This window comes from Cygnus atratus, chromosome 3 (genome assembly GCF_013377495.2).
Source record: "Cygnus atratus isolate AKBS03 ecotype Queensland, Australia chromosome 3, CAtr_DNAZoo_HiC_assembly, whole genome shotgun sequence".
Taxonomy (NCBI): Eukaryota; Metazoa; Chordata; class Aves; order Anseriformes; family Anatidae; genus Cygnus; species Cygnus atratus.
In genome coordinates, this window is record NC_066364.1 from 90,937,711 (window position 1) to 91,006,634 (window position 68,924).

The window sequence follows — 68,924 nt, forward strand, 5'->3', positions numbered from 1 at the left end:
CATGTGCCCTGAAAAAGTATGTGAAGGTCGTTTTATCAAACTGAGATCTAAATTTGAAGACTTATTTGGGGAAAGGCATCACTTATTAAGCTGTTGCCAACAAACCCCCAGTCCCAGCTTTGGCTTCTGATTTTCCAAGCCAGCAAACTCTGTTCAGCATACTTCTCTTCAGCACCATCTACAGTCTGCCTTCCTAAGCATGCCCCAACCCTCACCAGGTGAGAGGGACACTCCAGGTGACAGAAGCAGACCTTGTGTGATCTAACAGCCTACATCTGCATTTCAGGCTCTGAGTCTTCCTGTCCCTCACTGGGGTTGTGGGGTCCTTTAGCAGCGGGCACATGGGGCTGAGGACTACCTGTGCACACCTTTAGTCCACTCGTAGTTTAATGAAGCCACAGACCAAAAAAGATTGATTAAGGTCTAGTACCACTGGGAATTAATCCAGATGGGGACGTAGCATGGATGGATCTTCTACCTACCACTAAGCCATACGGTGATTCTCCGTTATCTCTGGCATGACCAGAGGGAACTGAGGCCTCCTTTTCCTAGCGAAGAAGCCTCTGGACAGAGGATGCATTTGGGGATCTCCAAGTGCTTGGGCTTTACCCCCACCAGACCGGAGGAAGCACTAGCCCCATTTTATTCTCCAGGGATCAGAGCAGTCAGCACCCAGCCTCCTGCAACAAGGTGGGGAGCAGAGCTTCAGGGCTTTGCACTGCAGGACCTAAACCCCTTTCTTGTATTGCTGCAGGGGCTGCCCTGGCCCAGGGCTTGCTGACAGCACCTTAATTTCCCTGCTCAGTGACAACACTTTTGACAGCTTTTGCTATCAAATGAACAATCTCAGACCCCCCCCCCCAAAAAAAAAAAATAAATAAATAAAATAAAGCCTTAAAAATAGAGACAGAAAAAGAGAAAATCCTGACATGGCCTAATTTGAGGTCTAACACCAAACAAGTCTGCAATAAATTGGAAATTTTCTTCACATAGCAGAGATCAATAAATGTAATTATTTGGACTTAAACCTCATGAATTCTGAAAAGCTTCTCGGATTACTTGGAGAATAAGTGCTATTTTATACGATGTCAAAGCTGATCAGAATAACAACGCTTACAGCAAAGACCCCATCAAGAGGAATGAAACCTTACAGTATCTCACTGTGCCTCACGCTTCTTAAAGGAACATTACCAGGGCAGAAATCACGTTAAAAGAATTGATGTCTCCTCTCTCGACTTACTAACAAAGCAAGCTGGGCTTGTAAACCTCTCATTGTTGCAGTCTACATCTCTTATCTTAAACCTAACACATTCTTCAAATTTCATTTGTTCCCCTCGGAGAGTCTGGCTGTTCAGTTTTTTTGCTTTTCTTCGAGATGGATGGTGAAGTTAGACGGGACCGACTGGCAGAGATGGGGCCCAAATCCAAGCTGTATTTCCACAGACCTGTGTTCTGGGATTTGAGAGGAAATAGGATCAGCACCTAAGTCACCCTTGGTACTGGAAAATTAAAACATCAGCAGGAAGCTAAGTCAAACATTGGTTTGATCTGTTTCCAGGACCTTCTATGTACGCTAGTGTGAATCAGGGGTAATTCCACTAAAGTCAAGTTACTGCTCAGCTGGAAAACTGGCATTAGAGGAGAATTTCTCAGGCCTTAGGGTTGAATCCCTTTCACTTCCCATTAATCCTCTGCAGTTCTCCGGCACTGCACAATGTGGCTGCACTGAGCTCACAGCAGTACAGGAGAAAGTCTGAAACAAATTCATCCCCAGCAGCAGCCTGAAAGCCCAGAAATCTATGCATTTTAACCAGGGCTACGTTTTGGAGCCAAAATCCCATCCTTAGAGATCAGAGCATTTAGACCGCACTTGCCTCAGATGCAGCAAACAGAATTCTAACCTATTTAGATGGCACCCAACCTCAACTAAGCAGAAAAAAAACAGCTCAAGTTGTGAGCCCAGACCACTCCTTGCTGACAAACCTACGTGTCCATCCCCACTCATCACTCCTGGGCTCTGGCACCCAAAAGCCACCACCAGTGCTCCGGGGGACTGATAGATCTGCTGTTTGGTGTCCTGTGGCCATGGCTCGAGCCCTGTCCACCAGCTCTGCTTCCCGTGCTGAAGGGTGTTGCCTGATGGTGCCCTGGTTCAGTGAGCAGGTCTGCACCGACTGCCAAGGGATGCTGGCTCTCCCTTTGTCACCTTCTCCTCTCCTTCCTGCAGGAGATGGCTGCAATACACCCATCCCCAAGCAAGAGGCTAAGATCCCCCTTAGGATCATGTCTTGGGGAACTGCTCTGATCCAGAAGATCAGGGGCAGGTGAAGAGCCCATGGACATAAGACATGATGGTTTCTGTGGTCTCCAAAGAGATTCACCAGGGCAAAGTTTTAATTAGCTTCCTCAGGTAGCAGTGTACTCATGGTGACACAAGGCTCAAGGTGGGTGCAAACTGCCTTTTTTTCTGACGGCTTTTTCTGCAGTAGTTAGGTGAAACTAACTTAGATTTGTTTTCAACAGCAAATACAACATTACAGCCACTGGTTAGGCTCTAGTGTAGATTTACACATATTCCAGGACAAGATCTGACAAGATCTGAAACACTCAGGAAGAGACCCTGTCTTTTATAGATCTCATTAGGCAAGCTTCATGCCATGCTATGTGTAAAGGCTGTTCTTTTCCGCTTAGCTAAAACACATGGGAAAAAGTGCTTCCCAGTCCTTTGGCTAGAGCCCAAAGAAGCTGTCACTCCACACATCTGAAGGCTTCATGTGCAGTGACAGGGGCTGGTCAGCATAGGCATGAAGTTGTAATTATGCCAGCAAGTCTTACTGGTGGAAATACAGACTCTCTTCAGTTTTCTCAACCTGTGTCAGAGGCATTCCCAAACTAAAATAAGTGACAAAATCCACAAAATCCGTTTTTTTTACAGGTAGAATGGCATCATTGGCTTCATTCACCCTCCCCACCTGGCTGCAACGACAAAGAGCACATCCCTGTGAGACGAAGAAAAGGATGGAAACACCTGGAATTCCCCACATTTCAGAAAGCAGGCTGGAAAAATCTTCAAAGGAAGAGTAGACGTGAAGCAAACTAAGCAGTGCCCATTCGTTTCCAGCCACCACAGGACAGGCCACCACACCAGGCTGCTATTGAAGATGCAGGCAGAGGAAAGGGAATCAATTTACTTTGTGCCAGAGTATTTATCTACCCCTGGGAAGTCCTTAATAGCTACGATACTGTGGTAGCTGATCGTGACCCTAATATCCCTTTCTCAAGACTGGACATATCTGCACATGCAAGTTTTACTTCTCGGAGTCAACACTCAAACCATCACCCAGGGTTCGTAAAGTAGCAAGGCTACATCTATGCTACCAGAAAACCCATATAACAAGGAGCTCTGTGAAATGCCCACTGCTCTCCGGAACTTGGCTCTGGGATGCCTGAGTCTGTATTCAGCTCATTTCAGGTTTCTCATTCAAAAGTCAAACAGGGAATGCTCCTGCTCGTTTTAACTTCCTATAGCCCTTAACCTTAACCCCGATGTGCTTGGACGTGAGGAGGTGGAGAGGTCAAGCAGGCATTTCACCCCTGTGATGCTAAAGCTGCCTGATGTCCAAGCAGCTTCACCTGACATCTGTTTATCCATTTCTATCAGCAACCTTTTCACTTTCTCCTCCCCAGTGCACACTGCTGCTGCTTTACATGATTAGTCGTGAAATTCTTGGTGCCCTTGCCCTCTCCCATGCACTACCACAGCCTTTAACCACTGCCAGGTGGAGGGGTCCTACCCTTCAGCACATCAAAGGCACCAAATTTAAGCACTCCAGTCAAACTCCTCCAGTTTTTACAGTGCCTTTTAGTAGGGCTGCCCTAGACAGTTGGTACAGTATAGGTGGGAACAGCCCCTCCATGCAGAGACAACATGATGAGGGGTTTTAGAAGGAAAAACAAAAAAAAAAAAAAAAGAGAGAAAGAAATGTTAAAGCAAACTCACAAAAGAAGAGTGTCTAAGTAGATAACATTTCTCCATAAAACACTCTAGCAAAAGCATGCTGTTACTGGTGTCTCTGCTGGTTGCACTAACTGCTCTTCTGAGTCATCAGCTTATCATCTACAAACGCCCCTGGTAAGTCAAACAGTCTGTAATGCTTGGTTACAAAAGCCCTCAGGAAGCGGGAAAACAAATAGGGTAAAGCAAAATTAATGGAAAGGAAAAGCTTTCTGATTTTATTTCAGTTTTAAAAAGAAGAGAGCCAAAATGCCATAGATAACCAGACCAGGAACTTCCAGCCTTGTGCACTGCACCGGTTTTACCACATTGATCATATTCCCTCCAGACTTGGGCAAATGCCTGCTGTAACCAGAGAAATGGGAAAGACGGTTCACAACCTGACTGCCCAAAGCAAGCCCTTGACAGCCCAAGAGGAGCTGCAGAGCAAAGGTCTCATTTTTTTTAGCGTGGCTGAAGTGGGAATTGGGTCCAAGGACTGACACAATCAATAACAACACTCTGGTAAAATTAAAATGTGACAGCTGCTACCTGTCATTAGACATTACATCTCATAGGATATCCACAAGGACGTCCAGCTGTGTGAAAGGGGTCAGCTTTCCCAAAACTTTGGAGATGGGGGGGGGGGGGGGGGGGGGCGGGGAAGAACATCCCACTTCTCCATATGCATGGTTCTTTCTGTTTCTGTTGTGGTTTTGTATTTCTTTTTTCATCACCAAACAAGTAAATTGAGTTTTTCAGCAAATAATGACAGAGAATCATTGGGGGATAGATGTCAGTAGCATCTCTCTATGTGTGTGTTATGCTCTCCTTTCTATTATTTCTCTTCTACATCTCCTGTTTCAACCTGTCTGCATTACAGACAGATTCTGCGTTTTGTTCTGTGGAGATCATTACATTTGTAATTGGAAAGCTCAAGAAATTTTTCCCTCATCCCCTCTCAGGAACAGCTGACAATAGAAACTTTGTTGTTAGATTGTCATTCAGATTCTGGGAAAGGAGATACAGCTATGGAAACAACCTAGAATTTTTCCCTTTCTCTCCCTTCCTTGAAGTACAGTTAAGAGCTGGTAAAGAGGTTGCATGAAAAGCCCTGAGTAACTGGGACCAGGGTGAGCACAGCAGTGGTAGGCAGAGACAGATGTTCTCATTGTGTGGTGCAAACTTATATCCAGCTGATGTTTAAATGCAGATGATTTTCTTCTTGCAGTCCACTGCAGGCCACTTCTGCTCCAGGGTTCAGCTGAGAAGGACAAATGTCCTTCGGCAGGGGAGTCTCCCACCCCTGCGATGCTGAAACCACAACAAGCACGTCTGTTTCATGGTGTCACCCCTCTCTGTGTTGTAGGACATCGTATAAATGGGGATTTTTTGCATCTGGGAGCAATAGCTGCCATTTTGCCCTGTGTCTGTGCAAAGCGTGGCAGGGGTGACTTTGGCCACAGACAGGGTCTGCTGGATGCTCTTGTTCTGCCAACAGCTATATTTTATCATCCTAAGTAATCGCAGTAACCATTAGTAATAGTGATGTGTATTTGGTACTCCTTCCATTACTGGTTTCACCACCTGCAGCTAAAAGTCTCTGAGGGTATCAGTGGAAAAACAGAGCAGCAGTGGAGTCTGGAGAGGATCCTAATGGAAAGGTCTGCCCCAGGGGAGGGAAGGCAAAGAAATTCTCCTGGGTATAAAGAAGGAAAAGGTGGAATGGAAACAAAGGTATAGGAAAGTTTTCCACTTTATGAAGAAAAAAAGAAAAAAAAAGATGAAATTAGGGCTTTAGAGCCATTTTTATGCAAACTAAATTGAAAATTGAGGGAAAACAGCTTTCTGCCTAAATGTGGTGGAAGAACAGTGGAAATACTTAAAGACTTCTGTATGGCTGAAATATAGCATACAGACTGAATTGAGGAAAAGAAAACATTACATAATAACAGAGAATTTTCTAATGGGAAAAAAATATGAGAGACATTATGTAATAACGGAGATTTTTCTAATGGGAAAAAATATAAGAGTTTCATCAGGAAACAGGAGAGAGGGGAAGTGAGAAAATCTCACTGCATCACTGGCCAGCTTAGAAATCTTCTCCAATACCTGTTGTATTTGTAATTTCTCATTAAAAGTCCTGTCCACTTGAAGGATAGCGAGCCCCAACTTGGGCAATGTTCCCACTGTCTCTTCAAACCAATTTGAAGCCCAAGCTGCAACCCGTTGTGCTGCGCTTATTTATCACATGTTTACAGCAGCCTGCCACGCGTGCTGAGCAGTTTCCAAACACTGAGGAAGGATGGAGCCAGCTCTCAAAATATCATATGCTGAAGATAAGCAGAGAAGATGACAGAGAGAAGAACAACAATTTGCAATTTAGGTTTAAAACTCATCTTTAAACTCAGGCCATCACTTTGGCAATGTGAAGAGGACTTCACTTAGTCAAAAATGCAACCTACTGTTAATTTATGGCTCCTCTACATTTCCAAGAGAGCAAAAAGAACCTTTTCTATAACTGAAAATCAATCCCCGAAGTACAGTTCTGTTTGTTTAAGAGTGAACAACCCAGCAGAAACGCGTCTCCAAAAGGATGCTAAAAGTGGAAAGGGCGATGCTAGCATACATCCAATGTTTCTACACATCTTCGGATTTTTCTGCCTTCAGGTGTGCCCCGGGCAGACTTTCTAGCTGTTTAGCTGGGATTTCTGCTTTGCTGGAAAAGCCAAGATGTGTTCTTTGTGCTCAGCACCTGCATGATGTGTTAACTCCCTCCGGGACCAGCAAATGCTGAGTTCACATCAAGACGAGGGTAAGGGGATGATTTGTGTTAGGCACACAGCTCACAGTGGTCTGTAGGCTCCATGCAGATGATAAACTCGCTCTGATGGTAAATGCACCTTGACGTCAGCATGCAGGATGATGTCTGCTTGCACACAAGCATCCAGACGTGCTGGCTCTCCCCCATAGCCACCGGGAGGAGGAAGGTGTACAGACATCACATAAGGCTGATGTAAAGTCCACACGGATCCTGTTCATCTTCCCATGGAAAACTCTGGGTGAACACTTCTCCAGCCTGCAGAGTCCTCCAGGTCACCTGCACTGATCTGGTGTTCAGGAGTTGGTTGTTTCATCTTGTGTCAGGGCATCTCAGCTCCCCCTTGGTAAGCCAGTCTCCCCAGGCTCCTTCCCACACACCTCGCTCCGTCCCAGAGCTGGATGAGACACCATCCCACCACCACACCATGCCCAGCCCTGCCCTGCAAGGTTGGCCCTTGCCTCCTGGCTCAGCAAGCTGTGAGACTGTCCTACCATGGCCCAGATCTCATCACATCAAGCAAATCTGAGTGACCAAGCCCTGTCTCAGAGTATTTTCCTAGCATATGCTGCTGTAGAATGTGTGGCTGTCAGCCCAGGATCCTTGACAGGAAACCAAAGAAGAATTTCACTGTGTTCTCTAATGCAGTGATTCATCTTTTCTCAGGTTTCATCTATTATTAATTGTTATTATTTCTATAATTTCTTAAGCACTTACAGCATATTTCTACATGCACAAGACTAAATTATGGCCCTGCACTAAGAGGCTGTATTTTAAATAAACAGATTTTCTCACAAACTGCTGTGAGCTCACCATCATTTCTGCAATATTTACAGTATGTCTTAAAGGCCTACCACCTAGATCTTCAGCTTTCTTTTATATTTTTCAAGACATTTCTTCTCCTTGTGTTTACGATGAGATAAAACAGACTTAGAAGCCTAATGAATCTTTGAGAAAAAAAAAAGAAAGAAAAAGAAACACTTTCAGTTTTTTTTTATTAATCATATGATTTCCCAGCCGATCCCATGATATCTGAAAAACTGTGGAAGCCTCATGAGAAAACCTGCTGAAAGCTGATAGCAGTGAAATGGAAGCACTGCTGAAGCACGGTGAAAGGAAATACCCCATGTTTGATCAATGCAGTCATGTTTCCTATGCTGCAGTTCATGCTATGCGAGGGTGTGTAGAGGGAATGCTCTCTGACCTCTGCCCTACACACTCAGTCAGCCCACATGCTGGCACTGATCTGGACAGATCCACATCCGTGGCTCTGGGCTTGGGGGGACCAGCCCCAGGGGGTTCCTGCTTGTCCTCTCTGGGTGACCGCGGCATCTCCGGATGTGTGGAGTCCCTGTGCTCTGCAAAGCGAAAAATGACCCAAGCTTTGAGGCAAGGAGCACACTCATGAGTAGGTGTTTTAACTTATTGCCTTCACAGTCCCTGCGCCAACTATTGGAATTTCTGATTCAGAGGCTTCCTTTAAACGTAATGAGTAGAGGAAATTATTTCCATGGCCATAGACTAGGCCTGCTATACTAAAATGTCCAGAGCTGAAAAAGCAGCTTGCAGCTAGGAGTAATGATGAATGTGAAAGCTGAGGTCAAAGAACAATATTGCAGCGGCTCCATGCATCACCCACGGGATGCGGGAGTTCTTTCTGTGCCTGGAGGCAGGAAAAGCGCTCACGCCGCAGTGCCTGTTCCTGCTGGTCAAACAGCCCAGCACAGCACCTCTCGATCTCCCAGCGAAGAGTGGTACTACAAATGAGGCAGGAGAGAGACCTGTGGTTATTTATCGTTTTAAAATGAACTGGGAATATTGATTATTTTTCCCCCTTTCTTTCTGAAAACTCGATTAAGTCGGTATAACAAACAGCTCCGCTAATGGGCCGTGTCAGTAACTGATGTCCATCCTGAGCTGAAATGAACTGCATCCTGCTGGGCTTGTTTCACCCCGTTGCTTCCTGCTCCAGCAGCAGTCCACATACTGACTTGTGAAGCCTTTCCAGAACCACTCCTGCAGAGTTCTCCGGTCAAAGCGAGTGTCAATATTTTTTTCTGAAGGTCTGTGGTGCATATAATGAGCCGAGCTATGTTCTTGCATCTGGCAAAGACTCCTGATCTCATTTAAATAGTGCAAGGCAGCTAACACCTGCCAAAAGCCTAGAAGAACTTTTCATGGGAGATCCCTTCCTGCAGATGTTCTGCTCTTCATATGTTAAGGTATTTCAGAAAAGTCATCCCTTTCACCCTGAAATACATCCCCAGCCACCAATTTTTTGGTGCCCACACTGCAGTCCCATCACAGAAATCGGTCCCTGTTTCCAGAGCCCAGAAATGGCACCAAACTGAGTGGACGTGTGCCTAACAAAGCAACAAGAGGTGAGCAGGCTCATTGCCCTTCTCTACTTCCTGCCAAAACCTCCCAGGAGCATAGCCGCTGGGTTCCCTCACATAGCTATGACTTCAGGCCCATGTTCAGCATCCCTGAGGGGCAGCAGCTGTCAGCCTCATAGAAAAAATAATAATTATATATATATATAAAAGATATATAAATATATATATATAAGATATATGAATATAAGATGACTCATGGCATGGACTGGCTTTGCACTGGTCCATCTACCACAGCTGCCGCAAGGCCTTCTGCTGCCCCAAGGCCTTCTGCTGGTCTGTGATGTGAGGCTGGTGGAAATGGACACAACCATGTAAAGAATCACAAGCTGGGGGTGTTGCTTGCACACCTAAAATTTGGCACATGTACCAAGGGCCTGAGGGAAGCAAGGAGCACCTGGCTGCCCTGCCCCATGGCATTTCGGGGGACAGAAGCAGAGAAATGGGTGCCAGGCTGAGCTGGTGGGGCCGAGGTCTTCAGTCATTTCTCTGAAAGAATTACAGAGAATGGCCTTGCATATAAATTACAGGAACACGCAAACCAGGGCTTTTTGTCTCTGTCAGACATCCCTCGATAAGCAGTTGTGAGAAATACAGCAGCCACACGGTAATGAAAAACAAGCTTACATTTGTCACCTCATTGAATCCAGAACAACACATATAAAATACGATGCATCCTTTTCCAGCAGGCAAAGTCTCCCATGGCACCTGTGGGCCGGGTTCAAGCCCAGCGAAGCCTCTGGAGGCAGCTATAAATTACACACACACCAGATACTTCCACTAGCATGGTGTTCAGTGAATTCCCCTGCCTGCAGGGATTTGGCCTGCAGCCATTTCCATCTCGACCTTGCCAAATTCTGCTGTCTTCAGCGAGAACCCTGAGCACATTCTCAAAGGCAGAGTTTGGCCTAAAAATCAAGATTAAAATCCTTTAAATGCAAATATTTACCAAGGAAGGCATAGATTAGGTCCCAAATTTATAATTTAGGAAGTGATGCTCAGAGCTCAGAAAGCATGGAGACCTTCTAAACTCACTGAAAGAACATTTCTCCTATATGTCTTAGGCTCTGTCAGCACCAGAAAAATATGCTTACTGGATTAAGTTACATGGCCAGCTTGTCTGCTTTACTCCAGGGCAGCGTGTCTCCCTCTGGGGACTGATCATCACTGAATGATACCTGAGAACCACTTGTGTGTGCTTAAGTTTGGTTTCCTATGGGTAAGGCTTCGTGCTGTTATCTCAGACATTGCAGTGCTCCTCAAAGAAATACAATAGAGATGATTTCCATGATTTTCATAAAAAGGGTTTGAATTCCTTGACCATCTGTTTCAATCACATATTCACAAATGCTTCAGCAATGTTAATTAGATCAAGTGGAGAAATAGTTATGTAAAAATCACTTCAAACAAAAATCCAAGGCTGTCCAAGAGTACACAGAAACTGATAGATGACCTCCACTGTATTTGACACACACTCCCCACATAACTAGGACCCTGAAAGTCCCCAGTGCTTCCATACCCTAAGATGAGACCCATGTGTCCCTTGCCTTAGCCATGCATCCTCCAAAGGACGTGCTGGGGATGGAGAGAAAAGCACTTCTCTGGGAGAAGTGCCTTCTGAGAGGCATCAGAACAGGTCAAGGCCAGGAAGGTGGGAACTGTGGGACAGGTGTTTCTAGAACTTTTTCTGAAAGTTCAGCTTTCCATTTGAGTAAATATTTGTGTCAGTACACAATCACAGCTGTCTTCCTCCAGTGCTCCCTGGTAATGCCATCATTCATATTCCTCTGCACTCTGCTGTGTTTGATGGTTAAGAGCCTCCACAGGCTCCTCTGCACGTACCACTGAAAAGGGGTTACTTCATGCTCTGGCAGAGAGATGGCATTGTACTGTGTATATTTACATTTTTTAAAAAGATATTGCTAATGCATTTCAGTAATGATAATTAAAAAAAAAATAAAAATAAAAAAATCTTTCTAGCCATTACAGTAATGGCTTTGAGCTAATTGCTTGCATTTGCACTCCAATATGGCACTCCCCTCTCTGACTCATTTCCATTTTTATGCAGATAAGCTCTAATCAGCTTGCTTACTAGACTTTTGTCTCCCAGCTCTTAAGGACCAGCTGTTGCCTGCCTTACTCACTCAGGTAGGAACTTGCTCCATGGACTGCAGTAGGGCCACTTCTGGAGGAAGATGCTTCTTAGCACAGGTAAAATTTCCAGACTCCAGCTTACAGTAGATAGGCTGTGCTGGGAGGTGCTGTGTGCGTTCAGTGTCTGAGGCGGCCCACCCTAGGTGCTGCAGGCAGACAAAGAGGTCTCCCCTGAGAATTCGCTTTCCTGCAGCCCTGTCTGTTGCGTGCTGGCATAAGAAAATAAAGAGTGGCGCTCTCAGTGACTCTTTTATGTCATCAGCTGAACACACAACTGCACCACACAGGAAGCCTGGCCTTCGTGGTGGGGCTGGCCCTGTCCCCACAGCTGCTGGCTGGTGAAGGCTGGCGTGAGGTGCTGGTTGCCATGTTAGCAGGCCGTTTTCTCCACAAGTGCCTGTGCTACACTTGGCACAAATCAAAAAGGGAGGCCCAAGGTTGCTTTAAATTCTTTCGAATTTCCCATTCGACAAGTTATTGGATCCACAGGAAAAGATAAACATATGAAGTTAGAAACTTGTTTGGCAAGCCTACAGATAAGAAAGCCTGTTCCATAATGGATAAGCTGAGGCCGCAGCCTGACAGGATCCATAGCAGCTGGCAGTCCTGCTGCAGTAACTGTGGGATGACTTCTTTTCTCTTGAGCACCGAAGCAAAAAAAAATGTGGATAGGACATGCATTTTGGAGTCACCTTCGAGCATTTACTGATGAACACAGTGACTGATTCTGGTCAAGGACTGTTGCACTTTCCACGGGGAGCACAAAGCCTATCAGAAAGTGTCGGCTGGCTAAATGCTGTAAAGCTGCCTCTGCTCAGAGAACACCCATACCAGCGTGGAAAAACTGAATGAGAAGCAACAGCCCTTGAACACATGGGAGGAGAACTCTGAAACATGTGGGACGCTGATCTGCAAAGGAGGGGGAGATATTCCACTGCCTCCCTGATGGCCACATGCTCTTTTTCCATACACAATCTGTCCACACAGAATCAGAAGGCAGGAAGGAGGAGCTGCCTGAAAGGAAAGTGCACGTGGTGCCAGTATTTTTTCGTCTCCAGGGTGATTTCTATGGGGTCTTGGCAGTCCAACATCTTTTGCTGTCTGTAAAGCAGGGATACATATGGGGTCTATCAGTTATAACCAATTCATGCCTTCCAAAATCTCCAAGTACCCAAGCCTATGTGAAGCATTGTGACTGAATGCAGAAATAACACAACTTGTCATTTCTGTGTTTTTTGTTTTCTGTTTTTGTTTTGTTTTGGTTTTGTTTTGCTTTTTTCTCTAGAGGTCGTTGAACCCTCAGCACTCATAGAAATCATATTATAATTTCACCAATCCAAATAAGTCATGGAGCCAGAGGGATGAATGTTGTCAGATTTTTGACTCTGTCCAATGGTAGCCAGAGACCTAATGAAACACATTGTTTTGCATTGCCTTGCCTAGCACACATGAAGCACAGACAAAGTGCAGGAAATGTGAACTGTACAAGTGTAAGTCTTCTAGCCAAGGAGGTAACCCTACTCATGAAGGCACTGTTTTCCACAAAGGTCTCAAGAAGATCTGATGAAATGTCCATTGCAATTATCCTTTTACTGTATCTGGTTTTATCAGTTCCACCAATAGCAGAGAATTATTAACACCTTCTGAGCATCTGTGTTGCATCTCTGCTTGGCCATTGTGAAGTCCTAGTAGCAAGCATAGGGAGGGGGTCTGTTCTTGAAATACCTGTCCATATTGCTGTCAGACATGAAGCTCAAGCTTGGGCTTGAGTTCTCAGAGCCAAATGACTACACTCAGGTGGATATGTAACGTGATTTTCCTGTTGGGGGAATTTCTAGTGATGCCTTTGCCAGAAGAGCAGGGTTTGTTCTGGTCACCTTCCCTTTCCTTTCAGCAACTCAGCTGGTTGTAGTACTACCAATATATTCCTAATATCCCATGCTATACTCAATATTCTCCCCATCTATTTGCACATTATTTACCAGTTCTTTCCTCCTTCACATTCATTCATGACTTAGAAAAAGCCTTCCAGTCTTTCTTCAGGCAAAACACCCACAGATGTCCCCAGGAACTTTGTCCAAAGGTTGCTGTGTCTGCTTCAACACTGGACATAAACTACATGACTGTACTCCTGAAGTACAATTACCTTATTCCTGTGCCCAACTGCAAGCATGTGACCTTTTTTTTTCACTTATGAACCAGCTAAGGGAAAAATTAAATGAGTATCTCATCGATCTACTTTCCCAACGCAGAGTTTGCTGCTCCAGGTCCCTAACTCTGTATATCAGCTTCTATCATACATCAGGGCTCTTGCTGCAACAACGGCACAACCATTCTTAAATTAGCTTTCCTTGTTGGTGTTTAAATGAAAAGAGACATCTAATTTGTGAGTGAAAACATTTGTCATTTCTTAGGGGGATCCAGACACACAAAATACAATTAACATCTCTGAAGAACGCTACACAGAGGTTCAGCAGCAGCTGACAGGGAAAATGAAATGAAAACAAATAAAATCAGTTGTTCTAATACCATAACTCGAGTGGCAAGTGTAATCTTCTCCTTTTATCTGAGGTTGGAATTGCTTTCCTGCAACAGCTTTCATTATGAAAATGTGGCACTTCTCAGCACCAGAATATTAAGACAACACATGCCCACAGGGGCCCAGATCATTTTAACGAGGAACAAACAATACAGAATGCAGCTTTTATGTTTTCTCTGAGCTAACACCTGCTTAGCAGCAAATGAACAATGGTAATGATAAGCACGACAACTCACACATATCTGGGCTGAGATGTGTGTCGCTGGCATCTTTCTCTTCCTTCCAGCATAAGAAGGGTCTGGTGATCAGTGTCATTTTTAGGGTAGCCAAAACCCTTGGCCGTGGGCTGAGGACAAGGTCTGTGTTTCTTGGAGATGTGAATCTTGTGGGGTGGTCCTGAGCTTCCCAAGTGACTGAGGGACCTTCAGTAACCTGACAGCTTTACAGGTGTGGGGAGGAGGACAAAGCTGGGGCACAGAATGATTTGCATATTGGTGATCCTGCCTGAGACAAGGCGAGGGGCAACAGGACCTTTCTGCAACACTACCAGCTCTGTATTTCTGTGGAGCTATGAGCCAGACCTGCTGCAGGATGGCTCTGTTGCTGCACAGGGGATTCCAGCCAGGGCGTGGAAGGAGGAGTACCCAGTTGATTAAAGGCCTGGAAATTAAAGGCCAAAAGCATGAGATGTGGGAGAGCCAGAGGCACAATTAACCTGGTAACCATGACAGAAATATTACTGTAGAACAAGCCCAGAGAATTTGCCAGTAGCATCTCCAGAGAATCTAAAAGAATAACATGACCTAAGGATTATTTTTCCTCTAGTTTAGGACTAAATCACAGTTTCTGATATGCCCAGTAAGATGACTGCCATCACCTAGGTAGTGAATTGCATGGGATTTGCAAGGCTGTAAAGCCCAGACACTTGGAAAGAGCTTGTTCTTGGAGGAAACTCATGCAGCTGAGAAGGCAGCCTGTGATCCAAAGTTTCCTTTTCATGTCCAGACCCTAGAGCTTACAAGTCTCTTACAGACCTCGTGCCCCCAGCTCAGCCTATTAAAAGGGTCATGTTTTTAAGCTGTGGAAGTTCCCCAGTTTAGTCCCTGGTGTCAGCCAGCACAGCAGTCATCCCAGGCACATTGCTGCTGTGTTATTTTTGTTCTGTGGATGAAAAGAGGATTAAAATCTTCAGAGCTGCCATCTCAGATTCTTTTGGTAGGAGTCTGCTCATTTATGCAAACAAAACCTGCAAAGCTGGAAGGAGATTGACACGTAAGATTTAGAGCAAAGTATGGAATAATGATGCTGTGTTTTGTCAGATAGCAAATGTATGTGCATCTCACTTGGCAACCAGGCAGAGACCTTAAAGAAGATGGAGGAGAGCAGAAAGGATGCCACAATTCACCCACACTCATTGAGAGGGAAAGGATAGGAAGACCCTCAGGGCCTAGAACTGACAAGATAAAGAGGGAATATAAATAGCTTCAATTAAGGACAGGTTTTGAAAATATGTCTAATTATTTCTGTGTCTTCTGGTTACTTCTGTTTCCCTTAGGCACCCTGCTGTATTTGGTGGGGTGGCATCAAAAGTAACAGAAGACAACGATCGCTATTTTCCTGTTGTAGGACTCTGGTTTTCCTCCCTCAATTTCCTTGGAAAAAAAATCTTGACACTTCCATTCTCCACAGCCCGCTCCATTTCCCCCTTCTCAGAAGCAGATTTCAAGGTTTTCTGGTTATATAAATTCTGACAAGGAAATTAAAATAGTGGAACCCACTTCTGAAGCATGCACTATAGGCTGCAGCTCTCTCTCTCCCCTTCTCCCTCTCTCTTCTCCTTATTAAGGTGGGAAACCCATTGTTCCTTTTGGAAAATTATACAAAAATATCTTTGCAAGACACAGGATGCATTTTTACTTGGTCTTAAAAAAAATATCACTCAGAAATGAAGATCTGTTTCAGGACTGCACTCTGAACATCTACATGTAAACCAGAGAATTTCAGGGATAATTTTGGATTTCTCAGAAATTACTTGGAACAGAATTTTTTGTAAAAAGACCTACTCTTGTGTGAGCTCTGTTCAGTATGCCAAGAACTTATTAACTTTGCTTTATCCATCACAAGATATGACATAAAAGAAAGCATGCCACAGCTTAAATGAGGGGTGTGTGTTCTGTAAAAAAGTCAGGCTTCATGCCATCACCCACCCGTGCTCCCACTCCCCTCATGTCCCAGTTCTGCCTCTCCTTTCTACCAGGGACCAGATCCTGCCCAGAGCACCAGGCTGCACACATGAGCATCCATTAGCAAAAAAATAAATAAAAATAAAAAATATGGCTGAAAGCAAATCATTGCTAGTGGCTAGCAAGCTTTGTATCAATTTTTGTGGGGGCAAGCTCAGTCCTGACAGAACATGGCAAGAGTAACAGCCCTAGATTTTGAGAGCCTCTCCATAGCAAGACCTGGGCGCATAACATGCAGGCAGCAGTTGTTATATATTCACGGGCTGTCCCAGGAACGTGCAGCAGTGTCGTTTGGGTGGAAGATGGGCCTTCAGCTTCCATCCAGGCTTTTCACATTTCTCCGAGGGTACAGCAAGGGAACCAATTAGCACTAACGATGGCAGAGGTGATTTAGTGATATGGACACTTGTGTATATGAAAATGACGGGTGCTGTCAGATCGTTGGAACATAAATATCATTCCTGGAGCAGCCCAATCGTGCCAGTTAGCTAGAGGCATCAGGTGTCCAGAGAGATGAACTGCAGCTCCTGATCTAAATTTAGCACGATGAGCTTTTTTTAATTTTGCTTATTACTCTGCTGTACAGTTCTTATCCAGAAAAGCATTGAGGTACACACATAATTCACAGCACAGCCACACCCTGTTGTTCATATACCTGAAATTATGTGTGCTTATCTGGATTGCTAGATGAAAGACAAGGAGCACCACATGGTTATCTCAAGTACCCAAAACCCTTGTGGTCACACATCCCACAAAGACAACGTGCTTACAGAAGAAGGAAGTATTCAGAATCCTTTAGGAGCTATAAATGATAGGATGGTAACTGCAAAGCCACATATATATATCTGGTAGGTACATCTCTGCATAGATAAATACATACACAAATACTAACTGTATCAGCATTTGTCAAATACATACCTACATACATTGCTCTCTCCTTCTCTTCAGTTTCTTAGGTCACTTTGAATCACTGAAGTCTCAGAGACGCAGCTGGATTCAGGGCAAGGGCGGATGGAGAAATCAAAACTTGTCATTTTTAACTTTCACAGTTCCTAGAAGAATTTGTCTCATCTTTCTCTCTTCACTGCCTTTCTTTTCACTTTTAGATCCTTCACCACTGTACAAATTTTCAATAGGCGCTCCAAGAGCTGATGCTTTCCCTCCGAGTGAGGCTGCTCACAGATTTTCTGTGCTGACTGTCACTGTCTCTTCCATCTGCCTTTCAAAAAAAGAAACTTCAGCTCTTTCACAGTCCCACACTGGCACTCACGGGTACACATCTACTTGCATCATGACTCTGCAAAATTACCTCTGTCTCATTAAAGTATCCTAGAAACTCCCACAGACAGCACCATAGTCTGTATCCATAGGTTCTGAAACCATTTGAGACTCTGTAAGATGTCAGGCTCATACAGAATTTATAAAACAGAGTAAATAGAGTCAACGCTTAAGGGTCTGTGCCAGGCCAACAAGCAACCTCCTTTCTGGCCTGCAGTTGTAAGGCCAGGCATCTTTAATTCCCTATTGCCTCAGGTGCACTTGGGAGGACCGGGCCATTAGTTAGTGCCTTTTGTAGGGGGATTCTGTTCCTTTTGCGCCCAAACCAAGAAGAACACAGCTTATCAAAACTGAGAATGCCAACAGCATCGCAAGGCACAGCGAGAAGAGGGAAATAAAATCATTGCTGAGAGCTGTGGAGCTCCCACGGATCTGTTGTGCAAAGCTCATTTTTTAAAGATTGGAAATGAGTGCAGGGAAGTCTCTGAGCTTTAGGCTAGCGGATCTGAATACATAAAGGAGAGCATCTTTTTATTCATTTAATTTCTACAGTTTCTTTGAAGTCATAGTGGAAGATTTGGATATAAAGAGACGTAACCTGTTTGCTCACTCTTTTCCTCAATAAAATCAATTCAGTAGACAAACGATTATGGTTTATCCTACCTACGTGTTTAAAAATGCTCTGTATTATGGGGCACCTATAGTTAATAGAGCTGGGACATCTCAGACAAGTTTAATTCAGATAGCACACTATAAATGCAACTACTTTACTTTCAATGTGGCCATCCATGATGCTGGGAAGTTGAGTTGCATCTTTGTTTCTTTATGGGCTATAAGGAAGTCTCAGAAGATGGTTTCAGATACCAAGCTTTTTAGGTTAGAATTATTTCATGTTATTTTCTTTAGTCATGAAGAGTAACCAGCAATTGGATTCCTTGTTTCTTTTGTTTGCTAGAGAAATTCAGGACTGCTGTACAATAGAAGAGTTTATATTGACTTAAATAATAGCAAAATTATGGTATTACAAGGGTCGAGAGAATAACAATGGGGGAAGACAGAGAGTATTAAACTGGTCTGGTTGCATTCATTTAAGTCCTTTCAGTACTGGGCTTTGCAGATGAAAAGGGGTTTTGCTAAATGTTCAGCATCGCTCTCTTCAAAGCAGCTGCAGCATCAGCAGACACGTCCCACTTACCAGGAACACTAAATTTCCTCCAGCAAGATCAGGAATGCCAAAACCAATATTGTGGCTGCTCCATGGTTGGAGAATAACATGAAAAGAAAAGAAAAAGGAAAAAAATAAATATAAGAAAAACTCTGCTTTTCCTATTTGCTTGTTTGTGCTAGTATTGGCAAACGCTATCATTTTTCCAGCCTTTTTCGCACTGCTCTGAAAGCGAAGCCCAGAAAGGCTAAGCTTCTTCAGTTTGCAAATCTTTCATGGGGTTACCGCTGAGCAAGTGCCAGCTGTGGGGAAGCGTGGCAGCACACACGGTCACACACAGGCTCCCACCCAGTGTGCACAGGGTGTGTGCAAGCTCCTCTCCTCACGTGCTGAAACCTTTCATTGCCCGAGGACTGCGCTGGGCCAGTCCTGCCCGCAGCCCTGTGCTCCCTGAGGGATGCTGGAGGAGTGGCAGCTTGGTGGAGACATTTTCCTGAGTACAACCCAATGGAAAAAACAGACCTTCAGTTATAAAATGCGCCTTAGTACTTACTGAAGAGGAGAAGGAGGTGCAGTGGCAGTCAGTAGGCCTTGTTTTCCGTTTAGCAGATCTTTCCCAAAGAGCTTTGCCAAAAAGGGAGACCACAGGCCGCAGCAGAGCCCCTCCAGCCTGCTGGCCTCTGCAAGTCCTGCCTCTCCCCGTCCTGCAGCCTGGAGGCACCAGGGATGGCACAGCTTTGTGCTGGAGCTGGAAGCCACATGCTGCCATGCTGGGCCACCAGTTTGTCCAGCCACAACAGGCTGAGAAGAGCCACCAGCAGTCACAGCAGGTCCTGGAGGTAGCTGCTCATTTCTCACCAACCTCCACGGCCTCTCACAGGTCCATCAGCACGTGCTCAATACTAATAACAGCCCTGATTAGCTCAGCACATGACTTGAAAATTCAGTTTCCCCACAGTCCTGTATACCACTCCTCACTTGCCTCCCAGTCAGATGGACTCCATGGGCAAGGGGACAGATGAGCCATGGGGACCATGTAACGCTATTATTATTAACAAGACGATAGAGGGTCTCCTCCCCAAAGGCTCACTACAACCACGCTTAGCCTTTCTAGTCAGCATCCTTCCCTCAAAGCATATCCACATTCCAATGTCCTTTCCTCCACCAAGAGAGCTCGGGGCAAGCCCAGGTGAGCAGCCCGGGGACATTTGCATGGGACACAAAGCTGAGGGTGAGGCACAGCTCCAGGGGCAGTTTGGGCTCAGGGGCAGCAGCCAAGATTTGAGGGAAAAGCGCACAGAAGGAACACCTGGGTCCTGCCAGACACCAGAAGCAAAAAGAGACCCCCCACAGCATTCAAGCCGCTTGTCCAGCTCGCTGACAGGGCCCTGTTCCTATTGCAGTGACCTTCCCAGAGCAAAGGCACGCACGGCCCTGGCGCAGAAGCGACGCAGCCACAGTCTGTGAGCTGATTTCCAAGGGAAGGGGCTGCTCCAGCAGCAGGGGCTGTTTCTGACCTGCTGAGCCCAAAGAGAAGAGCCCAAGAGCTCCGCAAACCACAAAAGGTGGGTGCAAAGGGGGCAAGCACCCCCTCACCCTCCCCAGATCCCCACACCGGGGCTGGGCGTCCCCTCACCCTGCAGCAAGGGCGTCGGGGCAGCGAGCCCACCCCAATGGAGATTTCATCATAAATCATAATGAGGTCGTTTTCTTTCACTCGAGCGTTTCCATAGCAACAAACAGAGGCGATTCTAATCTCCGATATAAAAGACGCCGTGAAAAATGACATGGTTTGGGGTTTGGGGGATTTTCTGGGGAGGGGAGAGGATGCTTCTGCAGCTGCTGGCGGCCCCCTGCACGGCGTGCGGCCAGCACCACCACGCGGCCGCGAGCCCGGCAGACCACCGGCCCCAGCACATCGCAGCTGGGCAGGGGGCAAAAGTCACAGGCACAAGAAAGCTTGGCAGGTGCCCTGCTGAGACATGCTCAGCCATCGCTTGCTCTGCCTCACAGAAGCTGGTGGACTGCTGCAGCCCGACATGGAGCCGGTCCCAGCGCTGTGGCACTGGGAGAAGGGCCCTCTCCGGAGCCGACGGGGGCATGCTGCAGAAGGGGGTGGCACCTCTACCAGGCCGGTGGCCACAGGCTTAGGTGTCCTCTTCACGGCTGCAGGGCCTAGCCCTGAATTGCCAGGCAGGAAGACAGCAGAACATAGCAGACATTTGAAAGGGAAAGAGGAACACACCCACCCCACCCTGATATCCACGGGGACATAGCTGAGAACATCTTCCATGACTCAGAGGATCACTGAGAGCCTACTGGCTCCAGGACAGAGGTGATGCAGCTTGGGGACATTCAAGTCACTAGAGTAGAGGGACGTAAGCCTGGGACAGGAGGCGGCTCACGCTTTAATCCAGCGGGGTGCAATCCAAACTGGCCATTACTGTCTTTTTCCTCCAGGTACTGTCAGGGAAATGCAAGGCACACCCCAGGCTCCCCTTGGACAGGTAAATTAATTCAGTACTGCACGCTTCAGAGGACAGCAGCTGTGTGGACAGACTACTTTCAGGAAAAGGGGAGATTGGCTGTACTACTCTTACTGCTCCCTCTCACCCAGCCAGGTAACATAGGCCTCTATCTGAAACATCACTCCTCAGCTCTACTGCAGCAGGAGGTAGAGCAGAGGGGAAAATATCCTCTTCTTCAGTCACTGCAGTCTAAATCAGTCTTAAAAAAAAAAAAAAACAGTATGTAGAACAAGTAGACTTGTACATAGTCTGGTAATGTAATTAGTAGTTGTTCTGAAATATCAGATTGTTTATGCCAGATGAATACCAACATTAGCACCGTGGTACCGATATCTCTTCTGGGAGCTCACTAGCAGTGGCACCTATGAAAAATAAGACTTCCAGTTTCTCTGGCCCCATCCTGGAATAATATCTCATCTGCCTAGTTGTGATATTAATACCAATATCATGGCAGTAGCATATTCAGGTCTGCAAAAAGTCTATTCCAAATTTCATGCTAGGGTAGACAGAACTCCAAGACTTTGCATTCACTATACCATGCTTTAAAGCAAACAAACAAACAAAAAGATACACAAAACATCTAGAGTTTTTATTTCTTAGAATTTTTTATTTTCTTAAAATTACAAAGGAACTCTCTCCAGGAGAGCAAGGAAGAAAACAAAAAAAGAAAAAAAAAAAAGAAGAGAAAAATATTTCCCAACAATTTTGTTCCATATAAACACAAGCGAAGTTACATATTTCACTCACATGCATGTACGAAAACATTTTACTTAAAAATACCGTTCACACATAACATGTGCATCAGTCTCAGAATTCAGCACATAATCAGATTGGCCTCACCTACCCTACCTAATCTTATTTCCCTATTTTCCTTTTCAGTTGTAAATTTCTATGCAGGAAACATCTTTTTCTGCACAGCATTATGCATATTCAAATTAGTATGGATGGTCTTGGAATTAAATCACTAGGTAGCACAGTCTGACTTACAAGTGTATACTAAAGTTGTCACGCTGATGTTTACACAGTGAACTTTGTTGGATGCCAGGCAAAACTCTTCAAAAGGAATAAAAAGGTATTGCTAGAGGGAAAAAGGAATATGATACATAGCATTCTCTCATCTGCAATAATCCTGTATCATTCCCATGCAAAATACTTCAAAAGCCTAGTAATTCACAAATCTTGCTCTCTAAATTGATATCACAGTTCCCAACAATTTAAATCACAGCAAAATAAATCCCTAAAGACATCAATGCCACTAGACATGGACGCAGTCAACACTCAATATTCCAATTTGCCATCTGTGTACCTTTGGAAAGGGAAAGCAGAAAGATGAAAGAACCAACAAAATGACAAACTTCTGAAGCAGGTGGGTCAGCAGAGCACTTTACTTGGAACTAGAAAAAAAAAAAAAAAAACAACAACTCAGAGCACAGCTTCATTCCAAGCCATTGCGTAATCTCAGTGTGGCTTAAAATTTGGGGATTACATGGTCAATGAACTCCTCGCTAGCTGTCCAAGGCTGCATCAACACCTAGTAAAATCTTATTTGATTCATCAGAAAAGCACATTGTCTGTATCTGAGCTGGTAAGCTACATTTGAAATTTCACTATTTCATGCTTGATGAACACCACTGTAAATCTAAGGCCTGCAAATGTTCAGAAGCGAAGGGCTCACCCAGAAGGTAAAGCTTCCACGTGCACAAAAGGAAGTGTCCACCATACAAATGCCAGAAGCAACACAGTATAATGGTGAACAGGAGGTACAGATTTTACCCTGCAATCACTTTTTAAATGTACAAGCTATGCTGATGCATTTCTAATCTCTGCATAAACAAACATCCTAAAGAGAATCAATAACACATCTCTCTTACATTGCAACAACGCAGCTGAATCAATAGAGGGTGAATTTCCACTGTATTTAAATACTTGAAGCACTCAGGCTTGGCTTGTTGCAGTGTGTGTTACAGGGTGAAATGGGTGTGGAAAGGAGATGTGAAATACAAAAGCATGATTAAAAGTAAGACAGAGCATCTGTACTTGAGCAATATTAAGAAAGCATTTAAGACTGAGGCTTAAGAGGTTTAACTAAAGCCCTGGAGAGCACCAGATTTTCATTTTTAGCCCACCTGAAGTCTTGAAAACGAGCAAGTGATGCTGACAGCAGCCACACTGTCCTCTAGCTCCTGAAAATGGTGCAAGGGACTTCGCTTAGATGTCTCAGACTCAAAAATATTTAACAACAACAGCTTGGCAAAGCATCTCTGCTACAAGGCCCAATTTACAGGTGTTCTCACGCGGTATCAAAGATGGGCACAGGAGCCAAACCAGGCTGAACCCTGAGGCCCAGGTCTAGCACTTCACGTATGTTGTGGAGAACCCTGGATATGCTGTTGTAGGTAAGACGGGCAGTCTGCTTTTAGATCAGTACCGCAATTTCAGCAGCAAGCACTACTGAACGTGTAGAAGAAAAGCACCTGCCCAGCAGGACCAAGTCTCCTCTCATTCCCAGACAGGGAGGGCTAAAGTCAGGTCACTTAATGAAGATTCTGATGGTGTGGATGTCTTCAGCTGAGGTAGTCAAGTTGAACTCACTTTGTTGGCACACAGTGGAAAAACAGACACTTGTAAAGCACCACTCATCTGACCTCTTTTAGACTTCTACTTCTGGGTCAGATGAATGCTCACCTAAAAGTGACTGTTTCTCTTTAGCTGCAGATGGGGCCCAGAGCAACAAATCTAGATGCAGATATCTAAAGCTCAGTGAAAGGACACCACCCAAAATGTCTTCCTTGTATCATGGCAGTTGAATAGCACAACTGTGCTGTACTTCTTTCTGATAAGCAGTTTTGCTTAAAACTAATATCATATAGGTCACTAATATTTCAACATCCATTGAAGCATACTCCAGGCAGCAACAGTCCGACCCAAATGAGAGAAAAGCTTACAGCTCTCACAAAACTCTCTCAAGGAATAAAGTGGTTTGGTTTTGTTTTAAAGGAAATAAGTCTCCAACACACATCTAAGAGGCAAATACTACTATTCTCTTTTTACAGCTGAGAAAACAGGGACATTGCAGCTTCCCTAATGGTGACTCAAAGGGAATCAAAATAGAGATTTCCTGATACACTGGTCCTCTGTTCAACTACTGACTAGGCTCCAAATAGCTACAATTTACCTCCCAGGAGGAGCCTTTAAAACTCTGACAGGCAATTTTAACTCCAATGTCCATAAAAGCCTATAGTCACACATTCTTATTAGACATCGAAGAATTTAATGTTTGTCTTCCACTTCTATAAAATAGAAGAGAAATACAGTTAGGAAAAAAAAGAATTAAGGCTAGGCATGTTATACAGAAACAAAAAATACTATGCCTGGAGCTCATTCTTTCAAAAGATAAACTTGCAATTGTAAGGACAAATGGGAGGTCTGGTAAATCTCCCTCAAACATCCCAATGGGTTACAGGTATAAAGCCAGTTTAAGTGGCTGTTCACTCTTGATTCACGTTCATTCTAGCTTTTTTGAGAGATACTCACTGAATCAAGCTAAAGACTGAGTTGATCGACTGAGGATTGTGCAGAACAAAAAATTGTCATCAGTCAGCTAAGCCATAAAAGCAAGCAGCAAAATAGATTCTGTTTCAGACTAAGTTGTCAAGATAGCAACTTTGAATAGGAAACCTCAGCTGGCCTGAAGTTCCTACGCTCAATTTAATAAGAGTGAAGGAAAAGCTTGCATTGCCAGTACTGGCTCATACCAACAGTAAATGCTGCTTCACTCTCTGGAAAACCCTGCCTTAAACAGCTGGCTGTCAACTTCCCTGATTAAACAATCAAGAAATCAAATAGGGAAGAAGCTCTGCTAGACTTGTTAGTTAGAAGGAAGAATCGTTGGAGAACATGAAGGTCCTGGCTGCAGCAGACATGGGATTGTGGCATTTACAATCTTGAGAAATGTGTACAAGGTGAATAGAGCTCTGGACCTTCAGGACAACATATTTTGGTTTATTTGAGAAACGTTTTTGTAGGATCTCATGAGGGACAGCCCTGGCTTCCCAAAGCAGCCCAAGAGTGCTGCCTTATCTTCAAAGACTGCTTTCTGAAAGCAGAACAGTCCATTCTGATGAGCAGAAAGTAAAGCAGGCATGACAGAAGGCCAGCACAGATGATGAAGGAAATCCTGACTGAGCTCAAATGTACAGAAAAAACTACACAGTGGTAGAGGTGAGGATGGGCTGGCTGGGAGGAAACGAAGGCACAGCCCAGGCATGCACAGACAGTTAGGAAAGCCAAAGTTCAGCTGGAGTCAACACTGGTAAGAAATGTGAAGAATGGCTTTTCTACACGCACTGGAAGCAAAAGAAAGGTTAAAGAAAATGTAGGTTTGCTGTCCAACAGTGCAGATGCCTGGTAACAAAGGCAGTGCTCTGTACTTTCAGGCTGACATACTTACCACCACTCAACACTTCCACTTAGGTGGGAGGTCTGCCCTCAGGCCTGCCAGGTCCCTGGGGTCTACTAGGAGGAGTGTATGGGAGCAAAGTATCACCTACGCAGAGGAAGACTGAGTTAACAAGAACTTCAGCCAGCTGGACATTCACAGCTCCACACGAGCAGACAGGATGCATATGAAGGCACTAAAGGAGCTACCTGATGGTACCATGTGACTACCCTCCAGCATCTTTGCCAGGTCACCACAAGTGAAGGCTCCCCAGAGGCAGAGAAATTACCCAACTTCAGATCATCCTGTTGCCTGCAAGTTAGCAAGTGTGTGACCAGCATGTTGAGGGAAATCATTTCTACCTATACAGTGCCTGTGAGACTGTATCTAGAGGACTGCATCCACTTTTGTGCTTCCCCTTAAAGGAAGGGCACTGCAGCAATTTTGTTGGAAGGCCACTAAGATGGGTAGGGGACTCTAGTACGGGACAAGGAGAGGCCAAGGAAGCTTCGTTTCTTCAGACGTAAGAACAGAGAAGGCTAAAAAGAGACCTCACTGTTGTTTACAACCACTTAATGCACAGATTAGACAGACTGCACTCACAGATTAACAGTGACAGAACGAGTGGCAATGAACACAAGATCAAACACGGACCATTCCAGCTAGATGTAATATATATATTTTTTCCTCTGTGAGGGTAGTCAAATACTGGAAAATGTTGCCTAGAGAAGTTTGGTCTTGCCATCCTTGCAGAAAATCAAAACTAGACAAGGCCCTGAGCAACCTGCTCTATTTGGTTTGGCTGGACCAAAAACATCAAGAGGCTCCTCCAACCCAAAGTATTCAACAATTCCGTTACTTAAATCTCTGGTGACTTCCTCGTTAATCTGCCACAGCAAGCCATGACACCAAACACATATGGTGATCTTCAACCTCATGAGCCAGGATGGAGTACAGAAGTCAGCTAAGAGGAGAGAAGTGCAGTACACATCAAACCTCTCGTAATAATTTCATGCAAGGTCTCTCATACACCAGGGCCAGCCCTGTTTATACATCATAGCCACCACAGTACTTTGTTGGCTCATTTCACATCCATTGGGACTAAATAAAAACGCCCCTTCTTTTCACATCTTCTTCATCTTTTTCTTGCAGCGCTGGTTGAAGACAGGTGAGGATCCCATCAGACTGTCAGCAGAATGAGAACCATAGCTGCTCTCAGAGCCATTGGGGCTCTGTGGCATCCCAGCTTCACTCATGCCTGACATAGGTTCCTCAAAGACATCACTGCCTAGGACCCCATGGCCATGTACATTGGCCTCTTCGTTCTCCTGTGGCTCCATTTTCACCTGTGACAAGTTCCAGAGAGGGGAAGCATTCACCTCAGCCCCTAGAGAAAGAAAAAGCATGCATTAGTAACAGAGTAGAAGGATAAATTACAAATGGTAAGTGGATGCAAGGGACAGCAGCACTGGTAAAGCAGTAAAAAAACAAAGCTCCAAGTGAAATAGGCTGGGGGAAAAAAAATACCAAGCAGCGTGAAACAATAAATAAGTCAGCTTTTTTTTTTTTTTTTTAAATAACCCAGTAGTTGCAGCTCTAGAAAATACGATGCTATGCTTTCACAGCAAATCCAATGCTATCCTTTCATAGCACTCCTCCGTTGCTTTTTTTTCCATGAGAAATAACAACTTAGAAACAACATGAAATAAGAGCTCCCTTCACTCTCCAGGAAGGAGCATCTCAACAAGCATGCCAAGAACACATGGACTAGACCCTGTACAAGCAGGACTTGCAGGCAGTCCAGAAGTCATCCCTTGCAACTTCAGCAGTCTCCCTTCAGCTGTCAACCACACTGGACTTCTGCTAGTTCTGCAGGGGAGGGAAGAGGGCAGAGGACTAGGTAGATGAACAGTCTCAAACACAGCTTCCTGCAGTGAAACACAGGGATAACAGAGCTGCACAGTCAGCCACCAGCATGCCTGCCTCCTTGTACCTGGAGGTCTCATCCACCCTTCAGCAGAACAGAAAGAAACCCTCTTGGCTCAGCCTCACAGACACCCTGTCTGTTACCAGAGGACAGCTCACCACAAGAACAGTTTGTGCTGTAGTTTACTGGAATGAACCGAGGATGGGTATTGGGGCACTTGGGGCAAGGAGGCTGTAGTCTGGAAACAAGCAGACTGAATCCCAGGTCACCTTTTTAAAGAAGGAGGTTAAAGAGTCCAGGGAATCACCTGGATTTTTTAAAATGATTAAAATAATTCAATTAAAACACAGAGAACCAAACTTTTTACCCAGGTTACTTGAATGACCTTCCTTTGATTACTACCATCCTCCTATCTGCTCTTCCCTGCTCTTTCACTGCACTCTTCTCATACATGTACCCTATCAACAATGTTGTAATATGGCTTGGATAAAACTACACTATTTTATGTTTGTGCGCCTTCTTGGCATTGCGTAACTCAGAATAGGCATTGGGTTTTTTTGATAGTAAATGTAAAAAAAAAAAAAAATCAACAACAAATGTAAAAAAATCCATAATGACTTCTCAGATCTCGGACAACAAACATTTTCAGGACACCTGTGAAGGTTGGCTTAGCAATCTAACAAATCCCTGCTCACTGTGTCATTTGTATGCTCTTTTCTCCTAGCTTCTAGCCAGGGGTAACAGACCTGAGGGAGGACATTGACTGCAAATCACAAATCCAATGCCTTCTTAGAAATCAGAATGGTTCAAAATATAGGCCATAAACATTTAGCTACTCTAAGACTTGTTCAGACATAACTCAGATCAGCAGCAACTGTAAGTTTTTATCACATAGCTGGCTAGAAACACACACGAAAGGAACCTTCCCATTTTAAATTAATTCCATGGTGGAAGATTTGCCAATCCACACAGGTGCAATGGGTTTTGTTTGTTTTTTTTCACATTTGGACTAGTGTGCAATCTGAGCAGATCAAGGATTTTCTGAACAAGATTATGAAACCATACTTTCTGAAAACAGCAAATGTTTTGTCCCCAAGAGCAGTAATTATAGATTGCATTATTTCTGCTTATTTACAGTTTTAAGAGAGACAAAAATCCTATTAAAAACACAGTAATTGGGCCCCTTGCTGACATGGGCCTAATGAGCCCAAATCTGAACAAAGCCTGAAATCTTCTCTCACTTCTAAATCTGATCCCTCTAGCGTGGGGTTAAACTCACATGGAAAATAAAGCAAGCTAAGAAGCCGGGTTTTAGCAAGTTTCCTAAACTTTGTGTCTCAAACTGTCCGAAAGCACAACCAAACCTCTTGTACTGAGCCAGCCTACTACTACTCCCTACCACTAGTATGCCACTAGCCATAGTCCCATATTACCAGCAGCTACACCGAGAAGAAGTCTCCCGTCACGTTTGTACTGTGAACTTTCCCTTATGGAGGGGTCAGGAATTTTCTGGAGCAGCTTAGCTCAAACCAGGGCTTCGGAGACCTTTGTGGCAATAGCAGACAACGCAGCCCACATCGGCTCAGCAGTTAGATAACAAGCCAGAATTGAAGTGCTCGCTGATGTCCAGTCGCCTTAATGAAAAGTCCCTTTTATGTTAATTACAAGCGAGTGTATTCCTCTCAACAACAAGGACACATCATTAAAATGCTATCAGTTCCACAGAGTTGCAGCTCCAGTCTACACAATAATCAAAGGTGCTCACTAACCTCACTGTTGCTTTCTCTCATCAATTGCTCTTCACTGCTCAACCTCATCCCTTTCAGCTTCATCTCCTGTCATTGAGAGTGTCACTAATGACCAGCAGTACTTAAGCAGAGACGCTGGACATTTCATCTTCAAAGCACTTCAACCTCCACGTACTTTACAAATGAGCTAATCCTCCCGTTGTTATCCTGCTGGGTGGAGGAACAAGATCCCCAATTTTGCCTCCACTTCCCCAGCCGCATTACAATTAGCAGCTGGCCCACAGTTGTGTCCCCTGGCACAAGCAGAAACACGTGCACAACAGGGAAGGCTGAAATGACAGTTTAGCCCTCTGACACTGCTGTGCTGCCACCTTCCCTACAGGTCTCACATTTGTACATCCAAGATGGTGTCCTAACCGCAAGCAGCTTTCTCTCACTCCTTGTGATATTACATGCTCCGGCCTGCCTAGCTCTAGACTGGGACTTCTTACTGTGATGAGATTTCCAAAGGCCCTTGTGAAGTGAAGAGGGATTTTCAGGGACGAACAGAGCACTTGTATCCTTAATTAGAAAACATCAATTTGGTATCAGATAGGCAAGAAGCATTTAGAATGCAGCTATCTTGCCAACCTCTGGGTCTCAGGTGGTAGATGCTAATACCAAGCTTTCCAGATGAATCACTTGCAACCCCAGATGGGCCACAAGAGCCCATTATTCCCTCTCCCTCAAAAATGCCAGCACTTTACATTTCAGAGGTACAATGGAAAACAATATGAGCTTCCAGAAATACATCAGACGGATTTGTGTGGGTTTGTTTTCTTTAAACTCAGCAGAATATGCTATTTTTAAAAAAAACTAACAGAGGTACACTCACCCCTCAATACACAGTGCATAAGTAAAGATAAATAGGAGAACAGACTTCACTGTTTTTAATCATGTTTTTAAAGTGAAACACTAATTATTGCAGGGGCTGGAAGAGTTCAGATGGTTCTACACAAAGTAAAGAACGTCAAGTTTGTTTTCCATAAAGCTTAGTGCTACTGAATGGTGCAGAGAACAGACCTTGCATATAGATTCAGAAAAGGAACAGCAGCAACAGCAGCTTGTCCCATGCTCGCCAACAGTGTGCTTCAACACCAACACATAGCTTTCCATGGGGGCAGCAAACTACAGCAGACTTTCAGGATAAAACTCTGGTTTCTTTTGATATAGAAATCCAAAGGTTATTTTTGTCTTTGTTACATCAGACTGGAAGGAAGACACCAGTACTCATATTTGCAGCAAACACAAAACAACAAAGCCCTTGGGACATCACTGTAGAGAAACAGTCTCTCTCACACCAATAACAAAACTAAGAACGTTCACCATCCCACCAAAATTAACGTTATATAAACCATCATGTTCTGCAGGATCCACGAACAGAGTAAATACTTAACAAATCCTGGTAATTGATATATTTCACTGTTTTCGTGCTTAGAAAGTAAGCAAGTGTTTTTCCCCCAGATAAATCTTCCTACTGAAAAGTAAGAATTTCTTCTCCCTCCCCTTCCTCACTTTTGAATCTGCTATTAAAAACAGAAGCAGGATCATATGAAAAAGATGAGGGACTGACTTCAGCACTAGCAACAAACCTCTACCTGAAGTTTGTGGGGAAGCTTCTACTTCCAAGTTTGCAGAGAATCGCTCACTTTGAGCTCCAAGGACTCCAACTGGCAAAGACTGGTCACCAGAAGCCAGATCTCCTTCCAGTTCCTCACTTATGGGGAAAGTGATATCGCTAACAGGTTCCTCCTTAATCTTCACTGGCTTTGTGTCTTCTGCTGCCTTTTCAGGGTTGACAATCTTTTCATACTCTTCAGAGAGCTGCTTGCTAACCTGTCAAAGATCGGTGGAGATGAAAAAGAGGCAAGAAAGGTCACAGTGACTTCAGAGACTCTGATGACAATTACACTGCAGTGTGTTCTCCGCACAGAGTATTATTAATGCCTGACCTGACTGAACAACTACACACTTAGCTGCGCAAAAAAGACTTTCTCCCCATTTAAGAACACCTTCTATCCTTTATCAAGGGACTTTAATAAGAGCTTGAATTTCTTAACACATCTGCTTGATAAATATGTGCAGATTTATTCCACAGACAGAAATGAGGAGGCCCAGAAATTTAACTGGAGCAAAAAGCAAGAGCAAAGTACCTCAACCTTACTCTTTGATTTTACCTGTAAGACTTTCCCCTGTCCATCAGTACTAAATTTTACTCCAGCACTAACAAACAAGCAGATCAGATATTCGTTAACTTCTGTAGTTACCGCTAGCAAAAGCCAGTTATCTTCTGTCACAGTCACAGCAAAAAATGCAGTTCCCTCCAGTCAGACAAGCGAAACAAACACAGGAATGAGATTTGGAACAATCTTTTTGCTTCTGGAAATGTAACAACTCTAAACAATTAAATTAAGATTTTTCAGGTTTAGTCTGCTTTTAACAGGTACTTGTTTGTATCTCTGAATCCCGACATTCAGTGAACTGAGCTGAGGAAAAGCCCAAGGCATTTTTTTTTAAATAGCAGAAGCAATAAAGAAAAAAGAATAGCAAAGCCCATTTCCCCCTTCTAGACATGCTTCCAAACACAAAGGCTGCTGTGGACCTCAGCCCTGCATGAAGAACAGAACAAATAAGACAATGACCAGCTGCAGGATGAGAGTGAATTGCATCAGCAAAATGATACAGACAGCCCAAATTCCAGGAGGAGACAACATCTGGGTATCAGGATGCAACTGTTAACTACATTCAGTGCTTTATAACCTTTCAAACTGGAAAAAAAAAAGTCCTCTAACAGGAGAGTATATTTAAACTAATGCAATCAGTCCTTTTGAACAAAAATGTTTTTAACAAGGCCAGAGCTTGATGATGTTATTTCTATGCACAAACCTCAAGAGGCCGTCACAATTTACATACTACATGCACTTACAGGTGTCTCTGATTTATACTACCTCTGTAAGCCACAAGGTGCCAACCCTGGGATAAGAAGGAGCACAAAGGAGCTGCTCTAAGAGGAATCAACTGGTACTCTCAGATAACATGACAAGGAAGGGAAAGATTAGACATGGCAGGTTTTGCCTTTGGTCTCGGGCTACCTACTTGATCCAAAGCTTGTTTTTTGATGAATAGATATAAAATTCGCACATCAAGTCCTTGCATTTCTGCAAGTCTTCTATCAATCAAATAAAATGCACGTTTAAGTTCACAGAATACCCAGACCAAGAAAAACTAGGGGATTTAACAGTTCCTCTCCTTTCTCCACAGAAGTAGTCCCCTCTAGAGTAGAAGGCAGTTCTTGTTCAACAACTCAGATCGGTGCAGTACTACCCTTTATTTTTACCGCTTAAGCGCACTACCCCTAGCTTAAGCCAACACAAGTCACTGCACACCTAAGTAATTTTTGTCTGCCTGCTTACTTGTTTTATGAAATGGTAAGCAGCCAAATATCCCGTTAAAGCAGAAAATTCAGTCAGTATTGACTTTATTTCTACTTGATATTTTAGTCTGTGCCTTTCAGGAGCTGGGGGCCTCCTCTTAAACCCAAACCATCAGCACAGCACTCTTAGCCTGTGTGTTCCATTCGTGTCTGCCAAAAACCATCCTGTTTCCCTTTTCCTTGATGACCCAAGAGGGTTTCTCATATGATTTTACCTCAGTATTGCTACAGGAATAAGTGATTGTACTGGGGTTACATTTCTTGGTGCTGTGAGCTCCCTACTGCTCTCCTCACCTGAAGCATGTAGCTGTGGTAATCCTTAATGCGGTGCTGCCAGAACTTCTGCAGCGAGAGCACGCTGCCAATGCCCACTTCGTGAAAGACCTGCTCCATGACATCCGGGAACGGCGTGTGCCCGAGTCGAGCTTCCCGATCCACAGCAAAGCGCAGCAGCTTGGTGAACTTCAAGCAGTACTCGTGGGCGATGTCTGTCAGGGTCTCCAGGACGCTCTCGTTGGCACACTCGAAGCCTGTGTGAGCCAGGATGGTGGCCATGGACTGGTAGAGAAGCTGCCGGCAGGAGGACCAGCTCAGCTCAGTCACGGGCTCCCCTTTTCCTCTGAAAGACAGAAAGGAGAAAAATAGCACGCCTCCAAAACCAAACGGAATATACCGGTTTAAGAGAGACTGTCAGTACTAACGTGCTCTACAAATGGAAAGCAAATTGGTTGGGCTTCACCACAGCTTCTCCATTACACGTGAACCCTACCTACTGTGAGTTTATCTGCTTTCCCTTCTTGCCCTTCCCTCAAAATCAGCACCGCTGAGTCTCATTTTCACTTCTAATGCCACAAGAATCCTTGGGTGATTCATCAATATGGGATGCAAATCTTTTGAACCTTCAAGCAATTCCCTTCCCACCCAAGAGCTTTTCTCCTAGAGATGTGAATTAAATGGGTCCTTGACACAAACAAAAAAAAGGCACTTTAAATAACATGAATGCAAATCATTTCCCCTCTCAGTTAATTACATTTCTCTTCCTTGTTATCTCTGATGTCATAGGCCTAACAGTCAGATACAAAGGCTTCTGGGATAGACAAGATCTGAATTTATAATGCAAAGGACACACACAAAAAGCAAGAAATGGCATACACATCTTCACCCACACTTCATCAAGCTACGCTGTAGCCATTATGACCATTTCCCTACCCTTACTTCTGATAGTCACGAAGCCTGAAGCTGGAAGCAGTATCCCTGCAGGCAACAGGAGAGGTGAACACAAAGCCTTGGGGAAGCCTGGAGAGGTCCTACCTCAGAGCAGCACTCCCTGCCTTTGGGCTTGAGGCCCCTCTTCTCTGTGCTGCTAGGAGGGAAAAAGTGATAATGCAGGACAGAAGAGACAGAACAGCTGGCACGAGCATTTCAAACATCACTCAGTTACAGTCGGGCAAGCAGATTTTTCATCAAGACGAGTTAAACAAATTCCACATAGGAAAAAAAAAGGAGGTAAGACAGTTTAACAAGAAATGTAAATATACTTCTACCAGATTTCCAGACTTACAATTAAATGCACATGATTTATTTGCCCATAACAGTAACACTGTCTTCAGATGCTGATGTCAAAAATCAAGATTCCTTTTTACTAAGTATGGTATTTACTCACTTTTTTCCACTCCATTCAGCATCAATAACTTGAAGAAAGCTAACAATTTCACCCTCCATTTGTTTCTGATCAATTTCTTCCAACATCTCGTTCAGCCCACCCTGACACTTCCCCTCACCCTCCCTGTACGCTGGTTGCCTACCACTGCACAAAATTTTCAGTAACATGGCCTGATTAAACAGCCCACAGACAGCACTGATGACTTGCATAGAAGGCGGCACTGGTCTCCGTAAAATTCTCACTGCTCTGCTTCTCCAACAGGTGCATTGGGTGCCCTTCAGCCCCGCTGAGCTGCTGGGTCACAGAGCCTCAGCTCCCTCTTATCCTCAGGGCTGACCTATAGACAACCACTGAAACACAGGAGTGAAAAAGGTAACATTTCAGAGGAGTGAAAATGAGAGGTTAAACTTAGAGTCATCAGGACCAAAATCCCAGAGCTTCACTTTCAAGAGCACCAGCTCAGCGCTTTCTGCTTATTCAAGTAAAGGGTTAGAGGGATGGAAATCACACCGTATTGAGAGTTGCAGATGACGCTATTACTAAGTGCATACGAAGAACAGCATGTGCATCCCAATCACGGATTCATCCCAGTTATTAATTGCTGAAGAACAACTCGCATCCCCATTCCTACTCAATTACATGACTATTATGGAAAGAAGACAGCCGGTGCCCTGACAAAATGAATTAAAAGATCACCAGTTCCCTTATAAACCAAGTGTCATCCATGCTGTTTTTACATCTCCCTAACTTTCCCCTACACCTCCCAGGGCCTCCCAGGGACAGACTTCTGCAGCTCACAAAGAGCCATTATGTCTCGCACAGCACTGGGACAAGGAGGTCACAACGGGGGGGGGGGGGAAATCACACAAAAACAACCAGAAAACCACCATCAACATTTATGCCTAAGAACTGGAAACTTTTGTGTTTTTTTTTTTTTAAAACACAAAGGATGAACCTGGCTGTCCACTAGCCATCAGCTGAGAGCAGCTTACGCCACCAAAACCACCGAACACCAGATTATCATTAATACAGACAGAAATAAAGAGCCATTATCAATGGTCTGCCAGTCACACAAAACACTAGGGGCAAACTTAAACTAGACACAGAATTTGGCAGGCCAAAGCAGGATACTGAACCACTTCTAAAGTGGAGGACAATCGTTTAGCAACGCATATCACTGCTCAGAAGCAGCACAGAATGTCATATCTCTTTTAAACTCCTAGAGGAAAAAGAAACTAATTGCCAGCATTAAAATGCAGCTAGGTCACTGTGCTGAAAGGGATATAATCAACTTGAAATCTAATCAATTAAAGACGGAGAGAAAAGAAATTTTAGGTGCTCTACTCAAATCCAACTCCCTACCTCTTGTTTTTGGTGAGGTCAATCAATTTTGTTTTGTTTTTCTTGTTCTTTCTTCCCTTGATTTCTTGTTTCTCATGATAAACAATAGAGGAAGATGATTAAAATCCTGATTAGACAGGAAAATTAAAATATTGCTAGAGATGTTAATGGAAAACAACAAATGAGAAATGATTTTTGCTTCATCTCCTTTAACTTCCAGGTACCACCTAATAAGATTGCAAATAAACAGAAAAGGCACATTTAAGTCGAGAGGAGCTGTCTAATGGCAAGGCTTCTTCAAAAGCACCAGCAAGCTTCTTTTCCCTGATCATCACAGGTAGAGCGCCTTGCTCTCAGACCTCACCCCAACGCCCAGCACCTCCAAAAGCACCCTTCCAATACTACCACTCAGAATACCACCCTCTACTTTCCAAAAGGGCTCCCCACTCAGCTACCACCCAAAACCAAACCTATATTACCAATGTCATGTAGCTGCAAGTAAACAAGAGCGCTTTAACCCCCAAAATTCTGTCTCCAGAGACAAAACTGGCAGTTAGGTCGGTGACTTGGAGGTGATCATCTCCACAGAGATTATAGTATGAAACTTAACACAGACACTCCATTTTCAGTCAGCTAATACGACACAAGGCCACTCCCCAAAGGCACTACAATCTACTCACCCAAGCTCATCCCCTGTAAAGCCCTTTTTCATACAGAAGAGAAGAGCTCATGGTCCATTTGCTGTGCAAACATCGTTAGGGGAAAGCGTTTGGGTTAAGTCAGTACAAGGATCAAGAGCTGAGGTCCACTCACCTGCAGTAATGGCCTGAAGTGCTCCGCTCCCTCACAGGTGAGCATAAGCCAGCAGCAGATGGAGGGAGGGACTGTTTTTCTTACGAACACATCAGTTTTATGAAACACTACATCGTGGAGTTGAATTTCTACCAAATGAGGTGCACCACGGTCACTTCACAGCCACTTTTCCCCAATACAAGAAAATAAAGGAGAATATTGGAAAAACAAGATCGTACTTGTCAGAGAGCGTATCAGAGAAAACAGCACACCAACTCAAAATGAAAACTAAGTTTCCTGTTGGAAAAGGGCCTCTTTCCACCTCATCCTGAATAAGCCTCTTTTCAAATATCCCAGCTATATCTACAGAAGGATGCACAGGGACAAACAGAAACTGCTCAATAGATAATACCAACAGATAATAGGTAACATTTGGAAAATAAGTTGTCCCAGTGGGACAATGCAGAACACCAGACACTTTAGGAGCTAAGCTGAGATGCTTTGTCCAGCAGGATAAGCATGTTCTGCCTGCTCTGATTTCCACTGCTCCAAACCCTTCTCCACACTTGCCCTGCTATCCCACCAACATGCACTTCCCTACTTCTGCACAGAAATTTAACTAGCAGACCCGCCATGAGCTGTCTTCCCATTGCGACATCCTGATTCAATTCACAGATAATCTTTCAAATAAAGCACATACGTGATGTGGTCAGCAACACAAGTGAGAGAATGACAGAGAAATCTGTTAGGAAACCAGTCACATACACACAAAAAAAAAAAAAAAAACATCTGGAGAGCCACATAATCAGCAGGTTTCTTTTGACAATGGATCCATGCTATTAGGGGGAAGCTGAACATTGAAGAAGGAAGAGCCGGCAGCCATATTATGGTAAGAGTTTCCTGCTGAAATGGTGGTTGCAAGTTTACAGTTATTCATTCCTCATCAATTATGCTTCAAGTTTACCTTCTGTTTCCGTACCAGCCAAAAATCAAACATTAATCCCCTACTGTGTACTCCAAGAATTGTAACATCAACAGTTGCAAATCACCAGGACCAGATGGCAATTCACCCAGGAACACTAAAGGAATTCAAGGATGAAATATCTGAATAGCTGTGGTGAGTCACTTCTTGCTTTGAACTGCTCTGGCCCACGAGGACCAGAAGATAGAAAATGTGAAAACACTTTCTTTCAATAGCTTCAGAAAAGATTTGAAGAACTACAGGCAGGGAAGACCGATATATTCTGGTGCACCAGCGAAATTCAGAGAAATGGTAAGAACAGAATTAGAGGACACATGGGTAAAGACGATACGCTCAGGACAAGTCAAGACAGATTCTGTAAATAGAAAACAGCTTGCTTCACAAGCCTGCTAGAGCCCTCCAAAGCCATCAACAGGCAAGTACATAAGAGTTTTCCACTGTGAAGCCAAGGACTTTCCTCAGGGATCTGTGCCAGAGTCAAGGTTTGTTTGTTTGTTTTTCAACACATTTATCAACAGCCTGGAAAAACGCACAAAAGGAACATTGTCATAATTAAATCTGTTGCTGGTACAGATTTCTGGGAGGCTGAAAAGACCAGAACAACTGAAAAATAGCAGTAAATTAGGTTCTGCCTCCTTAACATCTCAAAAAGGTTCAGGAAGCAGGGATTACAGGTATGGGGCGGGGCAGGAGGTACTGACTAAAAAAAAGAGACAATGCTGTGGGGTCAAAGGGCAAAAATGAACAACAAGGAAACAAAAGAGGACATGGCTATGTTAAAGAAACTTGTGGTCTAATTTGGACTGGCAACTCCTATCTTCCTTTCTTCCTATGTTCAAATATACCTGCACACTGCTTCTGAGACCCACATTACTACCTAAGAAAACAGAATTAAAATGTGCATTTAGTCTAACACTGTAACTCTGTAACTCTGACAATGACACACAAGGAGGCAGCACAAAACTAAGTAATATCATGTTTTATCAAGGGGAAGAATAGTCTTCCCTAAATCGTTTTAAACACTAAGGCTAAGCACTAACAAATCTTATAGCAGTAAAATAAAGCAGTAAGTGTTATTCTTACTTTATGAAAGTGTCTTAAAACAGTTAAAAACAAACATGCAATGGCAATCTTGCCTCCTGGAAAAGCATAAATGTGTTTGGTTTAACAAGCACACAATTAAATTCTAGTCTATACCATAGTCCATTATAAATCCACCCTGTCAGCCACAAAACATTTCATTTTAAAATTGTCTATCAAGCTTTCACAATCTAGTCCTTAAACTCCCCCATGTGGTTGACTGTTAAATAACATTTCTTTACTCGCACCTCAGAAACTTTCAGGGGACAGCAAAAAGACAGAGCAGCCCCCAGAACAAGGTCGGGGCCACAGAAAATTAAAGTTAAAGCTGAAACCACCAGGGAGGACAGGTGCACATGGTTGCCTCAGTCCTACAAACCACAGTCCCAGAAAGAGCAGGAGTCACAGGGCTCTGACGTTTACTCACAGGACTGGATTTCCCTTCACCCGTTTTTCCAAATTACTTCATTCATCCAAGAAGGATGAGGGTGTTCCTCCAAAACTAAGTCTCACTCTACCATTCAGAGACTATGCTACCAAAACAGACACTTTACAATAAAGTGCATTTTATGCTACCTCAGGCCATTAAAGCTCTGAGGCATTTAACTGATAAAATGTTTTACTGCTGCAGATTTTCCCCATTTGAAGAAATAAAATGTGTTCTCTCCTACTTCACAATCATTGAAGCAGTCTTTGATCTAAAAACACTGAGGATTAATCCCTGAATTTCAATGCTAAGCCTACAAAGTATCATGAGATTCTGCAAGAAATGCAGCACATCCTTGTGAAGTTCATGCTCACCAGAGGCGTAGACGGGGAGGAGCTGGCAGTAGTACTCTATCAAAGACTGGCTGCAGAGGCAGAAGCAATGCAACCTTTGTTTCCATCTTCTCCAGTCCTTGACTGGTGGAGCCAGCACTGGAGAGAGAATTTCCCTTCCACACTCACTGAGCAACACTCACTGCCACATCTGACCAGACTACCAAACACTGACAGAGTGAAACATGGTGGTTTGCTACATCACAGACCTTTGGCCACTGAAATCTTACAAATATTAGTTATCAAAGAAACTTCTCAGAACCTGCAGCTAATGGGCCAACGAAAACGAAGACAAAAATCAGCACTACACATCCACATTTTATAGACGGGAAAAAGAAAACACATTTGTTTTAAACAGCTTGCATGTTATGCACACAGGAGAATTTTCAATCTTTCTATTCTTAAGCCTATTTTACTCTTTATGTACAGACAACTGCTTGACCCTTCGGCCTAAGGGAATCGACAAAACCACGTATATATTTAAAAACACTCTGCTTTGCTGCAGCCAAGAACTAACCCAAACAAATACCAACCAACACACCTGTAAAAATCACTCTCTGGGTCACTGTGCCTCAGCTGAAATGGCATTTTGGGGGTTTTGCTGTCCAGAGGAAGCAGGTCATCAGGGAGAGGTGGGGAGGCCGGGCAAGAGGGCAGAGGCTCGTTGTCTTCGGTTTTGATGCCCTCTGCCTGCTGCTGGTTTTGAGCCTGGGCCATGGCGATGAGGCTGCGCAGCCGCCTGTTGTGCTGGATGAGCTGGATGGTGTGGATGGTGAGGCTGCAGGGCTCGGAGGGGATGTCCAGCATGGTGGTGGGCCGGGGCTTGTTGGCGGACGGCTGGTGCAGCGGAGGGTCTTGGACTTCCACGGTGCGAAACTCGCGCTGAAGCAGGTCGAAGGAGCTGCGATTGGCCTGGTTGGACGAAACGGGAATCTCACCCCAATACCGCAGCATTTTTACGCTGGCAACGTCCCGTCCTCAACGCCCAGGGGAAGGCTCCCAAACACTGTGTCAGCACACAAGTCCCGTCGCAGGGGGAGGCTCCAGGCTTTGGACAGCAGCAAAGCCTGGAGCTGGGCAGGTGCTTGGCATAAAGCAAGTTACGAATGGCAACAAAATGTTCAATGTCACAGCAAGAAATGCAGTTTTTAAGGTGGCATCGGGGCACACCGTTCCCCTAATGGCCCACCCAGCCGCTTCTCCTGAAGGGGGGGAGAAGAGAGCAAAGCGGCTGCGAGGCGGGGGCTTCTCCCACCGCCTGAACAGCGCCCCTGAGCCGGGCAGGGATACGGGAAGGGAAAAACGAAGGGAAAGGGGACGGGAAGGGGAAGGAAGAGGGCAGGGAAGGCCGCAAGAGGTGCTCCGCCGCCGTCCCACCGGAACTCAGCGCCGGTCCGCTCCCGAAGCGGCTCCCCCGGGGCAAGGAGAGCGGCCGGCTCCCGGCTCGCAGCCCCCCGCCGCCACCTGCCCCCCCCCGGCTCCCCGCCCCGGGTCCCGCTGCCGGCGGCCGAAGCAGCGGCGCAGCCTCCCGGCGGCCGCCTCCCCGCTCCCCCAGCCGCGGCGCCCGCCCGCGGAGGACCCTATTTCGGGAGGGACGCCACAAAATGGCGGAGCCCGGCGAGACGGAGGCGACCGGCTTCAAGCGGCCGAGCCGGCCGCCGCCAGCCGAACCGGGACCCGGTGCCGGTGCCGGTGCCGGTCCCGGCCCCGCACCGCCAGCCCCCCGCTACGAGGAGCCGCCGTGGGGCTGCCGCCCTCCTGCCGGCGCCGGCTACGGGCTGGAGGTGCTGAAGGGCGGCGTGGTGCTGGGCTCGGTGCGGCTGGAGGGCGGCAGCTGGTTCCTGGCGGGGCGGCTGCCCGGCTGCGCCCTGGCCCTGGAGCACCCGTCGGTGTCGCGGCACCACGCCGTGCTGCAGTACCGCGGGCCCGGCAGCTCCCCCGACGGCTCCGACGCCGCCGGTTTCTACGTCTATGACCTGGGCAGCACCCACGGCACCTTCCTCAACAAGGCGAGGGTGCCGCCGCGCACCTACTGCCGGGTGCGGGTGGGCCACGGGCTCCGCTTCGGCGGCAGCTCCCGCCTCTTCCTGCTGCAGGTGGGCCGGGGGAAGCGGAGGGAAGCGCTGGTGTTTATTTAGTTAGGGAGCCTTGTGCCCCGGCTGTGCCCCGAGGGAGGTTTGGGGAGGTCAGGAGGGCCTTGGGGTGCCCATCGTGGTAGGGGGGTCAGCCGCTCGCTCCTCAAGTGCTCCCTTGTGCTCCATCGAAATCTTTGCATTGTGCCCCTGACGGTTGTATTTGAGCGGCCTGCGGGTATAAAGTAATGCTCATTTCTTTCTTTCTTCTCTCGATGTTGAAATTGATATATCTGCATGCAAACCATAACAAATGGTTTGAAGAGCGCTTTTTGAAGGGCACTATAATCTATAAACGTTATCGTATGTGATTTTCATGTCTTGTTGAAACTATTTCTTTTCAAAACACTCCTATAAAGTTACTGTTTGTGACACAGGGACCCGAGGAGGACCAGGAGTCCGAGTCGGAGCTGACCGTGACTCAGCTGAAGGCACTGCGCAAGCAGCAGCAAGCGAAACTAGAAAAGACGATGTTGGAAGAAGACTCTGATGAGGAAGATGACAAAGAGGAGAGAAGAAACGAGAGCAGTCAGAACACCGATATGAGCTGCTCGTGGGGAATGGGTAAGTACTGATGCATACATCAGCTGGTGCACCTTGGAAGGTTTTTAAGTGAATTTTCAAGGAATACTAGGGTTGACGTACCAGCTGGATGCTAATTGTCCAAAAACAGTGGTGTTCTTGAGTACAAACGCAAAGTCCTTCTCCTTTTAAAAAGACGAGTACTGTGAGTAGGTGAAACATACCAGGTGAGAACTTTACTAGATCTTCTTTTAAAATCAGGGAAAAAGCAATATATCTATACCTCAAAAAGGAAACTGAGACTTTAGTTTAGGCTGTGTATTTTGTTCTTGCAGTGATGTTGACACTTTGGCCAGAGAGATTGAATTTGCTTGCTTGAGACTGCTGTGCAGTGAGGCTGTCCGTAAATTTTTAACAGGAATTCCACATGAGTGAGATAAATTATAATTAATGAGCTTTTCAGTACAAAATGATTTGTTTGTAAATGAGAATGTGTAAGCACATAAACCCCTTGAAGGTGCTGAAACTGTAGTGACGTTTCTGTGCAAAACTGTATCTTAAAATGGAACAACTAATAGCAAAAGAGTGGGGTTTTTTGTTTGGATGCAGAACCAATATTCAAGTTAAGAAAAATAATTTTAGGATGATGTAGTTGATATTTCTTTCAAACTTACAGTAGTTGAAATACACTGGTGTTCAAATTCTAACATTTCACTATCTTGTTTGCACTTTGTTCTTCCAGGGGAGGATGCTGAGGAGGATGAGGCTGAAGAAAACCCTATTGCTATTGAATTTCAGGACGTACAAGATGCCTTCTATATGAAGGACCCTAGGAAGGCCCTACAGGGCTTTTTTGACAGAGAAGGTACTTTTCACTTATAAATTATTTTTGTTTAGCCAAGTTTGGTGTTTGTGCTCATATTTTAAAATATATTAAAGTGTGAAAGCTAAACTTTTCTGTTTCATTGTGGGTGGGGCTTTTTTGTTTGGTCATTGTTTTTTTGGGAGAAGGGAGTTGTTTTTAAAAACTTAGCTCACCACTGAAGAGCTGAGACTTAGTTCCTAACTTCTAAATTGGGAGTTGGAGAGGGCATCTTATGTTCCTCTGGAGTGGCTGTCAAGCCACATCCATCTTTTGAAGCTATATTAAAAAATCCAAAACCATCAAATTTCAGGCTGTGCTGTTCGGAGATAGAATTGGAAAGTATTAAAAGAAAAAAGCAATACTGAATTAGCCTAAGCTTCCATTGGTTGCTAGCAAAGCTTACAGATGACTCGTATATTTGTTAACATGAAAAATTAACCTTTGTGGTAAACAATATCTGTGAATCCAGATTGCAAACTGTCCTTTCTTCAGTATCATTTACTTTAATACCTGAAGGTACAAGGTTGTTTTTTTTCTTTAACTGTGTATTCCCGAATAGGTCACTTACAGATCTTTTGATCTGAAAAAACCTTGATTGTGAAAAATAACTAAATGAGCATAATATGAACTGAAGATCCCATGGCCTAAAAAAAAAAAAAATGACATTCAGTCTTTGGTATACCACGAGAACATCATACCTATTTTGTCTAACCCTGATGTTCTTCTCAGCTGTGAAGATTGTACCTCCTTATTTCACTTTTGGTAACTACACCAGCTTTCTTTCTTTTCCTCTCTAGGAGAAGAGTTAGAATATGAATATGATGATCGTGGGCACAATAGCTGGCTATGCAGGGTCAAGTATGTATACATTCATTCACTTCTGTGTGTAGAATCTGGCTTCATTGTATTCACAAACAAAAGCTGAGGGAATCACTTATCTATCGTGCTTGCCAAGGAGGCCAGCTGGAATTAGACCAAAGTCCTGATACTGAAGAAGAAGGTCAAGGATCAATGCCTACCTAGTTCAGTGTCTTTACTCCTTTGTGGTCTGCCAGCATTTGGTGTTCCTTAGAGGTAAAAATCGGTAAAGCAAGGAAACGGGTTCTTTCAGTTCCCCATGTTTTGAGAAATAAATGAAATTGAAATACAAAAGAAACCAGGAGTCAATATCTTTCAACTCCTAATGGGGAAAAAATATTCTACTCTGTACCAATTTCAGTTCTTTGATGGTATAAAGCAGTTTTTGTTGGGTTCCTTCCAGAGCCAACTAACATAATTCTTGTATTAGGCTGGAGAAGGTGAGGTAGAATTAAATCAACAGATTAGGTCTCAAATGAATAGGTACAATATGTATGTCTCATTGCTTAAGAAACCTTTGCTTCAGTGTGGCATAAAGTATTTGTTACTGGTGTTGCATGGATGCAAGGTGATGCTTAAAATGATTCGTGACTGATGTTTAACCTGTTGTAATCCCAATTGAACAAATGGAAAAAGATTTATTGTTTGGGTTAGTGAAATAAAAAAAAAAATACAGAAAGTCTGCACTCATGTTTGGACTAGTAGGGTGTCAAATGAAATGTAAAAATATTTAATCCCCACAAAAAGAAAGACTAGAGGGAGGTGGAAAGAACAATGTCGACATGACAAATACCAGGAAAGGCTTTATCTATTGGAGCTATTCTCTGATCCTTTGAACTGAACAGGTTGCCTGTGGATGATGCATCAGGGAAGCAGCTGGTGGCAGAGGTTCTCCATTCAGGAAAGAAGAAAGAAGCAATGGTACAGTGTGCACTGGAAGCTTGCAGATTACTGGATGCTAGGGGAGTGCTGAGGCAAGAAGCAGGTAAATAACCGGTTAAATGCTGTGATGGTCTCAAAGACCCTAAACTCTAGGGGTTTGAGATTGCTATCTTGAACTTGTTTGACTTCTCAGTGTAAGTCACTTTGTTCCTGACCTTTTCTCTTAACCTTTCCCAGTATCTCGAAAAAGGAAATCAAAGAATTGGGAAGATGAGGACTTCTATGACAGTGACGATGACACCTTCCTTGATCGAACTGGTGCTGTAGAAAAGAAGCGACTGAATAGAATGAAGAAAGCTGGTAAAATAGAAGAAAAACCAGAAACTTATGACTCCCTGGTAAGAAGAATTATGAAATGCCAGGCCTATTCTTTCATGAATGTCTTATTACTAATAAGGAAAGCTTATACATATATATATATGTGTGTGTGTGTGTGTGTATATATATATATATATATATGTTTTTTTTTTTTTTCCCCAGGTCTTATTTTTGTTGGCCTGAACTCTAGTATCATTTGAGACCCTTATCTATTAATTGGACAAGATAAATTGGAATGGGGTTAGATTTGGTGATTGTAGAATCACCAAAGGCTTTTAAAGGTTTCGAGAGGGAAAAAAAAGTGGGATATAGAAGACACCTTAAACTCTCAAACAACAACAGAAAGTGAGAGTGATTTGTTACTTCAATTTAATACTTAGTGTACAGCACAGAAACATCATTGTTACTGCTACTAACTGATGCATATCTGCTACCTTAAGCAAAAGGGATAACTGGCTGTGGAAAATGAAATACCTTGTTGTCAGGAACTTTCATGGCTTAAGGCCAAGTCAGCCTGCAAAAAAGTAGTTTGCAGCTGCTTGTGGTTTGTCTTCTCCAGAGACCAGGGTTCGATTTTTGAGGTTCTGTCGCTGCATACAAGACTTAATTCCTCATAAACTAGGAGAGGCAGGAGGATTTTGCAACTTTAAATAGAGTTTTTTTTACTTTGTTCACAGTATCTGTAAATATCTGAAAAAAGTGGTAATTACAGTGAAAGCATACTGCCTTTCTTTTTTTGTCTGTGTAATATCGCCTTCTGCTTGGTAGATCACAACAGTGGGTGAATGAGAACAGGATACCATAAAATAGCTTTAAAGCGCTAGATAATAATTACAAGCTTTCAAGTTCACAGGGCACATACCAAAGAAGGATCTTATTCTGCTTCAAAGAATAAGCAGACTGGACTGACACGAGTATGACAACTAGAAGTCCTACACAGACAATAGTGTATGGAGAAGCAAATAGGTGGGAGTAGGGAGGGCTGGAGGATCATGACAGTGGTATAAAAGCATTATGAGAAAGGACTTTCTGAAACATAAATATGCATACTATTCAAATAATTTTTGATGCATTGTTTAAGAACAATCTAAACTCCTCGCGAGGGGGAGTGGAGAGGCAGGTGACCTATTCTCCGTAAACACCAGTGATAGGACCCTTGGGAACGGTGTTAAGCTGAGGCAGGGGAAGTTTAGGCTGGACATCAGGAAGAGGTTCTTCACCGAGAGGGTGGTCGCACACTGGAACAGGCTCCCCAGGGAAGTAGTCACTGCACCCAGCCTGTCTGAATTTAAGAAGCGACTGGACTGTGCACTTAGTCACATGGTCTAAACTTTTGGGCAGACCTGTGTGGTGCCAGGAGTTGGACTTGATGATCCTTATGGGTCCCTTCCAACTCGGGATATTCTATGATATTTTTTTCATCCCAGAAATTCCCAATCAAGAGATCAGAAATTAAAAAAAAATAAAATGGAGATAATGTGGTAGGATATTTGAGGAACTCTTAAATGGAGATTTTAAAGAAGATAAAGCATATGCTTAGGAGATCTTTTCTCTCATAGGTCACAAAGCTAAAGGAATCTGAAAATGAGCTTCTTGAGATAACAGAAAAGCTGAAGGCTTCAGGGAAAGGTAAGATGTGAAGTCTCTGATTATAGTGTTCTCCATTAAAAAAAACAATAAAGAAATGAAAATATATCTTACAGATATCATAGAATCATGCGTCTTACATGCATTTTTTTGTATGTCTGCTTTCCACAAAGAGGCAGGAAGATTTGCAGGCGATTGAGTTATCTGGAGAAGATACTTAATGCTCTTAATCCAGTAGGTTATGTACTGTGTGCATAGTCATTTGCTAACGAATGCAGCTTTCTCCAAAAGTATCCCATGTCTAAGATAAGGAGGAGAGTGTGCAAGCTCCTGGAGCATAACAGGGTGGGCATTATTACTGTTTAGCTACTCATAATAGTGAAACTGACCCAGTTCAAGGACCACATTTTTCCATTCCCTCCAAAACCATCTGTAAGGGAAGAACAAACAACTGGCAGAGAAAAGACGGTATCTTTTATTTTGCTTCTCTCGTTGCAAATACACCTTGAAAAGGTAGGAAAAGAGAAATGTAGAGTTAAAGTAGTCGATGCTTAGCCCACGTGTTCAGTGAGCTTTCTAGCTTATGAGGGAGCCATTCGGGTTTCTAGAATTGTCTGTGTATGAAGGCAGAGCCTTTCCGGAAAGTGGGGAATGTGCCTGCTAGTAACTTAGATTTAAAAGCACACTACATGAGGTGCGTTTTGCTTTAAATTACTGATGATATCTTGTGGAAGGAAGGCATGAAGGAAATGGATTTAGGTTGGTTCATCATACAAAATGCTTTCTAACAGAGTTGACTTCAGTAAAGGCTGCAACATCAGTTTGTCAGAGCTTCTTCAAGAAACCTAGCAGCAATCTGACAGCAGTGCTGTCTTTCGTGAATTATATGGGCACATTTCTTTCTTACTCAATGCTACACCCAAACTCATTTGTATGAGCATTTTTGTTGGTGATTGATTCTACCAGATCGCTGTTGAGAAAACCTTACTGTTCCAGTGAGCATTCTGACTGATGGGTCAGTTCAGTGTCTTTGAAGTAATTGTTTTCAGCATGACTTTACTGATAAGTAGTTCCTGATCAACTAGTAGGAGAAGCTAATGTTTTAATTGCCGATGACGGGTAATGCCAAGCACTTGTGTCATGAAGCCTTTGTTTCTTCCGTTACTGTTTCTCAACAAGAACGATTGTAAGAGACCAGAAGAACCAAGAATCAGTTCATTTGTAGACTTCTGCTAACACCATATAATTCTAACGATATATTATCGTGGCTTGGTGAATTGTAACTGGTTACATAACTAGTTTAGAGGCTTAGAAATACTGAAATCTCATCAGTTAATTACTAGGCCCAACAGCCTGCAAGGTATTGCAATACAGAGTGATTCAGTTTCGAATGCAAATTTCCGAAAACTAGACCAGGATAAAACGTAGCAAATGTTCTGTCATCAGTTTGTGTGCGTGTGTTCTAGTTACTTGTGTTTTCTCAGATAAAATCACAGATGAGGAATACAAGTATAAGCCAGGAGCGTGCGTATTGATCATGGGTGACTCTTACTACTCTCTTGAGCTGTCTGGCAAAGTTGCAGTATTCCATATGGTTCTGAAACCTTAACGCAATTCGGCTTGCTCTAAATGATCTCGCCTGGGGGCGAGAGTGTAGTGGGACCAGTGAGTGAATGACAGGCTAAATTGCAACACCCCTTACCAAGCACTTGGAGAGATTAAGTGGTTGTTGAAAAGATCTCAGTGAAAGTTCATAAATTGTTCTTTAGAGTTCTTCAGAACTAACTACTGATGGACTGACTTGGTGTCTCTCAGTTACTGATGTAACTGAAAGGAAATCAAACACACAGAGCTCTTCAGTCTCATTTTTGGTTGCCTGTTCAAAAGAAAATTGATAAGTTCTTGGTGCAGTAAAAAGCTCTATAGCTTTCCCTCCCCCCCCAACCCCCCCCCCCCCCCCGAATGTAAAGTATAGTAGCCGTGATTGATTCACCTCATAGCAATAGCAAATTTTCCTTAAGCAGCGTGGAGAAGTGTGGCAACAGATACTGAATGCTAACTAACCCGGTAAGCTCAACTACCTGATCTCAGGCAGCGTTGGTGGAATCAGGCAGAGAATCCTGTTTGCAAGAACAGTGATCCAAATCTCTGAAGATCAGTGAAGTGCTCATGCAGTCTTTTAGGGCTAAAATGGTGAGCTGTAGAACTGCAGTTCCTTTAATTGTTCCAAATTACCTGACCAAGCATGAAATGTTACCTTTGATGTTTAAATAACTGCTCCTCTTGACTCTAGGCTGTGAGGTGGTTCAGACTGTTTATTAACGAGGCTTTTTCATTGATCATTTTTGTCTAAGCTCAAAATAGTTAGGAAAAAGAAGAGTATTTCTATCTGAATTTCTTTTATAACATATTTCATTGTCATTTATATTTGGTTGGAGGTGGATGCTCTTATCTTTCAGAGCCTTATCAATCCTGTATGTCTTCAGTTGCTGTTGTAGCTTTCATATGTTTGTGAAAACTGGGTTTTGTCTCTAGATCAGAAATACCCTTTTCAGTTAAGTACATTTGAAAATGTTAGTCTTCTTAGACATTTGTGTAAATATTAAATGTTATGTTATTATGTTATATGTGTAAATATTAAATGTTATGTAAACTGCTCAAATATGTACTCTTAACAATAATGTAAACAGAATTAAAAACAACTCATTGGTCACAGAATTATCCTTGTGCATGTATTAAAGCCACAAATAAATATCAGATTTGCCAACTTTATATAACAATAAAAGGCAGAAAACTGCCTATCAAAAAGCTCGATATAATTCTAACAACAGTGTTTTTCTTTGTCTCAAAGTTACTTTTGAGAAAAATATAAAAATTCCTTTCTTGGGCTTGAACAGTGCTTCAGGAGTTTTCCTGTTCTTTTGTTTGTTTTCTAAATCCATGTGTTAGAATTGTGTATTTATTTTTCTTTGTTGTTTGAGTTTTTCCTCCAGTTTTATTTTAATTAGTTAAATATGCATAGAAATATTTTTGTTTGAAGTCAGGTGGAGTAGAAGGACTGTCTTTTTGTTTTTCTCAAATACAGAGCAGTGTTTTTCTGTTAGAAAATCAAACCAAAACAAAGATAAATTTTGTGTGATTGTCTTAACATATACAATTATTCTCACATGCACTCAGTCATTCAGGAGTGGGAGACAGCATCATGTGTCAGTTATTTCATTTTTAGGTTTGCAAACATTATTACATAAACATCCTGGGAAAGTCAAAATGGGATTTCCCATGTGGTGTTGTAGGATTCCTTGTAGCTGTGTTTATTTTAGTCCGTGACTATAAAAAGGACCCAAAAGCCACTTTTTGTTTTTTTTAGGGACAGCAGATCTTGAATTGAGATGAGCAACCTAGAATGCAGACAGACGTGCTCATAAAGAAACATTCAATTTTGAGAGGCTTTTTCATCTGAGTGGATTAAGATTTACTGCTGGACTTTAAGAGAAAAGCTTTCATCTTTCTAGGGCTATCAACCTCCATTATTTCACCATTCAAAAAAATCTCACAGAGGGGATAGTCATTCATATATTCTTTATTCTCTAAAGGTAGGACTTGAGTATAACAATATGTATCTTATCGTTATCTTGCCTAGTCCAGTCCCAGCCAGCAGCTCAAGATTCCTTGGATGAATTCATGACCGAAATAAAGTCAGGGTGCACCTTAGACAACGTGACTCGAAAGAAACTTCACTTGCGATCGTTTGAACTGAGGAAAGAGCAGCAGAGACTGAAAGGGTTAATAAAGCTTGTCAAGCCTACAGAACTGCCTGAGCTGAAGCCCCCGTAAGTCTTGGCTAAAGTTTTTTTTTTTTCTTTTTTTTTTTTTTTTTAGTTACTTCCACTGTTGTTACTTCTCATAGGCAATCTTGCACCCCCAGTAAGTAGACAGTTTTCCAAATGCAAAGGCAGCAGTGCCTTCAAAACTTCCTAGTTCATCTCTCCAACAAGCTTCTGTGCCTTCTGGCCACTGCTGCATCTGAGGTTGACGCAGATGCACAGCAACAGTGGAGTAAATTGAACCTACACTGGGACGAGGAGCAAGAAGGGGCTGGAATCATGGTGTCAGCATATTTTTATTTTTTTTTTTTACTACAACCTCCATCCAAAAGGAACTGAAGAGTTTTACAGTACTTCAAATAATATGGAAATCACTTTGTGAAATATATCCAGAAGTCAAGTGCAGTGGCTGTTCAGCTACTGCTTAGCAATGCTGCTGCAATTCAAGAGGGTGTGTGCTGGGTTCATTGTTTACTAGTGGCAACTTGATTAGAGGTTTAATTACTTAATTTACTTAAATTGAAGTTCAGCCTCTAACTGTGTTTATATATTTACAGATATATTATGCATATATGTAAGTATGTTTTGCATTTGAATATGTTAAGCATTTGAATTTGAGGGAGTCTGATAAGTGTGGTTTGTTTTTTTTTTTCCTTTTGCTTTTTCTTTCTGTTATGGCAAGTGTCCGACTCCTGCAGCATGCACGTAGTATGGAGGAGTCATATCCTGAAACATCCTCCTTGGGTGCTGCAAGTTTGAAAGAAATAGAAGGACTTTATATATTCACTTCTATTTTGCAGGGGTTTTGCATATGTATATATGAGACTTGGGTGGTACTTTAAATACTGTTTTTCTTTGTAACTATTTTTTATTAGGAGTGGGAGTTACAGTCTGGAAGCAGACAGCAAGCCAAAAAAGATTGCCCTGACTCTCTTCGGCGCAATGAAAGGGGGGAGCAAATTCAAGCTGAAAACTGGAAGCCTAGGGGTAAGTGCTCCAAGTCAGACACTAGTTCTTAGACATCTGAGCCTATGGAGCCTACAGGTGGCAACCGTGTCATCTCGCATGGAGGAGCAAGCCCGCAGGAGTGGAAGAGTGCACGGGGCAGCAAGCAGTGTCTGCCAGATGTTGTTTGCTGCCAGCAGTAGCCATTCTGTGCCCTCGCGCAATCAATCTTCTGGGGCACAGCTGCAGTTAAAAGGCATTGATCCAAGTAGGGGCAGTCTGGTGACGTCGGACTGAATGACTGCTATACATCAGCAGCTAGTCCTTTACTTTCTTTTGTTTTTCTTGATCTTTAAGCTAAGATCGTATCCGAGATTGATTCAGCTTCCAGTGTCCCTTTTATGAAAAGACTGCACTCTTGCCTGTGGGCTGAACATCTCTTTTTTTCCCCTTCCATCTCTACCAAGAACTCTTTCCTTAAAACCTAACTATTCTTCATCCTGTGAGTGTTTCCCTACCAGCTGCCTCTGTGACTGTAACATGCCTGTTTTCTCCTGTAATGAATCTCCGTGACATCTACTTTCATGTTGTTCTGGCACTGATGCACAAGTCTCTGTCCTGCAGAAATTGCCTGATAAGCGTCCAGTTATCCCTGAAAACTTGTTAAAAATGAAAGATGATGGACCAGAGGAAGAGGAGGAGGAAGAAGAGGAAGAAATGGAGGAGGAGCAGGGAGTAGATGCAGTAAACAGCAGAGCATCAGATGTGGAAATGAAAATAACAACAGAGGAAGAAACAGGAGAAGAAGTTAATGATCCCAATGGTTCTACTTGCGATAATGAGAAGCTAGAATCCCTTCAGGATGGTAAGCATGGGTTTTGATTTTTCCAGTAGTGAGGCTGAGGCTATAAGTACTTTTATTTTTTCCTGAGCCATGTGAATCTCCTAAGGTTTGTGTCACAGGTTTTCCAGCAGTGTGTATATAGCTTTTCCATAAATTTTTGCCTTGAACCCAGTGTCTAGGTGAAAACAGATGAGAAACGGGTGAAAGTTATACCTGCTTCAGGCTGGGACTCTACTTGGCAGTCATATTTTCGTGCTTTTGGTAAAATAGAAGTAAGTCTCCTGGACTCAAGGAAGGTCCTATTTTGATAAGCCCTGCTTTCTTTAGATTGAGTGTCCATATGGTAATAAATGCAATGTGTTGTTGGCAGGGGGAGTGACTTAATAAGAAAACAAATGCCTGTGTAAAGCTTCAGACCAGCTTGTAAGGAGGAAAAATAATTTTAAAAATAGGAAGGAAGAGGCATCTTCTTTGCATCTGTGTGGTTTATCTGTAACCCATCCTTCTATATATTAACTTGATGTATTTAAAATCTTAGTAATAATGTTTCTCCGTAAATAGTGTGTTTGACAGAAACCGAATTCTATCTTCTTGTCCTAATGCTGGACAGGTTGCTATTGAAAAGTATATTTTAACTGGTCATAAATTTTCCTTTAATAGTGTATTGTGATAGACTTGAATGAAGGAATTTAGAGAACTTTTAAGAGAAGAATTCTTCCTGAAACAAACATAGCTCAGAGTTCCCTTCAAAAATGTTTCTCAGGGAGGCTAGCACTCCTACTCATCAGAGTTAGTGCAGAGCATTCACCTAATATTCCTTTTTTTTTTTATTTTACAGGGGTTAATATTCTGCCTGAGCCAAAGATATTAAGAAATAAATCTCAGATGGGACCCCTGCTAGAGAAATCTCAAGGTGAGCTGTACAGTTTGGAGGCTATTGTACACTAGCATGTGGGTTCAGAAACTGCCTAAAGGAGTTACTGCTTTTTTTCTCAGTAGAAAGAGACTAAGCCTAACTGTAGAGTCTAAAGTAAGAATCTAGAATTCAAACGAAGAATTGTTTTGTTTGGGCAGTGCTAAATGTATGGCAAAGAGAAGCCATTTCATCTGTTTCAGATCTCCCTGCTTTTTGTAGTCACTAACTGCAGAGAGATTCTTTTTTTTTTTTTTTTTAAATAAATGTGCAGAATAAAAGTTGTTATAATTTAGAAGCATAAACATAGTGCTTCTTTCCCCTTGTTCTCTTGCAGTAATAGCTCGTGTGACTTCGTAAAGGGAAAGTTCTGTCCTTCTGTAGTGTTAACTCTTAATGACCCAGATGACCCCTGTTGTGGTTTAGCCCGGCTGGCAGCCAAACACCACACAGCCGTTCGCTCACCCTCCCCCCTCCCTCTCCGGGATGGGGGAGAGAAACGGGGAAGTGAAGCCTGTGAGTTGAGATAAAGACAGTTTATTAAGACAGGGAAAAGAATAACAATAAGAATAATAATAGTATTAATAGTAATAATGTGTACGAAATAAGTGATGCACAATGCAATTGCTCACCACCCCCTGACCGATGCCCAGCCTATCCCCGAGCAGCCGGCCCCCCACGCCGGCTAGCCACCCCTATATATTGTTCAGCATGACGTCAGATGGTATGGAATACCCCTTTGGCCAGTTTGGGTCAGCTGTCCTGGGTCTGTCCCCTCCCAGCTCCTGCTGCACCCCCAGCCTGCTCGTTAGCAGGACAGAGCGAGAAGCTGAAAAGTCCTTGGCTTGGTGTAAGCACTGCTCTGCAACAATTAAAACATCAGCATGTTATCAGCACTCTTCTCATCCTAATCCAAAACATAGCACCCTGCCAGCTACTAGGAGGAAAATTAACTCTATCCTACCTGAAACCAGGACACCCCTCTGCTCGTACGCGCGCGCACACAAAAAAAAAAGATTCTCAAAACGTAGACAGTGTATGGTGCAATGAACATCTGGAGGAGATCTGTATGAATTTTCTTCTTTCCTAACTCAGAGTCTTAAGACTATGTTTTCCTGTCCTTATGATAATAACCATGGACTTAACTCAAAAAAGTCAATATTTCATAGATTAAGTGGCAGAAAAGCCAGGCGTACTTCTGTCTTTGCCTTCCCCTCACATATGTTACTGTAAAATGATTTTTTTTTAAAGGATGTTGATTCTGTACATTTTCTACAGTTCATGTCTAAATCAGTCACTGTAGTGATTACAGATAGAGAGTATCTCATAGAAAATCAACATCTGCCATTAACTAAAAGGATTTTGCAGAATACCAAATAGAGGACCTCATTGAACTGCATTCAGTTTGGGGACTGCGAGTGTATTAAGCATGAGTTAATAGATCTATGGAAAACAAAAAGATGTTCAGCAGCCATAAATATGAATGGTTTTGCAGTGCGTTGTCTTGGATTTCCGTTTTGGAAGTATCCATCTTTATGTGAGTTTTCTATAAGCTTATTTGTGATAGAATTGGTCATTTTAAGATGTGTCATAAAACGTTTTTTTTTGTCAGCATCTGAGGCATTGTGCAAGGAACCTGAAGAGACATCCGAGAAAGCTAAGAAAACTAATAGCTCAAGCAAGGTCAGTTATGATACTGTGACTCCTAGAGCCTAAGAATTTCAAGGAATCATTTAGTCGGCTCCTTATTAGTGAAATAGTAACAATTGGATTGAGTGGGCCTTTGGTAGTGCTTTTCTGCTGAGTGATTCCCAAATGTAGAACTACACACTACCATTGGACACAGCTTTTGGAGTCTCCAGTGAGAAGGCAGAGCATTTCAAGCATGACAGAGGGGTTCTGTGAAGCTGTAGTAAATAAACAAAGGTTCTCAATTGAAACACAGAATTATTTTTCCAGCTTTTCACTTGGCAAAGCTGATGTTAAGCTGTTGTGAATTGCATCTTCACCTGTAGCACAAGTGTTGTAGAACACTGGTGCTCTCTGGGCTTTCAAGGTGACTTTGCAAAACTTTCATGGAGAGTAGCTTGGGAAACATGTATTGGCTGACACAGAACATGCTGGACTAAAACTGTAGTTTTCTTCCTTCTCTGTAAGATATGGTAAGAGAAATATCTGGTAAGACTATTGTATTTTGCAACCCAATTATTACTGAATTTGAGTGTGTGTGATGTGCTTCCCGTTCATAAGATTTGTAGTAAAATTTAAAGTATATGAGCCTTCCACATTTTGGGACACAGGTAGTTGTTGCATTCCTGAAATCGGGAAGAAACTTCTCTGATGGCATGCTCTTAGCCTAGTGATTATTGCGAGGCTCTTCCCTTCAGAATGCATCCCACCATAACACTGGCTGCCGTCAAAGAAGATTACTGTAGTTGATGGGCCATGAGTTCTGAGCGTTAGGACGTTTTTTTTGTGGTGACCATTGAATTTTAGTCCTGCTCCACCTGCTTAAAGAAACTTAACTCCCTGAAGCATGTGTGGGCTAGCTGCTGCTGCTCTTGCTGCTCTTGGCAGAGGACCCAAGGACTGGGTAGGCACAGCCTCTAGTATTATTCTTTGTTGCTGGCCTAAAGTACGTTGATAAAGAAAGCAAGAGTAAATTTACTCTGTTAGAGCCCAGTGTATACCCTTTCTATGAGAAGCTGTCTTGTTCTCCTGCATTCACACTAAGCCAGTCAAGTCAGCACCTCCCATCAGCAGAGTTCACTCTAACACTGAGCATTCCCCAAATAACAGATGGCTTAGCTGTGTTCTCGCTCCCGTTACAAATCACTTTTTCCACATGCCCTGTCTACCATTGGGCTCATATTCTTGCATGGAAAATATCAAGCAGAATTCTCCTTATGTTTTTTTCTCTTTTCATATTTGAGACATAACTTTGAATAATGCAAAACCAGAAAAAATCTATTTTTTAAGTGGCTGTTCACAAGTCATACTTAACAACTGTTCAACTCCACAGTCTGATGTTTTCCAAACATTAGTGATACAAACGAACTCTTTTAGAGGTTAATTTGGGGAAGAGAAATTGGTTTGTTTGTTTGTTTTGTTTGTTTTTGAGGGAATGAAAAATTGCTTCAACTGCATAACTTAGGACTGTGTCATGATACTACAGAGTAATGCAAATCAGTGCTGAGTAACATGGGCACACTTTGAGCTCTTAAAATATCAAAAAACTGTAGAGTGAGACTTTTTTTGTTAGCTACCTGCAGTAGTTGAAAACAAAACTTGAGAAAATGATGCCAATGTGGCAAAACTTAAAAAGCTGGGGATAAAAAGACACTGCTGTGTCAACATTTGAATTGCAAGTGACCTGTTTCTGTTTGCTTTAAACATTTCAGTGATGCCAGTGAGACCTGAAAAAATTGGGTTTTCTTGTCTTTTGAAAAGTTAAGTTACCCTTATACAACATAGCTGAACTTTTATATACTTTATATACTTTCAAAAGTCACCTTGAACCTAAAGTTTTCAGTGGGATTGTGCTTTGAAATCACTAAAGCACTTCTTAAAAATCCTACTCCAAAGCTTTTCCCTGTGTAAAGAAACTGTGTCGAATGACAGTAACAAACATTAGGATGAGGCAATTAAACTGTCCAGAAGTGGAGCTGTGGAAAGGAGTGGGAGAGATCTCTTTGAAACCAAAAGTTGTCATATACAGTTCTGTTATTCAATAAAGCTGTAGAGTTTTGCATTACATTTATCTCCCCTGACTAGGCTGCCCAGATCCGCTCTCTGAAGACCATGGATGACCTGATTTGGTGTTGGCAATGGACCTATTTTGAAATGGAGTTTGGACTCGTTGATCTCCAGAGGTCCTTTCTAACTAATGTTTCTATGATTCTGTGACTATACTGGGAATAAATTGGATCAATTTGAGAGTTTACTGTATATTTTTCTTTCCTCTGAACTATATTTTTTGTCCATGGCCGTGTAGAAATAACCCACACTGCTCAGCATTTGTCTTTTGAATAATTGAGAGATTTAGTGGCTGTGACACATTGCTGAAAGGGTGCAGCACCTTAAAAATCTTTTCTCCTTTTGCAGGTCCAACCACCTTTTTTTTCTTCGCATTACCCAGATGATGACCCAGACTACTGCATGTGGGTTCCTCCTGCAGGTATTGACTATTTCTTTGGGTTTTATTCCTATAACTCAAGAAGATACCTAACAAGTAGTCAGGGTGTCCTTGTAATGCGTTGAGGGGGGAAAAAGTAATGTGGGAATACTTACTGAGAACCTGATGTTTTTTGGCATGTTATGCCCCATATTTATTTCTTGTATCTCCATGCAATTCTTGTTGTGAAATGCTGACCTTATCTGTAGCAGCTTCATCTCAGTGAACAGATGCACCTGAAGTTTGTCTTTCAGTTCTGTAACATTTGAGAGACCTAACTCCATTTGCATATAGCGATGCAGGTATCTAGTTAAAAGAAAAGCTCAAAGCTTCACCAAGAATAAATGCTCCAGCAATATTAGTATTCTCAATTTTCATAGAAGCCTGTGACATGTGAAAATTTTTTGCAGATTTTTGCAGTACAGACTTTGGGTCGTATTTTGAAGAAAAGTCTTGCTAACTCTTTGAAGATGCTGAATAATTGATACACACATTTAGTACATGTTAAAATTGAACTATTTTTTTTAATTTTAGTTCTAGAGTGTTTTTAGTTAGGTGGGGTTATTCTTAAACAATGTATTGAATTTCCAGTGGCTCCAAAACTGAAAATTCATTTTCTTGCACTTAAGTTTTCATTGTGAGATCAAAGCTTAGCTTTCATTTGGTAGATCCATCATTATAATTTTTGTTGAAGCTGTTGCAACCTGATAATGTCGACAGGTTCCAAAGGGAATAAGAAAAATGAGAATAAAGTTCAGTGAAGAAAAACTATAACCTGGTGAAGCCTTCCTGGCATGTGAATCAGCTGGAGCAAAATGCCTGCTTCAATAACGCAGAGGTCTGATCTAGTGTAGCCAAGCAACCTGTGTCCATCAGAGGGAGCTCGTTTTCCTCTCTCTACCTGTTAATAACCAGATTTATCTTCTAAGTTGGCATAATGAGTACACTAGGAAAAAAAATAAAGCATGAATAGATGATGTAATCTTGACAGTGTTAGTAATGTTAGACGAGTTGTAAATAAAAAGACAATTTGGACTGTAATATCCTGTCTGGGTTTTATGCCTATCTGACAGGTGCTGCCTAGAGACTATTTAATACTTGTCCTATAAACTTGTATTGGACTAATTTTTGGGGTGTTTTTTTTGTTCGTTATTGGTGGTTGGTTGGTTGTGGGGTTCTTATGTTGTTTTGTTTGTTTGTTTTTATGTTAATTTGTTTTTTCTTTAAAGTAACTTTTTATCTTTGTCCATTAGGTCAGAGCGGTGATGGCAAGACTCATCTCAACGAAAAGTATGGCTACTAAGCTTCAAGCTCCAGAAAGCAGATCTGAGGTTTGAAGGACTGCTCTGCTTCGGACTCTTTATTGAGTCCACTCGTTATTGAGGGATAAAAGAGATGTTTTTTTCAGACCCGATTCCAGCCATGCTGGCTGTTAGCCATCCCTGTGTGTCCTCTGTTGCTTGTATTCCAAATACTTTTTTAAAGATTCCTGAGCTCACGCATTCTTCTGTCTCTTTCTTCTGCTATTAGCCTTGTTCTTTTTTTGTTTAGTGTGAAACCACAGACTTGTTTATCCTTTTGTAAATAAAAATATAAAAAGTATTTTAAATATATTTAAAAAAAGCAACTCCATGCTTACAGGACTGATAAATTTCATTCATGTTGGTTTTAGGCAATTAAAATGAGACACACTACCATTTTGCTTCTGTTCCTGCTATTTGAAAATATCATCAGGGCAAACAGAATTCAAAACTCACATTTGGGGGCGGGGGGGGAGGCAGAGACTTCTACTTCAAGAAGAAAAGTGTTTCAGTCTTCCCTGATAGAGGTTTTTGAATACAGTTGCTGAATGCTTGGTAGGAAGGGGACTAGGAGGGAGGAGAATACTGTTACAAAGGTGTAGAAGCACAGAAGAACTGCAGAGTGTGGCACCGCCCATCTCAAATTAGAGGATAACAGGAAATGATGAAAGGATAACCTGCAAAAGGCTGCTTATGCTGTAGCCTGTTCTTCACCTCTCACAGCCCATGAACAAAAAGCCACTTTCATGCAATTTCAGCTCTTCATGAAGAATGTAGGTTTGTAACTCTTCATAACTAACTCTTCGGCACCAAAGCATATTATAGGCAAGAATAAAGCAAGGTTCAAAGTGTGAGTAGGCACCTTATCAAAGGATGACAAAAGACAGCCCATTCTGACTGACTGCCCATTTCCTTTGGAGCAGGAAATGCTAATATATAACAATAGATGCTTTTCTTTCTTGTGTCTATGAATATAGGTATCTGAAGGAGGGTACAAATATATATATATTATGCGTGGATCCACTTCTGATGTGTACTTGCGTACATATTGCATACATTTAGAAAAAAACCACTCATGATTTAAATACACATCCATAAATGCATGGGTGTGAACTGGATTAGCACTTTAGCAAGAGTTCAAGAAATGGATGAAGTTTACATGTGAATGGAGATACCTGAATGAAGCCAGAGGGCAGGATCGGGTGCCCTGTTTGCTGGGACCAGAGAACAGGCCCAGCTTGGGGTGCCAGGAGGCGGAGCGTGCCCCAGGGCCAAGGGCCCTTGCCAGGAGGCCACCATGGGGCTGCGGGCCCCTGGGGCACTGCTGGTCCCCTGCGGCACTGCTGGGCCTGGCTGTCCCTGCCCAGCCACCCCTGGGCCCTCCCCTGCTCTGCCTAGATCCGTTCCAGCCCAGTGCTGCCCCTGAGCAAAAGCAGTAGAGGAGGCGGTTTTGGTCTCCTGTCATGGACCACATTCTGCACCTTCAGACAGGCCTGGTTTCTCTCACCCTTTCCTTGCTCCTGATGATAGAGCTGCTCTGTCATGCTCTTTTTAGGGTTGTTGCAATCTGGATTTATGCTATAATCTCAGCAGACCTTCTCCAGAGCCTAGTTCAATTCCAGGTGTTCACAAGGGCTCTTTATTTTAATCACTGTGGATGCAGAGGGCCTGCACAGGTGCAGGACAGGAGAAACAACAGTTCACTACTTATCCTTTCGGAAAACAGAAAAAAAGAGCCCACCAGGTGGGTACACCTTTACTCTGACCATCCCAAAATAGGCGGTCAGCATGTCAGGTCTCAAAACAATGACTTCTGGGTTCCCTAGGGGGTGTTAGTTTTGCTTATGAAAGGATAGAAACTAGCAAAACCATAGTATGCACAAAGCTGTATCTTTTCATTGGGAGGCTGCTTTGTAATACAGACAAATTGCATTTGCCCTGCTGCCAACAAGCACGTCTCTGGGGATCAAGGCCTGGGCAGTTGGTGCTGGCTAAGCCCATGAGCTCCCCATCTGTTTCTTTTCATAGCAGCTCACTTGTGCTCCCATACAGATCTGATGTTAAAACCCGCTCTTTGTCGGTGGTCCATCTTTTGTTGCATTGTGTGTTACGAATACCCAAAGGTGGTCCCCACAGGATGGTTCCAGTAAATGTCATGGTAGCTGTATTAGCTGTGGAAAAATCACCCATTCGAAAGCTGTTGGCACCCCATCAGTGATCATCTTGCCATTCAGAAATTAGTTTTGTACTTGATACCCACCACCACGTAACAGGACAAATCTGAATATTTTCCTTTTCAGCCAGGTACGTACATCACTGAATAGGGGAGATTGAATATCTCTTTCTCCTCTAAAGATAGCCATAAACCAGTATGTGGCCAGGCAAGGAGAGGCCACCACAGTATATGAGAAGGGATCTGTACAGCTATAAGCCTTCCCCTTTTCCTTCTCACAGCCTGTGTGATGGGTCATCACTATAATCTTATTCCTGTGTGCTCTGCAAGCCTCCCTCAAAATTTTTATATCCTGTTGGCAATAGTAACCAGTTCTTGTTGCAAGTCAAAGATCTTCTCCTGATGGTCTGTGTATGTGTCAAGAACTGCTTTTTCTCCTAAGCAGCATGCTGTGCTCCCTGTTACAACCCTGCCATGGAAGAAGGCCTACATAACTGATTCTTAATGGTGCTGAAAAAATGGAGGAAATAACCCATGCAGCCCTCGATACCCAACACTTGGAGAAGGCTGCTTAGTTTCATGGGTAAAAAATGTAAAGAGTCTATGAAATGTAAACTCAGGCTGGGTACTTCTCTGCACATCAGCTTACCACCCTGGGCAATTAATTACACAGCCATTTTTTCTCTCAGCAGCTGGCTGACAACCAAGCTGCCATTGTAGCTCGTGGCTTTACATGCTAGAGAAGCTCAGCTCTTAAACTTCAGCAGGTTCAGCCTTTGAACTATTTGAGATGCTTTTCCCACATAAATCCTGCACTTTTCATGTAAAATTATAGCTGAATAACAAGTTGTGTTTTCTTTTTAAGTAGTTAAGCCTTGTGCCTCTGTAACCAACCCCCGGACCTGCACAGCGGCCTGGGGCTGGGGCACCTTATTCTCCTGACCACATTAAGTGCCCAGTCAAGCAGCAAGCAGAGGTGGCAACAATATGAACAGCTACGGATGTGATTATAGAGTGTATGACAAAGCTCACAGAAGTTTCTCACCCCAAATGCAGTCCTGCCCCAACTAATGCCGTAACGATGTTCACTGTGTCAAAGGAGGAAAGAGGCCTGGGGAAATATAGAACAGTTGTTTGGCTTAATAATCCCCCAGCGTATGTTGCCCTTGGACAGGAGGATGACAAGCGTATTAACTCGCAGCAGCCCCTCAGACGAGGGGATCTCCCTCAGCGTGACTTCCCTCTGCACAGCCCGCTCCAGTTTCTCACGGAGCTCATTTGCCACACTCAGCAGCTCTGCATCAGGCAGAGCCCTCACTGCTGTAGGTGCTGTGAGACTTACAGAAAAACAGATAGTTGCTGGTGGCTTTTATGCCCCTTTTTGTCTGTAACTTCAGAATGGTGATAGGCCTCAGGGTCCTGCGCAGCCCACCCCCAGCAGCTTTTACTGTCGCCATAGCTGGGTGGAAAATCCGAGCCCACCTCAAGGCTCTCTTACTTTGTATAAATGTACTCACCCTGTCTAAAACTTTTTTTTTTTTTCTGAATTCATACTGCTTAAATAAACAGTGGAAGACTCCATTTGAATCTGTGCATGCTGACAGCTTCACAGCAGAGCTGAGCAAAATCACCAGGACAGGATATCTGGCGTAAGTCATCAGAGACTTGCTCTACAACCCAAGCAAGTGCTCTGTGAGCTTCCTGCAGCAGTAGCTTGCTGATTTTGACCCAGTACTGTTGCATTTTCTCTCCACTCCTTTCAAAAAGCACAGATTAGAACAAGCAACCTCCAGATGGAGCTCATGATGCACAGGCCTCACTGTACCTCAAGTCTCTTCTGTCTGCGAGAAGGGAACCCCAGCTGTAACTGAGGGTGTGTATGGGCCCCTGAAAAATACTGCTTCTCATTTCTCTAAAGAAAACTGACACTACGCCCATGCTCTGCTTTCTGGAATGAAAAGGAGCATTCACATGGTCATTCAAAGCCTTCAAATGAGCAAAACACTTTTTGGTTACCTACTTGTGAAACTGGGTTTGCAGCACTGGAAAAAACTTCAGGACGCAGAGGGATGTTATTAACAAGTGTGCCATCCTGTAGCCAGCTCACCAGGCCTTGCTCCAGCGTTCAAGAAGTGACTGCTTAAAGCTGCTATTTCCTGCACAGATCACACGATTAGTTGGTATTTTCTTTGCAACATGTGTTTACCTCATTATCATGCTTATTTTCCACTGCTACGAAACTTCCAGTTCTGTATTCACCTAATAAATACTCCTAAATTTATAGGGCATCAATGCCCTAAGGTCCATGAGCACCTAATATTTGGGCAGCTGGCTGCAAGACATTTTGGTTCGCAGCCTGTGCGTAAAGAACTATATATTTTGATATCCGTATAGCAGCACATTCTGCTGTTCTGGGGCACAGAATTATGCATACACACTGCACATAGCTGTAGACATGATATGGGGGTTTTAGGTTTCTTTTTTACATTCTGAAAATGAAGTGCTGTCTTAGGAGCTCTCATTTTCAGAGTGAATGTGAGGGAAGGTGTGGAAAGTGTTCTTTAAGTTAGAGGGAAGGCCTGATCTGCTTAATTATGCTTTTAAATTGTGGAAGTGTTTTCTTGATTGTGCAGCTGGGTGGATGTATATGCAGGTGTATGCACACTTTCAAACACGAATATATTGGTTTGTTTTTCTCTTTTGACCTGTTAAACCACTTGAAACTCAACTTTATGCTTTTGCTGGATGCAGCCTGCTGAAACTGCAGTCTGGGCATTTCAAGAGAGGCGTCTGTTTATGCTGAGTACCTGTTTCAGATCCAGTTTCTTGTAACACCTAGAAATGAGTTATTCCTGCTAAGAATAGCATATGATATGACTCCATCTGGCAGACTATTGCTCAAGGGAAGCTGTGTTGATGTTAGGCTGCTGGGATAGGAGGTCAAAACCCACCTGTGCTGACCCAAGTGATGAGAGCACTTGGACACACAGTCCAAGTGCTCAGCAGCTCCCACAGTCTCGAGTCAAAAGCACTGAGCCCCACTTTTTATAGGAATCATGTTTTACCCTCTATATAAAGACACATTTGCTGAGGTCTTGGCCACATGGCCAGCACGCAACGTGTGCAGTACTTTGGTTTAAATGCAACATATGGACTCTGACAAAAATTAATGTCCGTGTGAACTGCAAAGTCTTCATAAGTAAGGAAATCATAAGAGCTGGCACATGTAATACAAATGGAGCAGAGTCAAGTCAGTTCCAAAAGGGAAAGATCTACCAAGTAGGTCATTACAGTTTCTTGTGTTTGGCAATGGATTAATTTATTTTTGTGCAGAATCCAGGGACTAGCAGACACCTTTTTTTTAACCATATACATTTTGAAACCTTTCCTTGAAAAATAGCTTTTCATTTGAGCTTGTGTCTTTTCCCCCACCAGACTTAATCTGGCCTGTTTTGCTGCTGCTGGTGCTCCTCTGTTCTGCCACTGCTACTCCCATACTTTGAGTTCAGATCAAGTTTCCCCTATGGGGCAGAATAGCGTTGTGCTGAGCCACTTCCTTCATTAATCTTCATCCTCGAGCCCACCTCCACCGTAGCTGTGCTCCAGAACATCCCCTTCCTCCTTCTGCCCTGCTCCTGAGTTGCCCAAATGATTTTGCAAGGGGTTGAACTGAGCCAGAAACCAGTCTGAACCATGCTCTTCTTCCTCACCCTCACCTCCCCAAGCAGAAACTGAACCTGAATCTGTATTTTGTGGTTTTGAGTGGGGCTTTCGGTCGCAGAGGAACCTGAACCAAATATTTCTTTTGCTGGGTGCCTGTCTCTCAGCTGCCCTTTTTCTCTTAAAGCCTCTTTCCAGAGAGCCATCAAGTGCAGGCCAAAGCAGCCAACTACCCGGGTAAGCCAGGTTCTGCCTGGTTTAGATCCAGCCCCGTGCTGATTCTGCAGGGTGCGCGTTCACTTCAGCCAGGCATCAGCTGGAAGGGTCGGCTCCCAAACTGCAAACTGCCCTGGGCAGGAGGTACGCATGCTGTCTGAACAGAGCTGAGCAGGCTGCTGGTACTGAACAGGCAGAAGGAGCAGGCATGAGGTGAGGGAACTGGGTAGCTACATCCCTGCCTTCTTCTCCCTAACCGGAGCAGAGTCAGGGAAGTCCTGAGATCTGCTCTCCTATGTTTGTTCAGGGGGGAAACGACAGAGCCATCATCTCAAGGTAGGGTGGGATGACGTTTCTTTGCGACAAGCTGGAAGAATATTGATGTGAAATCTCATAACTTACTCATTCATCTCCTTACTCCCCAGCCATAAATAACCACCCCATTCCCACTACACCTCTTCAAGAAACAGCAACCCGCAAGTCAGGAACATCCTCATTGCTCTTCCATGCTAAGGTAATTATAATGGGGTCTGTGACAGAAAGATGATTTATTTTCCAGCGTTGAAAGCACAGCTGTAAGTACACAGACCTTCTCTGTGCTTCCTCCTGAAACAGCCCTCTTGGCTTCTCAGGTGTCTCACCGCAGAACAGACGAAACCGTTTTTTCTCTCCAAATTAGCAGATTTGCCTGAGAACTGTCATCTGTGCTTGTGAAGCCGTCACATGAGGAAACATACCGTGAAGTGCTGATGATCTGCAAATTCTCTTCTGCTGTTCAAAATATGTAGATAAGTATTAAAAGGTTTAGGCTCAGGCCCAGGCAGAATCAACTACTGACTCACTAGCAGCCTCTGACTTTCCTACAGCATTTTCTTCTCCTTGCCCAATTTGCCCAGCAGTAAAATGTGGTCAGTTTCACAGAAATGCAGATGTACCCGGAGAGTGAAATCTTGGTCTTTCTGAGGGATGCTGGCACTGGCTCTAGGACTTTGCCATGTTTGTGTAGAGCTTTGTTTCTTTGATTGAAAGGTGCCATCAAGTATCTTACCCCCTGAAGATGTGGGTGGTGTTCGGGGTGGGAGGAAGAGTCGAAAGAATGACTGGATCTTTCTTGTGCAGGAAAAGGCAGAATGCAAACTACGCTTGAAATGACTATGGAAAAACTTCTGTGGTGGCTATGCAGAGAGAGAGAGAGATGCAGGTATCTACAGCCAATATCGCTATCTTGTTTAAAAACAATACAAAATTTAGAGCAAATCAGATTTCCTTGTTGTGTCTCCCTTCCCCCTATCTGTGACTTGCTGATATCCAAACCAGTTAAACTCTATAAGAGCGATTTGTCTCTGTACCATGTGCAGAGACTTGTTTAATGTTGCTGTGTTTTTTAGCAAGTATCCAGCATCAGCAAGACTTGACCAGCAGGTTTTTTTCATGTTTAAGGAGGAAAGAAATGTCATGTCCCAAGCCATGAGGGAGGCACATGTCTAAATAATACAAAGGAACTGAAGCTGTGCAAAAGCCGGAGGAGGAGGAGGAAAATGCCAGACTTTCCGCAGCCACTCGGAGCTTACTAGGAAGAAGAATAGCTGCACTGGGCCAGACCAAGGCTTTGCTTAGCTTGCTGTCTGTTGGCTGTATAGAAGAAGCATAAGAAATCATGCCTATATGCATGTCAGAAGCTGCAGGAAGGAAAAATCCAGTTAGGTATTAAGAAAAAGTCTTCCCCATGAGGGGGAGCAGGTACCCAGAGGGGTGTGGGGTCTCCATGCCCGGAGGGGCTCAGCACTTGGCTGGACAAGGGCCTGAGCAACGCCACCTAAGTTGGCTTGGTTTTCTGGGTGCTAAACGTGATCACCCCTGGAGGTCTTTTTCAGCTTCAATTATTCAAATGCATATACGTGCATATAAGTATACATGTGCATGTAAGTATACATATTTTAAAATATTTATGTATATGGTACCTCCTCTCTTCAAACTCATGTTCTTTGAGACTTAACCTGTGGCGCTATTTGCTTGTCTTTTCAATGAAACGAGAAAAGTCCTTTTAACACAATCCTCCAGACATACTTGTTCAGCGGTGCTGCTCGTGCAAAGTTCAGTGAAGAGATGGTTCCTCCGGCACTCGGTAGGGTTCTTGGCATGGGCAAAGCTCACAGAAGTGTTCCCAATATCTGATTTAGAACTATAATTTGAAGTCAAACTCAAAAAAGCACGCTACAAAACAGATTTCCAGGACCAAACCTCTGTATTTTTCTCTTGTGAGTCCAAGTAGGTGTCTGGCCAGTGGGTGAGGATGGTTGTTGTGGAAATGGATGCTCAAATATTGAGGAAAATTATGACCTTTATTCTGTAAGGAGTGATAGCGTGGAATGAGGGCTGTGTGTGAGGGAGTGAACGGGTTGTTGTCAGTTAAGCTCGGTTTTTAGTTCTTGCTTTGGATCCTATTACCTTTTGCACAGAAACTGAGTTTATTTCTACATTCCCTCCAGCCTAAAGCAATTTATAGCTCTTGTTCTTCCCCTGGTGAGTGGGTGGGAAGCTCTTATTTCAGAGTCCTTTAAATAACCAGACTCAATTTCACCCTCATAAATTTGATCTCCAACACACATCCCCTTACTAAATAAGCAAATATTTTTCCTAAAACCAGTTTGACTTATTCCTAGGTTGACCTTTTGTCAACAAAACATGAAGATATTATCGTGATTGGAAACACTTCTCTCAGGCCCATAAACCAGGCAAACAAAAAGGGGAGCAGGGAGGGGAGAAAGGCTGGGGCTTAAAAACTTCATTTTGGAAATGTCAGCTGGACAGCCAAACAGCATGAATCATAAAAAACAGTGAAAGAGGCAGAGAAACAATGTGTGAACAATTACTGCACTGAAAGAGCTGGTAATTCATTGTATACATAACAAATCTGTCTGTTAAGCTGGGAAACGGTATTTCACTTCATCCTATGGCACAGCCAGTGTTTTTCCATGCAGGGGCTGGGTTCGGGTGGCATCAGAGGATGGTTCGGCTGGGCTCGTGCCCTTGGGCAAGCCTGGGCACAGGGAAACCTTGCAGAGGTCCACAGCTTGTGTACTGCGATGAATATCTCAGGCTGGCTTTGCCAGGAGGGACACCAGGGGCACGCAGGATCCCTCCCTCCTCCATGCTGAGGTTGCCAGCCTGCCAGGCAGATTTTGTGTGCTGTGGGCGAGGGAACAGCTACTGAAAGGCACCCAGCGAAACTGAAGGTGAGGGGTGTTTGCCCTCCATTTCCCCCACAGGAATTAGCCCGGGCAAGAACACCAGTTGTGCTGCCTCCCCCAGAGGTCCTCCAGCTCCTCCTGCCTCCGCTGGGCCCCAGCACACGCAGGTTTGAGCCATGCAGTGGCAAAATGCCCCAAAGCAGCCAAGGGTGGTTGGCGAGCACAAGCTGGTCTCAGCGCTTCCTGTCCCAGCCCAAGCCCAGGCAGGTGTAAAAGTGAGGCGAGTGTTTTAAGCACATTCTGTTCAAACTGGCAGCATCATAAAATTCAGATCTTTCCAGAAGCTGAGAAATGCCATTCTCGTGACGTTCATGGTTTCAGTGGCATTGTGAGGAAAGGCCTGGGGTAAGCGTAGGAGAAATGGGTCAGTGAGCTCAAGAGTGGTGTAATTCCTACCAGGAGACAGCTTGCTACTCCTCATGCAGGTCTTCAGTGGCACTGGTGCAGGGGAATCTGTCCCAGTGACCTTTCCTGGACATGCCCTCTTGCAGGTGATTCCAGCCCCTCATCACAGCAGCTCTCGCCTGCATGCTGAGCTAGCCCCTGCACATTGCCTGTGCTGTCATCAGCCCCAGCGTGATGTGAGAGGGTTGGTGGAAGAACTGAACAGCGAGTGTGCAGTGCTGCAATAGTGGGTAAAGATATTGCAAGAAATACACCCAGGATCAGGTGTTGGGTCTGTTTTTCCATAATTCCCATTATCTGCTGTGGTTGGTAGAGTAACAGGGGTCTGTCTCTGTTTGCATGTCCATGTTATAGCTTGCTATGCCTTCACTGGATGTCATCCTTCCATCAGGGAGGTTAGAGAGGAGGGGGAGATGAGAACACAGTTCTTAACATATTTAGGGAAAGACTGAAGCTGTAAATCAAGATCTTCAATACATTTCATCTCCTTTCCTTTCAGCATTTAGCAAGAAAACAAATGCATACACAGGAAATAAGGAACAGATGCGCAAGCGCATCTTGGGACAAATAAATTAACATGCAAGTAAGCAGTCAGGCAAGAGTAGCAATAAAGGGTA

At 43.7% G+C, this 68,924-nt stretch overlaps 2 protein-coding genes across 4 annotated transcripts; one reads left to right on the forward strand and one right to left on the reverse strand.

The window, feature by feature from the left end:
• Positions 1 to 21,684: 21,684 nt before the first annotated feature.
• On the reverse strand, positions 21,685 to 40,858 carry SUPT7L (SPT7 like, STAGA complex subunit gamma). Of its 2 annotated transcripts, none has more exons than XM_035562775.2 (4): positions 39,919 to 40,858; positions 32,995 to 33,319; positions 30,866 to 31,103; positions 21,685 to 26,940 (listed from the first exon to the last, which is right to left on the reverse strand). In XM_035562775.2, the coding sequence occupies exons 1-4, from the start codon at positions 40,329 to 40,331 to the stop codon at positions 26,678 to 26,680; spliced, it is 1,239 nt and encodes a 412-aa protein (XP_035418668.1). In that variant the 5' UTR covers positions 40,332 to 40,858; the 3' UTR covers positions 21,685 to 26,677. The 2 variants fall into 2 exon arrangements, with proteins under 2 accessions (XP_035418668.1, XP_050565929.1); XM_050709972.1 differs by having other exon boundaries at positions 21,691 to 26,940; positions 30,860 to 31,103; positions 39,919 to 40,811.
• A 79-nt stretch (positions 40,859 to 40,937) lies between these two features.
• Positions 40,938 to 58,997, forward strand: SLC4A1AP (solute carrier family 4 member 1 adaptor protein). Of its 2 annotated transcripts, XM_035558149.2 has the most exons (15): positions 40,938 to 41,473; positions 41,887 to 42,073; positions 42,774 to 42,896; positions 43,694 to 43,754; positions 44,600 to 44,739; positions 44,874 to 45,034; positions 46,574 to 46,643; positions 50,242 to 50,431; positions 51,301 to 51,412; positions 51,995 to 52,235; positions 53,053 to 53,127; positions 54,740 to 54,810; positions 56,902 to 56,999; positions 57,232 to 57,304; positions 58,555 to 58,923. In XM_035558149.2, exons 1-15 carry the CDS (start codon positions 40,982 to 40,984, stop codon positions 58,636 to 58,638), a joined length of 2,178 nt encoding a protein of 725 aa, XP_035414042.1. In that variant the 5' UTR covers positions 40,938 to 40,981; the 3' UTR covers positions 58,639 to 58,923. The 2 variants fall into 2 exon arrangements, with proteins under 2 accessions (XP_035414042.1, XP_035414051.1); XM_035558158.2 differs by lacking the exon at positions 56,902 to 56,999 and having other exon boundaries at positions 40,940 to 41,473; positions 58,555 to 58,997.
• The last annotated feature ends 9,927 nt before the right edge of the window (positions 58,998 to 68,924 follow it).

Coding starts and splice junctions, on each gene's coding strand:
- SUPT7L (XM_050709972.1), bottom strand. CDS start 40,331: ATGCTGCGGTATTGGGGTGAGATTCCCGTTTCGTCCAACCAGGCCAAT. Junction 33,320..39,918: donor CCAGAGAGTGATTTTTACAG/GTGTGTTGGTTG, acceptor TCTGTCTTTCAG/AGGAAAAGGGGAGCCCGTGA. Junction 26,941..30,859: donor CCCACAAACTTCAGGTAGAG/GTTTGTTGCTAG, acceptor TTCTTTCTCTAG/GGGCTGAGGTGAATGCTTCC.
- SLC4A1AP (XM_035558149.2), top strand. CDS start 40,982: ATGGCGGAGCCCGGCGAGACGGAGGCGACCGGCTTCAAGCGGCCGAGC. Junction 43,755..44,599: donor AGCTGGCTATGCAGGGTCAA/GTATGTATACAT, acceptor TGAACTGAACAG/GTTGCCTGTGGATGATGCAT. Junction 54,811..56,901: donor AAACTAATAGCTCAAGCAAG/GTCAGTTATGAT, acceptor TCCCCTGACTAG/GCTGCCCAGATCCGCTCTCT.